Below are 72,089 nucleotides of genomic sequence, written 5' to 3' on the forward strand. Positions count from 1 at the left end.
TTATGGTTTTAAGTTAATTTTGAAAATCGTGTGGCGGACGACGAGTGGCATCGGCCGTTTTTCATGAAATTTTTACAAACCGCTGGTCGGAATGATTCAAACGATACGCCGTTGGAAAGATATCAACGAGGCGTAGCTTTTTCATGTAGAACACTCTCTTTAATTCTTTACGGTTTAAGAGGAATTTCGAATTTACCGAAATGCGGACACTCTGTTTTTCGTGACACCCAAATCGACGTGGGTACTTCATCCAATTGAAAACCGCACTGCATCGGACGAAAAACCGCACTGCATCACACGTGATAGAGAACTGCATGGTTTATTTTGTTCAAACATTATTTTTTCAAGGATGAGAAAGTAGAGTGCACTTCACATCGGGTGTAAATGAACCATAACACTATCAAGAAGTGAACCGCATTACTTTTTTGTGGTACGTAAACCTTCCTAAGCGAGGTGGAGTGCACTTCATGTTAAGTGTTGGTGAACAGCAAGACTATGAAAAGTGAACCTCGAGACTACCGTAAATGAGTCGTACTGCATCAGACAGAAAACCACACTTATTTAGACTAAAAACCCCACTTCATTGGACAGACAAGTGCACTGCATGATTTCTTTTTTGTGGGACATAAATTTTCTTAGACGGAAAGTGGAGTGCGCTTCACATCGGACGTAAGTGGACCTCAACACTTTCGAAACTAAACCGCACCGCCCCCGAAAGGGAACCGCATGACATTTTTGTTAACATTTGTCATACTTAATATTTTTCTACGAGCGTAGACCAAACGCATGGAACCGCATGACATTTTTGTTAACCTTTTTCATACTTAATATTTTTCTACGAGTGTAGACCAAACGCATGGACCGTATGGACGAAGCGAGTGAACCGTAGTGCATCAAGAAGTGAACCGCATTAATTTTTCTGCCCTTTCACATTTGGGAGTAAGTGAATCACATTGCAGTGTCGACCAAATCGAAAACAACATATCACACACACTGCTTGAAATCAAAAACCACACTGCAATGTCAACCAAGTAACTGCATGCAGGTTTGACTATACTGCTTTTTGCTATGATTCTTAAACAAGGCATGTGATACGTGCGCTTGTTCTTGAGCCCGAATGAGCTTCCAGAGAGTTCAAAGCAAACTCTCACACACATAAAAAGTGTACTGCAGTTGTTTTGGCCATCATTCTTTTCAGTTATCTACAGAAGGAGACAACAGGAGATGAAACAATAATTTCAGCACCACCCATGAAATCCTCCTGCAGATCCTTCAAACAGATTTCAAGGTGAAGCTCTCCAGCTCCAGCAATGATATGCTCACCAGAATCTTCAATGCTACAGAGAACCAGAGGGTCAGACTTCGCTAGCCGCTTCAAACCCTCGACAAGCTTAGGAAGATCAGAAGCCACCTTGCACTGAACAGCAACACGCACAACAGGGGACACAGAGAACTTCATTGCCCTGATTGGGCAGGCATCAACTTCCTCCTCATTTGTCAGGGTTGCATTTCTTGGTGATGAACTGATCCAAACCAACCAAAGCAACAGTGTTATCACAGGGAACATCCTCAACCGATTCTTGCTTCTTTACCATCCAGATAACAGTATGCTGGACACTCTTCACATACAAATCCTTCTTCTGGCCAGGAACAAAGTTAGGACCCATGATACGGACCTTCATACCAGTTGCAACCCTCCCAGCAAAAACACGTCCAAAGGCAAAGAATCTACCCTTGTCATATGCTAGTATCAGTCATGCAAAGATCACGAGCAACTTCCTGGGCGATAATCCCAGCAGCTGCCACAAGGGAATCCGTAAGCGTAGAGTTGTCTGCAAACATGTAAATAATATGTGAGGACGGTGCAAAAGCATCCAGATTAATAGTTGAACACAATATACATTAAAATAGACACTTGAACATATTTAACCACTGAGAGATGTAAGTATGGCACAACATTACACTACATTGAAACAAACCATGATTAAAATAAGTTCAAAAAGGACAAACCGGGTATTTAGTAACATGGTTAACAAAATCTGGTGGGACATTGCAAACAATATTAATACAAGGACATGTGTTTTTGTGCTACCAAGTACAACCGTGTAAATTGTAATACAGTCAGCAACTAACAGGAGCATACACCAAACTGGGCAGATTTTGAGCCATGGGATTATATGCCAATAGTTACATTTAAGCTTGTCAAAGCATAAATCATTCATAAAAGCAGTAAGAATAAGCTCCAGAAGACAGCAAGGGCTGAAACTACTTATTTCAAAACAGTGAAACAGCTCATTAAATTTAACTAACTTACAGAGATCCGGTTTTTGGAAATAATATGGCACAACTAAGAGCAGGCTACAAAAGGAGAGAAACTACAGGTGAGGGTGCCCGCATGCATGGACGAGATGCACTGCACGCCCGGGCGAGCTGCACTGCACGCCAGGGCAAGCTGCACTGCACGCTGGTGGCACTGCACGCCAGGGAAGGTCGCGGAACTGCATGCCATCGTACATCGTACTGCACGCCATAGTTGGCCGAACTGCACGTGAGCCGCCGGGGATGGACATGCACTAGACCTCGCCGGAGGTAGTTTGCGGGGAGAGGAGGAAGAAGGAAAGGAGAGAGGGGAGGGCGGCTCGTAGGGGAGGGCAGAGAGCTCGACGCCGCCGTAGAGGAAGGAGCTGCAGGAGGATCCTGCCGTATCCGTCTCTAGGAAGGCGTGGGAGGAGAGGGGTGGAGGATCTTGCCTGATCCGTGACCGGCTAGCACAGGAATGGGAGGTGTAGGAGGATCCAACCGGCGGGCAGGCACAGGGGACGGATGTGGAGGAGGATCCCGCTGGATCCATCGTCGTTCAGGCACAGTAGGAGGGGGTGGAGGAGGGTCCTGCCGGATCCGTCGCCGGGCAGGCACGGGAGGACGGAGATGGAGGTGGATCCCGCCGGATCCGTCGCCGGGCAGGCACGATAGGAGGGGTGGAGGAGGGTCCTGCCGGATCCGTCGCGGGGCAGACCTAGAGGTGGGAGATGGAGGAGAGGGGGACGACTGCTGCACCGGGGGATCCAGAGCGCCAGCGGGGCCATCGAAGGAAGAAGGCGGTGGGGCGGGTCCCGAGCGGCGGCCACGAGGAAGGAGATGGTGGGGCGGGTCTCGAGTGGCGTCGCGGGAGGAAGGAGGTGGTACGGCGGGGCCCGGGAGCTGGTGGGAGAGGAAAAAGGGGGGAAGGAGGTGGCCGCGGTAGTGTGGGGACAGGGGCGGCGCTGGTGGTTACCGCAGTGGTGCGCCGGTGGGACGGAGCAGATGCAGGGATTCCCAGATGCAATGGGGTTCGTGGGTTTGGTGGTTGGATCGGGGATAGTGTGGAGCAGCTGTGTGGTTAGTTTGTACTAGTAGCTACGAGTGGGTACGAGGTGTTATGAGAATAAGCGGAGGTGTTAGCAGAATAAGGTTTTAAGGGGTGTTATTAGAATAGACCCACGGTTGAACACATAAGGAAAATGTGTCCAAAAGCCTAGCGCGCCGATGAACGCGAGCAGAGTGTGCCAACGGACGCGAGCAGAGCGCACCGCGGCGCCTAACAGCGAGAAGAGCTTGCCGAGGGACGCGAGCAGAGGCCGGCATAGTGATAGGTGGAAAATAAGACGAACTGTGCGAGCGATGTCGAAGACATCAAGCACGAACCAGATTAGAGTTGCGTGTGCGATACGTGGCATACAGTTGATCCATCCGAGTTGTTTGTGCTGGAATAAGCCGTGTGTGTTGCCGGCAAACGCTTGCTGGTATATAACCTTAAATTTAACCCAAAAAAGTGTTAATGCATGTTACAAAAATTGTATAGCTGGAAACTATGTTCAAATACGACTCCAACGATATAATCTTTGGAGACATGCATTCATATTTTATTAGTTAAATCCTACATATAAACCAGGACGGGGATATAGTAGGTAATTAAATCACAAACGTTTTTTTATTAATAGTATGTGTACATGGCCTTTCATCCTCCTCTCGCACGTCTTGTCACCCTGCTGCCGCAGACGGCTTACAGCGCAAGCTTGCGCAGCACGCGGGGGCATTCTTTTGGCCAAACGGTGGTGCCACTGAATCATCGACGAGCCCGTTACCGCGCAATCTCGCAGGTTCCCGCGCAAGCTTCCCGCCCGACTCGGTGAAATCCCCCCAAATCCCAATTCTTACCAGCCTTCTATATAAACCCTCACCGTCGGCGAGTCCTGCGTTGCATTTTCCCCTCCCTCCCTGTAGCTTATCTTGTCTGCTTCTCCCACAATCGCCAATGGCACCGGTCAGTCATCGTCGCTCAGCCACTCCGCTGTCATCAGGGGACAGCTCCAGCTGGGAGGCTACACCCTGGCGGTGGCACAGTCCCCGGCGTAGTGTAATGCGCGTGGCGTCCCTCTTGGGTGTGCGCGGAACACCCACCACATGCTCCGCCGCCGCTGCCCGTCGGCAGCTGTTGCCGGCCACCGTTGCCGCCACACCACCGTCGAAAGCCAGGGCCATCTCCTGCTCCGCCGTCATGGCCCAAAGGCGGGAGGTGCCCGTGGCCGCCACCCCACTGCCATCCACCGTGGCCATCACCCGCTCCGCCACCGCGGCCCAAAGGCGAGAGGTGGTGCTCATGGCTGCCACCCCATCTTCGGCCACTGTGGCTGCCAGCCCACAGTCGACCGCCGGGATCATCACCCGCTCCACCGCCGCGGCCTGAAGGCGGGAGGCGGAGGTGGAGGCACGCACGTACGTCAGTGACCTTACACGCTACATCGAGTTCCTGCGAGAGGAGGAGGAGGAGCGCCTCGTCGAGCATGCAAAGAGTCTTACGCAGCCGTGGCCGCAGCACACGCCAACACAGAGGCGAGGAATCAGGTGATCTACAAGCAGTCTGGCCGCTACGAGAGGGATCGTCTGGAGTTGCAATGAGTGTTTGAGCTGGCGAGCGTCGCTGAACGTGCAGCAGTGGCAGGCACCGTATTACATGTGTCCAGCTCGTCAGTTGGCTCCTCCTCCTCTGCCTCTTACTGAGCGCGCTCGGCAGAGGAGAGGCTGCCGGAAGTAGCACAAAGCCCCTCCGCAGTAGTAGTAGTTTAGAGGCTATTTTGTTCAGTTCATCTGACTATATATGTGTCGTGGAACTGTACAACGTACTTAAAATTATCTAGTATATATAGATGAGCTAGCTATTTCAGTACGTGGTTGGCTACAATTGGGGAAAAGTTTGGTCGGTTTAGCTGTCGAGTTGAATTGTTTGTATAAATTAAGAATGTCTGCTTAATCTATGAATGAAATCTATGTTGAATTACTGAATTTTAGTTGCAAAAATTAGACAGTGCTAGTGATATTTAGCTGCATATTTTGACAAATTGCAGTGTTACAAGGATTGACAAATGGCAATGTTACTAGATCAACAAATGTCAATCTTTCCAGTTTGACAAATGGCAACATACCCAATATGACAGATGCAAATCTTACCAAATTGTTTGTACGTGGTTGCACATGGGTCATCCAAAACAATTGTTTGCGTTGAAGGGATGCACAAATCTTGTGCTGCGAATTTTCCCTCGACTTAAGGGGGAAGACAATAGCTCTCAATTTTCATACGGGTGTTCTACCTAAAATGTTTGTGATCAAGAGATGCAAAAATCCTGCTTGGCACATTTTCTCTTGGCTTCCTGGGGAAGCTGTCGGTTTGCATACGGGTGTTCTAACAAAAACGTTTACAATCAAGAGCTACACAAATCATGCGTGGCGTACAGCTTGCACGCTTCCCGGTGAGCCTCTACATTAGAGTACAGCTCGCACGCCTCCCGTTTAGTCAAGCACTCAAGCACATGTCTGCAGGGCACCTCCTAGTCATTAAAAGATTGAGGCATAGCGTCACGTGAATGGTTAACAAAACGCAGACAATTTATATGCACTGGAGCATGTGCATGTAGTTCAAATTTGAATTATGCACATAAAATGCCTAAAAAACCCAGTTAATGTATAAAAATGTCCAAACAAACACCGAAAAATTCCGAAATTGAACAAAACACTCCTGTTGTTCTATGTTGACACTAGAAAAAATTTGAAAGCAATAAGAGGCAACGGATATCGTTTCGTCCCCAAAGGCGGCATGTTCCCTACTGAAACCATCACGCTTGTTGTGAGAAGCTCTGGTTTGTGAGACAATTATACCAAAACCTATCCCAAATGGGACAAATTTTTTACCATGGCATGTTGATGCTACTCCATGATAGCATGCCAATTTTCATGAATTTCAGACGAGTTTTGGATTTACTAGAATTTAAAAACCAGGTATCTTAATGTTTGTGGCCGAGTGACGGTGGCAGTGTGTTTGAAATTCATTCCCATTTCTTGTATGGGACCTAAGCATGGAACCAAGGACACAGATTTGATTCTTCAACCTAGTTTATCTGCAATCGAGCATGTGCATGTAGTTCAAATTTGAATTATGCACCTAAAATGCCTACAAAACCAAGTTAATGTATAAAACTGTCCAAACGAACCCGGAAAAATTCCAAAAGTAAAAGCAACACTCCTGTTATTCTATGTTGACACTAGAAAAAATTTGAAAGCAATAAAAGGCAATGGATATCGTTTCGTCCCCAAAGGAGGCACGTTCCCTACCGAAACCATCACCTTGTTGTGAGAAGCTCTGGTTTGTGAGACGCTCATACCAAACCTGCCCCAAATGCGACAAAAAATTTATCACGGCATGTTGATGCCGCTCCATGATAGCATGCCAAGTTTCATGAATTTCAGACGAGTTTTGGATTTACTAGAATTTAAAAACCAGGTATCTCAATGTTTGCGGTCGATTGACGGTGGCAGGGTGTTTGAAATTCATTCCCATTTGTTGCATGGGACCTAAGCATGGAACCAAGGACACAGATTTGATTTTTCAACCAGTTTATATGCACTGGAGCATGTGCATGTAGTTCAAGTTTGAATTATGCACCTGAAATGCCTACAAACCCAAGTTAATGTATAGAAATGTCCAAACGAACCCCGAAAAATTCCAAAATTAAACACAACACTCCTGTTGTTCTATGTTGACGCTAGAAAAAATTTGAAAGCAATCAGAGGCAATGGATATCGTTTCATCCCCAAAGGTGGCACGTTTCCTACCGAAACCATCACGCTTGTTGTGAGAAGCTCTGGTTTGTGGGACGCTTATACCCAAACCTGCTCCAAATGGGACAAAAATTTTACCACGGCATGTTGATGCCGCTCCATGACAGCATGCCAAGTTTCATGAATTTCAAAGGAATTTTGGATTAACTAGAATTTAAAAACTAGGTATCTCAATGTTTGCAGTCGAGTGACGGTGGCAAGATGTTTGAAATTCATTCCCATTTCTAGCATGGGACCTAAGCATGGAACCAAGGACACATATTTCATTTTTCAACCAGTTTATATGCACTGGAGTATGTGCATGTAGTACAAATTTGAATTATGCACCTGAAATTCCTACAAAACCAAGTTGATGTATAGAAATGTCCAAATGAACCCCGAAAAATTCCAAAATTAAACACAACACTCAGGTTGTTCTATGTTGACACTAGAAAAATTTTGAAAGCAATAAGAGGCAACGGATATCGTTTCGTCCCCAAAGGTGGCACGTTCCCTACCGAAACCATCACGCTTGTTGTGAGAAGCTCTGGTTTGTGAGACGCTTATAACCAAACCTGCCCCAAATGGGAAAAAATTCACCACGACATGCTGATGCCGCTCCATGATAGCATGCCAAGTTTCATTAATTTCAGACAAGTTTTGGATTTACTAGAATTTAAAAACCAGGTATCTCAATGTTTGCGGTCGATTGACGGTGGCAGGGTGTTTGAAATTCATTCCCATTTCTTACATGGGACCTAAGCATGGAACCAAGGACACAGATTTGATTTTTCAACCAGTTTATATGCATTGGAGCATGTGCATGTAGTTCAAATATGAATTATGCACCTGAAATGCCTACAAAACCAAGTTAATGTATAGAAATATCCAAACAAACCCCAAAAATTTCCAAAATTAAACACAACACTCCTGTTGTTCTACATTGACACTAGAAAAATTTTGAAAGCAATAAGAGGCAATGGATATCGTTTCGTCCCCAAAGGTGGCACGTTCCCTACTGAAACCATCACGCTTGTTGTGAGAAGCTCTGGTTTGTGAGACGCTTATACCCAAACCTGCCCCAAATGGGACAATTTTTTTACCAAGGCGTGTTGATGCAGATCCATGATAGCATGCCAAGTTTCATGAATTTCAGACGAGTTTTGGATTTACTAGAATTTAAAAACCAATTATCTCTATGTTTGCGGCCGAGTGACGGTGGCAGGGTGTTTGACATTCATTCTCATTTCTTGCATGGGACCTAAGCATGCAACCAAGGACACGGATTTGATCTTTCAACCAGTTTATATGCAACTGAGAATGTGCATGTAGTTCAAATTTGAATTATGCACCTGAAATGCCTACAGAACCAAGTTCATGTATAAAAATGTCCAAACGAACCCTGAATAATTCCAATTTTTTTGACCACACACCTATAGTTGCATGTTCACTACAGATAAAAGTTTTAGCAATTCAAACACCATCCTTTGCAGTTGTGACCCTATTACATAATTCAAATTAAGACGAAAAATCAAGTAGATCGCACACAGTTTATTATCACCAAGCGTGTGAGATGCAGCACAAAATATCTTTGAGCACCGTCGGAGTGTCAAGCACAATAGCCCTCTCCTCAAAATATCATTTCACTATTCAATCGTCGCCGGTGAAAGATGGGGACGTGGACCCATGTCGTGAGGGCAACTTTGGCGGCCCACTCCGGCGAAAGTGCGGCCGCAGCCGCCAGGCGCGTGCTAACAAGCTTCGTGAGGGAAACCGCAATCTGCGTCCGGGCGGCCAAGGCAGCCCAAACGGACGATGTTGCTTCTCAGGCGGCGGCAGCAGCATCTGCGTCAGGGATAGCAACTGGCTAGAGCGGCACAACAGTTGTCCGTTCTGCAGTGGCGGCCTTAGCCCTGATGGAAGCCGCCCACGACCATGTTGAGGCGGTCCATGCCCAGCTCGTGGCGATCACCGCACAAATCGAATGAAGCTTCTCCGACAACGATCGGCAACCCACAGCCGAAGAGTTGGCAATCACCGAGAGAGTTCGAGCAGCCGTCCGTTCCTGCGCGGCATACCTTTCCACGACGGAACCCGCCAAAGCCCAGATCACGGCCGCCCACGCCCAGCTCATGGTGGCCTATTCCAAAGATATGGCAGACGCGGATGACGAGATGCTTGCGGAGTATGGTGCAATTGATTCCATGGAGCCCCTTCCCCAGGAGACCGTCGGGCGTGAGCTGGACATGGAGGCGGCGGCGGAGATCGACGAGCACCAGCCATAGTAGTACTCTTTGTTTTGTTTAATTAAGAGCGCCGGTCTTTAATTTGTTAGAGTAATGTTCAGGTCAGCTAGCTCTATTTAATTGTTTAACTTGCTCGATTAAGAAGTGTGGGTGTCATGTACTCTTTGTTGTGTACCCAAATTATGCAATGACGTGGATGACCACTGTAACCATGGAAATTCGAACCAAAATTTTTGGCGTTCAAACTCATCACACATGGGTTAAGCTATCTAAATCGTTTGTGATGTTTACATATCGTTCACAGTTCTGAATAAGGGACCGTGTCTGATGACACTTTGTGCGCCAGCTTTTTCGCTGAAGCGATTCCAAATTTTCAATTTCCGCGGAAATATCTACCTCCCTGCCCCCTCTCCCTTACCAAAAGCCACATTTTTCCCTATTTCCGCCTTCCTTTCAAACTTGAAACCATCACTCCTTGCTTGCAGTGCCGCCTCCTCGCCGGCGACCCTCCTTCACACCGCTCGATCTCGCCTATCCAGGCAGGTAATCCACACCCGACACCCATCCTCCTCCTCCTTCCACATCCCACATGCCCCAACCGCCATGGTGCAAACAGTATAGCCAGGATCTCAAGGAGCATTTGGCAGCGGAGAAGCAAACCGCGGCCGCACGCGCGGATGAGGTTGCGATGGCTGCCATTCATGCCGACCCCTAGCTCTTGGAGGAGCACCTTGCCATTTGCTAGCTACGCCGGTTAAGCATGCTTGGTTTACCCATTGCGTGTGTTGCTCCTACCTTTCCTTCACAAATTCTAGTGAATTGTGCTATCTAATTTTACCATGTAATTTGTTGCTCTAGTGTATATGTTCTATATATTTTGTGCAGTGTGGTGCTCACTTATTAACCGTTTTGTTAATCAGTTGTCGTCTTCAGTTAACTGTTTGGTTCAATTCTACAAATGTGATGTTCAATTCTTCAGGCTGCAATTTTATATTGTCTTCCATGTGAGAAATAAATCGAATTTATCTTTACAAAATACATGACAAACGAATACAATTGCTATATTTCCAAGTTGTCAAGCATGCTTGGTTTGGTTATACATTGTGCAATGTGGTGGTCAGTTAATGTTTGGTTCATTTGTGTTGTGGTGTTTAGTTAATTGTTTGGTTCAATTCTGCAATGCGATGTTCAATATTTGTGGGTGCATTCTGTTATTGTATACCATGTGAGTAATAAATTGAATTTGGCTGTAGTAAATACATGAGAAACAAATACAATTGCTACAATTGGCTGTAGTTAGTTGTTTGGTTAACTGTCTGATCTTCTATTAGGAGTATGTTATATTTGTGCAATGTGGTGCTCAGTTAATGTTTGGTTCATTTGTTGTGGTGTTTATTTAACAGCTTGGTTCAATTCTGCAATGCAATGTCCAATTGTCGTGGGTAGAATTTTGTATTGTTGTGCATGTGAAGAATAAATCAAATTTGGATGCACTTAATACATGAGAAACATATACAACTGCTATATTTCCTAGTTCTTAATAATGCTTGGTTTGGATAAATGGGTTTTCCATGTGGCTTGAATTAATCTAATGAATCTGCAGTGTGCTTATTTTTCATCAACATATTTTAGTGATAGCATGTGAACCCTTACTTAACCTGATGACTAACTACCTTATATGTGTTGCAGGGAAACAATGGGAAGCACTGAGGTTTACAATCAAGGTTAGCACGTGCATGGTCCATTGTCAAATAGCACATTTTTGTGCAATTGCAGGAACCATTCTAATATTTAGGTTTTTAACAATTTGGTCTTGCACATGTAGGTCCTACTATTAGAGGTTTTGACCCACTGTTCGACCCTTTTTGCATATGGGGAAATGAGTTGTCCATGAATATAAGTCAAGTCAAGAAACTCAGAAAGATTGTTAGGATAAAGAAATTAACGACAAAAAACAACAAGATCTTTGTCTGCACAATGAAGACGACATCGGTTCACTACAGCATGGTACTGACTATTATACCTTGCCTTTTTTATTCCTTTGCCCCATTTCCAATATAGAGAAGATATTTATGCACATCCTTGTTTTCAGGCCTTTCCAAAGCAGTTCACTGATGATTACCTCTCAAACCACCTATATGGTCAGGAGGCGAGGAAGGTATTCATACAACACCCATGGTTCAATATTGAAGTGTTCCTGAAGAGGACGAAGGATGGACGGTCAATCATCCACAGGCACTGGCCTAAAGTTACAAAGACCTTCAACATCAATGAAGGCTCAATATTTGCCTTCTGCTTCAGCAGTTTTCCAGATGAGATGCATCTGTCTATGTACCATCTATGATGCTAATTTTGAAAGGTTATAGATGTTGCATGTGAAACTTGGTGCTGGTGTAGTTGTGTGATGGGGTAGCTGGGTGCTGAAGCTATATGATGTTGTACTCTGATGTATGTCAATTATGAAAATGAAATATATTGTGTGATTAATATGAAATGTCAATTATATTAATAAATGGATAATTAATAATTGGATAATTATCCTGCTAATTGTGTTTTTCTATTGCAAAAGGTTATTGAGAAAACATCGTGTGTGATGCATTCAATAACGCACGCAGTTTCTAGGAATATACCGTGTTGGATTAATGAACAATCACACATGACCTTCTCTTGAAAATTGTTTGCATTAGGTCACCTTGCGCAAACATTTACGACATGAAAATTGTGTGTGATGGACAGCCTTTGCCACACAGTTTCTTCTACGCACAGTGTGTGATGCATTCAATAGGGCAGATGATAAAATTGTTAATATCGTGTGCAATGGCAACGCTATCACAAATGATTTAACGGGAAAAATTGTGTGTGATGTACCTATGAATAGAAACATTTTCCTTGGAGCGACTATGTGGGATGTACATATGAACGGAAACATTTAGCGGGGACTGCCTATGTGGGATGTACTTGCGACTGAAAACAATTTCGCTTGTATAATTGTATTTTTTAGCTCCACTGTATGTATTTCTGTACTTGAGTGCTCGACGGTCTCACACGAACTCATTTTGCCGAGCATGTGTGCCAGGGGGGCCATATCCCCGACGGTTTTTGGGTCGTGTGGGAAGGACCCCCCCTATCGCCGCCACTCACTAGGCGGAGGTTCCAAATGCCGTTGCAGAAAGGGGTTAAAAACCGTTTGTATAGAACCTCGCTGTACTAGTGATGGCTTCGATTTCCCCTCCCGAAGGGGAGTTTCCCTAGCAGAACAGCTTCGTCGGAGCCCTAGATTGGTTCTGCCCAAGTTCTGCCTCAAGACGGTGACACTTCGTCCTGGAAGCTTCCTTCTGATTTTTTCCAGGTCAAAACACACCATATAGCAGAAGATGGGCGTCGGGGGCCTGCCAGGTGGCCCACAAGACCGGAGGGCGCCCCAGAGGGTAGGGCGCGCCCTCCACCCTTGTGGATGGCAGGTAGTTGTTGGGGAACGCAGTAATTTCAAAAACAAAAATCATACGCACACGCAAGATCCATCTAGGTGATGCATAGCAACGAGAGGGGAGAGTGTTGTCCACATACCCCCGTAGACCGTAAGCGGAAGCATTATGACAACGCGGTTGATGTAGTCATACGTCTTCATGATCTGCCCGATCCTAGCTCCGAAGGTACGGCACCTCTGTGATCTGCACACGTTCAGCTCGGACATCCCACGAACTCTAGATCCAGCTGAGGTCGAGGGGGAGTTTCATCAGCACGATGGCGTGATGACGGTGATGATGAAGCTACAGGCGCAGGGCTTCGCCTAAGCACTACAACGATATGACCGAGGTGGAAATCTATGGAGGGGGCACCACACACGGCTAAACAATCAACTTGTGTGTCTATGGGGTGCCCCCTGGACACATATATAAAGGAGGGGAGGGAAGAGGTGGCCGGCCCTAAGGGGGCGCGCCAGGTGTGGGGAATCCTACTAGGACTCCCCAGTCCAAGTAGGATTCCCCTCCTCTTTCCTAGTCGGAGTAGGAGAGAAGGAAAGAGAGGGGGAGGGAGAAGGAAAGGGGGGCCGCGCCACCACCCCTTGTCCAATTCGGTTTGGGCAGGGGGGAGGCGTGCGCCACCTCTTGGCCCTTCTCCCCTCTCTCCACTAAAGCCCAATAAGGCCCATTACTTCTCCCGGTGAATTCCCGTAACTCCCCGGTGCTCCGAAAAATACCCGAATCACTCTTAAACCTTTCCGATGTCCGAATATAGCCTTCCAATATATCGATCTTTACATCTCAGCCATTTCGAGACTCCTCATCATGTCCGTGCTCCCATCCGGGACTCCAAACAACCTTCGGTACATCAAATCACATAACTCATAACACCAATCGTCATCGAACGTTAAGCGTGCGGACCCTACGGGTTCGAGAACTATGTAGACATGACCGAGACTCATCTCCGATCAATAACCAATAGCGGAACCTGTATGCTCATATTGGTTCCTACATATTCTACGAAGATCTTTATCGGTCAAACCGCATAACAACATACGTTGTTCCCTTTGTCATCGGTATGTTACTTGAACGAGATTCGATCGTCGGTATCTCAATACCTAGTTCAATCTCGTTACCGGCAAGTCTCTTTACTCGTTCCGTAATGCATCATCCCGCAACTAACTCATTAGTCACATTGCTTGCAAGGCTTATAGTGATGTGCATTACCGAGAGGGCCCAGAGATACCTCTCCGACAATCGGAGTGACAAATCCTATTCTCGATCTATGCCAACTCAACAAACACCATCGGAGACACCTGTAGAGCATCTTTATAATCACCAAGTTATGTTGTGATGTTTGATAGCACACTAAGTGTTCCTCCGGTATTCGAGAGTTGCATAATCTCATAGTCATAGGAACATGTATAAGTCATGAAGAAAGCAATAGCAATAAACTAAATGATCATAGTGCTAAGCTAACATATGGGTCTTGTCCATCACATCATTCTCTAATGATGTGATCCCGTGCATCAAATGACAACACATGTCCATGGCTAGGAAACTTAACCATCTTTGATTAACGAGATAGTCAAGTAGAGGCATACTAGGGACACCCTGTTTGTCTATGTATTCACACACGTACTAAGTTTCTGGTTAATACAATTCTAGCATGAATAATAAACATTTATCATGATATAAGGAAATATAAATAACAACTTTATTATTGCCTCTAGGGCATATTTCCTTCAGTCTCCCGCTTGCACTAGAGTCAATAATCTAGTTCACATCGTCATGTGATTTCACACCAATAGTCCACATCTTTATGTGATTAGTTCACATCTTCATGTGACTAATACCCATAGGGTTTACTAGAGTCAATAATCTAGTTCACATCGCTATGTGATTAACACCCAAAGAGTGATCATGTTTTTCTTGTGAGAGAAGTTTAGTCTATGGGTCTGCAACATTCAGATCCATATGTATTTTGCAAACTTCTATGTCTACAATACTCTGCACGGGGTTACTCTAGCTAATTGCTCCCACTTTCAATATGTATCTAGATCGAGATTTAGAGTCATCTAGATCGGTGTAAAAATCTTGCATCGAAGTAACTCTTTACGATGAACTCTTTTATCACCTCCATAACCGAGAAATATTTCCTTAGTCCTTTAAGGATAATTTTGACCATTGTCCAGTGATCTACCCCTAGATCACTATTGTACTCCCTTGCCAAAATCATGCTAAGGTATACAATAGGTCTGGTACAGAGCATAGCATACTTTATAGAACCTATGACTGAGGCATAGGGAATGACTTTTCATTCTCTTTCTATTTTCTGCCGTGGTCGGGTTTTGTGTCTTTACTCCACTTCACACCTTGCAACACAGGCAGGAAATCCTTCTTTGACTGTTCCATTTTGAACTACATCAAAATCTTCTCAAGGTATGTACTCATTGAAAAATCTTATCAAGTGTCTTGATCTATCTCTATAGATCTTGATGCTCAGTAAGCAGCTTCACCGAGGTCTTTCTTTGAAAAACTCCTTTCAAACACTCCGTTATGCTTTCCAGAAAATTCTACTTCATTTACGATCAACAATATGTCACTCACATATTCTTATCAGAAAGGTTGTAGTGCTCCCACTCACTTTCTTGTAAGTACAGGCTTCACCGCAAGTCTGTATAAAACTATGTGCTTTGATCACACTATCAAAATGCATATTCCAACTCTGAGAGGCTTGCACCAGTTCATAAATGGATCGCTGGAGCTTGCACACTTTGTTAGTACCTTTAGGATTGACAAAACCTTCTGGTTGCATCATATACAACTCTTCTTTAATAAATCCATTAAGGAACACAATTTTGACATCCATTTGCCAAATTTCATAATCATAAAATGCGGCAATTGCTAACATGATTCGGACGGACTTAAGCATCGCTATGGGTGAGAAGGTCTCATCGTAGTCAACTCCTTGAACTTGTCAAAAACCTTTTGCAACAAGTCGAGCTTTGTAGAAAGTAACATTACTGTCAGCGTCAGTCTTCTTCTTGAAGATCCATTTATTCTCTATGGCATGCCGATCATCGGGCAAGTCAACCAAAGTCCATACTTTGTTCTTTATACATGGATCCCATCTCAGATTTCGTGGCCTTAAGACATTTCGTGGAATCTGGGCTCATCATCGCTTCCTCATAGTTCATAGGTTCGTCATGGTCTATTAACATGACTTCCAGAAAGGATTACCGTACCACTGTTGTGCGGACCATACTGTGGTTGAGCTATGAGGTTCGGTAGTAACTTGATCTGAAGTTTCATGATCATTATCATTTCTGTGATGAACTACTTTCCAATTCGGGAGAAGGTACAATTACCTCACCAAGTTCTACTTTCCTCCCACTCACTTCTTTTGAGAGAAACTCCTTCTCTAGAATGGATCCATTCTTAGCAACGATTATCTTGCCTTAGGATCTGTGATAGAAGGTCTACCCAACAGTCTCATTTGGGTATCCTATGAAGACACATTTCTCCGATTTGGGTTCGAGCTTATCAGGTTGAAACTTTTTCACATAAGCATCGCAACCCCGAAACTTTAAGAAATGACAACTTGGGTTTCTTGCCAAACCACAGTTCATAAGGCGTCATCTCAACTGATTTCGATGGTGCTCTATTTAACGTGAATGCAGTTTTCTCTAATGCATAACCCAAAAACGATAGTGGTAAATCGTTAAGAGACATCATAGATCGCACCATATCTAATAAAGTACAGTTATGACGTTCGGACACACCATTACAATGTGGTGTTCCAAGTGGCATGATTTGCGAAACAATTCGACATTGTTTCAAATGAAGGCCAAACTCGTAACTCAAATATTTCGTCTCCGTGATCAGATCGTAGAAACTTTATTTTCTTGTTACGATGATTCTCCACTTCACTCTGAAATTCTTTGAACTTTTCAAACATTTCAGACTTGTGTTTCATTAAGTAGATATACCCATATCTGCTCAAATCATCTGTGAAGGTCAGAAAATAACGATACCCGCCGCGAGCCTCAACACTCATCGGATCGCATACATCACTATGTATTATTTCCAATAAGTCAGTTTCTCGCTCCATTGTTCCGGAGAATGGAGTCTTATTCATCTTGCCCATGAAGCATGGTTTGCAAGTATCAAGTGATTCCAAAAGCCCATCGGCATGGAGTTTCTTCATGCGCTTTACACCAATATGACCTAAACGGCAGTGCCACATATAAGTTGCACTATCATTATTAACTTGCATCTTGTGGCTTCAATATTATGAATATGTGTATCAGTACAATCGAGATTCAATAAACCATTTATATTGAGTGTATGACCATAGAAGGTTTTATTCATGTAAATAGAACAACAATTATTCTTTGACTTAAATGAATAACCGTATTGCAATAAACATGATCCAATCATATTTATGCCCAATGCAAACATCAAATAACATTTATTTTAGGTTCAACACTAATCCTGAAGGTAAAGGGAGTGTGCGATGGTGATCTTATCAACCGTGGAATCACTTCCAACACACATTGTCACCTTGCCCTTAACTAGTCTCTGTTCATTTTGGAACTCCTTTTTCGAGTAACTAATCTTAGCAACTGATCTGGTATCAAATACCCTAGGGTTACTATGAACACTAGTAAAGTACACATCAATAACATGTATATCAAATATACTTTTGTTCACTTTGCCATCCTTCTTATCCGCCAAGTATTTTGGGTAGTTCTGCTTCCAGTGACCATTACCTTTGCAGTAGAAGCACCCAGTTTCAGGCTGTGACGCCCCAAGACCGGAGCTTCAGATGTCTTCCACATGTTCCGGGTTTCGCCGTGTGTTTCTTTTGGGCCCGCCCTTTTATTTTTGCATTGCATCATGTCATCATGCCATCATCTCATAAATCTTTTGCAACTCAACGAAATAAATGGCATGGATCTTTGATCCATTTAAACCGAGGGAATTCACATGGTGATTCTCTTTACAACATATCCTCTCGATATTTAGAGAGCTATAGTAAATATTCCAATTATTTGAATTACCGCAAACACACTTGCAAAATATCCCAATGCCTTTGTTATCTTAATTCTTGGTCTCCAACATGGCCATATATTTCTTTCATCATATTTCGGAGCTCCACCAATAATCCGAACATTTTTGGACACCTCTTTTTCCTAGCCCTTGTTCAAACCATTTGAATTAAATTCAAATGACTTTGAATTAAATCTTTGCAATCATGCCTCTCCTATTTTTCTTGGAACCTGTGCATTTTTTCGAGTCCGTGAAAATTATCCCCATGCCCAGATTCCATCCCTAACTTCTCTTTCTTTTCTTTCTCTTTTTCTGTTTTGTTTTTAAATGGAAAAATAGATTTTAGAGAAAGAGAGAGAGAGGAGGGAAGTCAGCCCAACTGGGCCTCCCAGCCATCTACGCCTAGGCCCTTTTGGCCCAAGGCCATCCCGCCGCTACAGCCCCTACCTAACCCTAAACCTCTCCCTGGCCCGACCCCCATCTCCCTCGCATCGTCCCAGCGCCGCCAGGAGCCCTACGCTCGATGCCATCTCCCCTTTCCCTCCCGCAGCGCAGCCACCTCCTGCTCGATCTTCCTCTGCTCCCTTCTCCTCGTTGTAGTTCTCCCGTGCGTCGCCCTGCCATGGCTGTGTGTTCCTCCAGCAAGGCCGCCGCACCAAGTCCGTGGAGCCGCACGCCCGGCGCCCCTGCAGCCTCCCCTCCTCTGCCACGGCCTCAAGCTCGGTAGGACACTGCTCCCTCATCTGCCACCGGCCAGGTTGGGCGGCCACCTGCCGGATCCGCGAGTCCCCTGGCCGTCCTCTTCATTTTCGGCAGATCTCGCACCGTGGCAAGCCCTGCCCCGCCTCTGCCTTGTTCGAACAGGAAGGAGGACGCGCCTCTGCAAGTCCCGCTCGGAACTCCGCCTTCCCTGCATCCCCCTCGCCGCCGACAGCAGCAGCAGCTGCTGCACCCTTTCGACGCGCCCCGGCCCTGCTTCTCCTTCGCGCGCCATGGCCTTGACCCCCTGCTCCACCTCGACGACCTGCCAAGCCCCGGTGACCGAAGACCCAAGTGCTCTTCAGATCGTAAAGACCGGCAAGTCCAACTAGTTCCGATGCCCCAAGGACGACTACGCGGTGTTGCGTCAAGTACCTAAACCGTGTCTTCGGAATCGCCAAGACGGTCCTGAATATTGCCAAGTACCACTTCAATTCCGGAACGCGACAAGTACCACGATGCCCGGAGTCCTCGGATCCATCAAGTTTCACTATGAGATGTACAACTACCGTCGACCTCGAAGACCTCGGATTCACCAAGTTCCCATGATGACAAGTGTGACCCTTTGGATGCGCCAAGTTTGTCTACATAAAAACGCCTCATGTCGGCAAGACCCGCAAGTCGGACCCCGAACGATCGACGTCTCGTGGACCGTGTACAACTACTGTCGCCCCGAAGACGTTGGAGTCATCAAGAACCTCTTCGAAACGAACGTGAACGACTACCGTCGCATGAACGGGACCGGAAAGTCCGAAGACCCCAAATACCATGACACCGATGACATGAACGTCCACAGAAACTCGTGCAATGATAAACATGTACCACTACCGTCGCCGAGATCGCGAGAACTTCTACCGTCGACCCTAGAGCGTGCCAGAACGACTACTTCCACTACCGCCGTCGCGAGAATGTCTACTTCCTCTACTTTGCACCGAATGAGAACTGTCCCGCTTGCACGCTTCGAAGGTATAACCTCGAGACGACGTCAGTGAATGAATGCTTGCGATGTTTGAGATGCTCGAGTTTGCACCGTGTCCAAATTGTCACTCATTTCCTTGTCGCCAACTCGTGAGACACCCGGAATCCGGGATCACTCCCCATAACTCTTGCATATTCCGCACTCTTATTCTTTTGCACCGGCCTTTACACGAATTGCCGGATCATCTGAATGTGCCGTGGCACCATTCCCATTGTCGTTGCCATAGCACCCCTTTCCTTTCCACCACGGTGACAAATGTTTCATAATATGCTCATGTCAACATTTTCATAAAACTTGCATAAACTTGCACATGTCATTCTCATCATGATAATAACATTTAAATGGTTAAAATTGTTGTTGCATTAAATTACTAAGTCATATGGGGATTTATCGGCGTTGTTGTTTGTTATATCCGGCCCATTTAAATTGTTTAGATGGTATAGTTTTTTATGCTTCACCTCTTGCCATGTTTAAACAACATTTAATATTGTTGAGTACCTAACCGGGAGAGAACTAAATAATTGTTGTGGTGTTCCGTCAATATGCAACTCGTTGCATATTGAGCTCCACTTAATTTGTAGGATTGCTTGTGCACTTTGCCATGCCATGCATATTTAAACCGGACATGCATCACGCCTTGTTGTGCATCATGCCATGCTTATGTGATGGTTGGTTACTGTGTTGTTTTCTTCTTTTCGGTGTTGCTTCTTCGGGTTAGTTCCATTAACGTCGCGTTTGTGAGGATCCGTTCGACTTCGTCCGTTTGTCTTCTTCATGGACTCGTTCTTCTTCCTTGCGGGATTTCAGGCAAGATGACCATACCCTCGAAATCACTTCTATCTTTGCTTGCTAGTTGCTCGCTCTTTTGCTATGCCTAGGCTGCAATACCTACCACTAGCTATATCATGCCTCCCATATTGCCATGTCAAGCCTCTAACCAACCTTGTCCTAGCAAACCGTTGTTTGGCTATGTTACCGCTTTGCTCAGCCCCTCTTATACGTTGCTAGTTGCAGGTGAAGATTGGAGTTTGGTTCCATGTTGGAACATGGATATTTGTTGGGATATCACAATATCTCTTATTTACTTTAATGCACCTATATACTCGGTAAAGGGTGGAAGGCTCGGCCTTATGCCTGGTGTTTTGTTCCACCCTTGCCGCCCTAGTTTCCGTCATACCGGTGTTATGTTCCTTGATTTTGCGTTCCTTACGCGGTTGGCTTATAATGGGAACCCCTTGACAGTTCGTCTTGAATAAAACTCCTCTAGCAAGGCCCAACATTGGTTTTACCATTTGCCACCTAGCCTTTTTCCCTTGGGTTCTGCAGACTCAAGGGTCATCTTTATTTTAACCCCCCCGGGGGCCACTGCTTCTCTAAGTGTTGGCCCAACCTGAGCGATGTCCGGCGCCCCCTGGGCAACCAGGGTTTATGCCAACCCGACGTCTTGCTCATCCGGTGTGCCCTGAGAACGAGATATGTGCAGGTCCTATCGGGATTTGCCGGCACATCTGGGTGGCTTTGCTGGTCTTGTTTTACCATTGTCAAAATGTCTTGTAACCGGGATTCCGAGTCTGATCGGGTCTTCCTGGGAGAAGGAATATCCTTCATTGACCGTGAGAGCTTGTGATGGGCTAAGTTGGGACACCCCTCCAGGGTTTTGAACTTTCGAAAGTCATGCCCGCGGTTATGGGCAGATGGGAATTTGTTAATGTCCGGTTGTAGAGAACTTGAAACTTAACTTAATTAAAAATGCATCAACTGCGTGTGTAGCCGTGATGGTCTCTTTTCGGTGGAGTCCGAGAAGTGAACACGGCGTTGGAGTTATGCTTGAACGTAAGTAGATTCAGGATCACTTCTTGATCACTTCTAGTTCACGACTGTGCTTTGCTTCTCTTCTCACTCTCATTTGCGTAAAGTTAGCCACCATATATGCTAGTGCTTGCTACAGCTCCACCTCACTACCCCCTTTTCCTACCCATAAGCTTAAATAGTCTTGATCGCGAGGGTGTGAGATTGTTGAGTCCCCGTGACTCACAGATACTTCCAAAACCAGCTTGCAGGTGCCGATGATATCGTGCAGGTGACACAATCGAGCTCAAGGAGGAGCTCTATGAAGATCTTATTCGTTGTGTTGTTTCGTTTCAGTTGATCGGTAGTGGAGCCTAGTCGGGGCGATCGGGGATCTGTAGCATTAGGGGTAGTCCTCTTTTATTTTGGTTCCGTAGTCGGACCTTGTTTGTATCTAGATGATGTAATGTTTTATTCCTGTATTGTGTGACGTGGCGATTGTAAGCCAACTCTGTACCTCGTTCTTATTCAGTACATGGGATATGTAAAGATTACCCCTCTTGTGACATTGCTTACAATGCGGTTATGCCTCTAAGTCGTGCTTCGACACGTGGGAGATATAGCCGCATCATGGGCGTTACACAGGCTTTGGTCTAGCTTTGGGCTTCTTCACGGGAGTAGAAACTTGCTTGCCATTCTTCTTGAAGTTCCCTTTCTTTACCTTGCCATTTTACTTGAAACTAGTGGTCTTGTCAACCATCAACACTTGATGCTTTTTCTTGATTTCTACCTTCGCCAATTTCAGCATCATGAAGAGCTTGGGAATCGTTTCCGTTATCCCTTGCATATTATAGTTCACCACGAAGTTCTAGTAACTTGGTGATAGTGACTAGACAACTTTTTCAATCACTATATTATCTGGAAGATTAAGTCCCACGTGATTCAAGTGATTGTAGTACTCAGACATTCCGAGCACATGCTCACTAGCTGAGCTATTCTCCTCCATCTTGTAGGCAAAGTACTGTCAAAGGTCTCATACCTCTCAACATGGGCATGAGTCTGAAATACTAATTTCAACTCTTGGAACATCTTATATGCTTGTAATAGCCTGGTTTTTGGCCATTTTATTTTTCTGTTAATTTAATTGGTTTTTGCTCTGTTTTTCTTTTTGGAGTGGTTATGTGGCCTTGTCACCTGGGAAATCATCTTCAATTCCTCTCCCAAGTGACTCATGATTCTCAAAACCTTGCCAAGATCATGTCACTCCACTGCTTGACCAGACCCTAATTTCTTTTTCTCAGGAATATTCCTTTTCCTATTAAAGGAATAACCCTATCTACCCTAGGTAGTGAAGCAACCTATATTTATGTCCATCCAGAAATTCCCAAATAATTCTCATAATTTCTTCGGGTCATATATTGCTCAAATATGCCCAAACTTTCCTGTCCTAGCCCATGAATAATTCCCCAATAATTATTCTTCATTTCTGTCCGGAGTGGCACTTTGTGTCGGAAGTGTCATTTATATTATCTTGTTTGCTCCCAAACTTGTTGGGAATTATTTTATGTCCAAATAATTGCCACATGCCAAAATTAAACTTTATTAGCCTAGCCAATCTTCCTCGGTGATTTTTCAAAGTTTTTGTCAAACAGAAGCCAGTGTGAAGGAAGTGCTAGCTAGGAGTACCCAAATGAGTTGAAATTTTGCATGCCTCTTATTGTGCTCATATTATCCCACTCCTAAAAAATTCAGCCACATCCATTCAACTATGTGAGAACAGGCCCAAAACTTTGATTTTGGCAATATTTTCAGGTTGTGAAGCAAGTATAATTTTTATTTCTTCGAAAATCCTGATAAATTACCAGATTGTTCTCCTACGCAAATAACTTATCTCCACCAAATTTGGAACCATTTCACCTAGCCAATATTTCAATAGAATTATTGCAAGATTCTGGTAAGTGAAGATAGCTGTGAAGGAAGTACCATTTTGGTGAATCCAATTGGTATGAAACTTTTACAACTTCTTACTATGACCAAATCATAATGAATTGCCAAATTTCAGCTCAATTTGATGCTCTATGTGAGTGCATCATCCAAATCTTATTTCTAGACCAAAAATGCAGTTGTGAAGCAACTATATTCATTACTGGTCAAAATCTTCTCAAAGTTACCAGGATGAAAGTATTTCTTACCCTAAACCTCACAGACAACTCCATTGCTCCAAATCTCCTTCCTGTTGATCAGTAGTTCACGATCAAGTTTACTATAGTAAACCTCAGAGGTTACTTACCATTTAACCACTAAGTCTTTAACCGAACTACCACCTCAGTTGTAACCTCCCCAGGAAGGACAAACCCCCAGAAATGGTTTGGTCGGACTTGTGGCACTATGTGCACCAGTGCACGCGGTGATCACGAGCTCTGGCATGCCATGGACGCGAGCTGGATGGTTTCTTGCTCGGTCCCCACTCCCTCTCGTCATGTTCGCGCTCTTGAGCATGTCCCACCGTTTTACTACGTCATCGTCGTCCTCCTGGAGCTATCTTCCCCTCCGTAAGCCCCTCCGTCAGCGCTTGTCGCCGCGCATCCACGAGCGCATTGTGGCCGACCGAGCATTCAAGGTGTTTGGGTTCTTTCTCCTCTGTGCCCTCAGCCCCTCCTGCCCTGTGCACCTCTGTAGCTCGTCCACACTTCCCCTCGTCGTGTTCCCGTGCTCGCCTGTGCTCGCCGAGCCTCGCTAGAGCTTTGGCCAAGCTCGAGCAGCGGCACTCGGTCATGGCCTCCCTCGTCCGGCTATATATAGCCGTCCCCGGTCGCTCCCAAGCTCACCAACCGCTCCCCCTCACTCCACTGCTCCTCCCTAGCCCATCCATTTGCCTCCAGAGCTTCTCCTCACTGCCCTATGCCGCCATGGCCGCCGTCCATGCTAGACGAAATTCACTCGAGTCCGAGCTTTCCTCCCCTTCTTTCCACCTCTAGCAGACAACCACCACCACTCTAGAGCCACCCCACTGCCGTCCACCGTGGCCATCACCCGCTCCGCCACCGCGGCCCAAAGGGGGGAGGTGGTGCTCATGGCCACCACCCCATCTTCGGCCACTGTGGCTGCCAGCCCACAGTCGACCGCCGGGATCATCACCCGCTCCACCGCCGCGGCCTGAAGGCGGGAGGCGGAGGTGGAGGCACGCATGTGCGTCAGTGACCTTACACGCTACATCGAGTTCCTGCGAGAGGAGGAGGAGGAGCGCCTCGTAGAGCACGCAAAGAGTCTTACCACAGCCATGGCCGCAACACACGCCAACGCAGAGGCGAGGAATCAGGTGATCTACAAGCAGTCCGACCGCTACGAGAGGGATCGTCTGGAGTGGTAATGAGTGTTTGAGCTGGCGAGCATCGATGAACGTGCAGCAGTGGCAGGCACCGTATTACATTTGTCCAGCTCGTCGGTTGGCTCCTCCTCCTCTGCCTCTTACTGAGCGCACTCGGCAGAGGAGAGGCTGCCGGAAGTAGCACAAAGCCCCTCCGCAGTAGTAGTAGTTTAGAGGCTATTTTGTTCAGTTCATCTGACTATATATGTGTCGTGGAACTGTACAACGTACCTAAAATTGGCTAATATATATAGATGAGCTAGCTATTTCAGTACGTGCTTGGCTACAATTGGGGAAAAGTTTGGTCGGTTCAGCTGTCGAGTTGAACTGTTTGTATAAATTAAGAATGTCTGCTTAATCTATGAATGAAATCTATGTTGAATTACTGAATTTTAGTTACAAAAATTAGACAATGCTAGTGATATTTAGCTACATATTTTGACAAATTGCAGTGTTACAAGGATTGACAAATGGCAATGTTACTAGATCAACAAATGTCAATCTTTCCAGTTTGACAAATGGCAACATACCCAATATGAGAGATGCAAATCTTACCAAATTGTTTGTACGTGGTTGCACATGGGTCATCCAAAACAATTGTTTGCGTTGAAGGGATGCACGAATCTTGTGCTGCGAATTTTCCCTCGACTTAAGGGGGAAGACCATAGCTCTCAATTTTCATACGGGTGTTCTACCTAAAATGTTTGCGATCAAGAGATGCAAAAATCCTGCTTGGCACATTTTCTCTTGGCTTCCTGGGGAAGCTGTCGGTTTGCATACGGGTGTTCTAACAAAAACGTTTGCAATCAAGAGCTACACAAATCATGCGTGGCGTACAGCTTGCACGCTTCCCGGTGAGCCTCTACATTAGAGTACAACTCGCACGCCTCCCGTTTAGTCAAGCACTCAAGCACATGTCTGCACGGCACCTCCTAGCCATTAAAAGATTGAGGCATAGCGTCACGTGAATGGTTAACAAACGCACACAATTTATATGCACTGGAGCATGTGCATGTAGTTCAAATTTGAATTATGCACATAAAATGCCTAGAGAACCCAGTTAATGTATAAAAATGTCCAAACGAACACCGAAAAATTCCGAAATTGAACAAAACACTCCTGTTGTTCTATGTTGACACTAGAAAAAATTTGAAAGCAATAAGAGGCAACGGATATCGTTTCGTCCCCAAAGGCGGCATGTTCCCTACTAAAACCATCACGCTTGTTGTGAGAAGCTCTGGTTTGTGAGACAATTATACCAAAACCTATCCCAAATGGGACAAAATTTTTACCATGGCATGTTAATGTCGCTCCATGACAGCATGCCAATTTTCATGAATTTCAAACGAGTTTTGGATTTACTAGAATTTAAAAACCAGGTATCTTAATGTTTGTGGCCGAGTGACGGTGGCAGTGTGTTTGAAATTCATTCCCATTTCTTGCATGGGACCTAAGCATGGAACCAAGGACACAGATTTGATTTTTCAACCTAGTTTATCTGCAATCGAGCATGTGCATATAGTTCAAATTTGAATTATGCACCTAAAATGCCTACAAAACCAAGTTAATGTATAAAACTGTCCAAACGAACCCTGAAAAGTTCCAAAATTAAACACAACACTCCTGTTATTCTATGTTGACACTAGAAAAATTTTGAAAGCAATAAGAGGCAACGGATATCGTTTTGTCCCCAAAGGCGGCATGTTCCCCACTGAAACCATCACGCTTGTTGTGAGAAGCTCTGGTTTGTGAGACAATTATACCAAAACCTATTCCAAATGGGACAAAAAATTTACCATGGCATGTTAATGCCGCTCCATGATAGCATGCCAATTTTCATGAATTTCAGACGAGTTTTGGATTTACTAGATTTAAAAACAAGGTATCTCAATGTTTGCGGCTGAGTGACGGTGGCAGTGTGTTTGAAATTCATTCCCATTTCTTGCATGGGACCTAAGCATGGAACCAAGGACACAGATTTGATTTTTCAACCTAGTTTATCTGCAATCGAGCATGTGCATCTAGTTCAAATTTGAATTATGCACCTAAAATGCCTACAAAACCATGTTAATGTATAAAACTGTCCAAACGAACCCTGAAAAATTCCAAAATTAAAGACAACACTCCTGTTATTCTATGTTGACACTTGAAAAATTTTGAAAGCAATAAGAGGCAACGGATATCATTTCGTCCCCAAAGGAGGCACGTTCCCTACCGAAACCATCACGCTTGTTGTGAGAAGCTCTGGTTTGTGAGATGCTCATACCCAAACCTGCCCCAAATGCGACAAAAAATTTACCACGGCATGTTGATGCTGCTCCATGATAGCATGCCAAGTTTCATGAATTTCAGACGAGTTTTGGATTTACTAGAATTTAAAAACCCGGTATCTCAATGTTTGCGGTCGATTGACGGTGGCAGGGTGTTTGAAATTCATTCCCGTTTGTTGCATGGGACATAAGCATTGAACCAAGGACACGGATTTGATTTTTCAACCAGTTTATATGCTCTCGAGCATGTGCATGTAGTTCAAATTTGAATTATGCACCTGAAATGCCTACAAAACCAAGTTAATGTATAGAAATGTCCAAACGAACCCCGAAAAATTCCAAAATTAAACACAACACTCCTGTTGTTCTATGTTGACACTAGAAAAAATTTGAAAGCAATAAGAGGCAATGGATATCGTTTCGTCCCCAAAGGTGGCATGTTCCCTACCGAAACCATCACGCTTGTTGTGAGAAGCTCTGGTTTGTGAGACGCTTATACCCAAACCTGCCCCAAATGGGACAAAATTTTTACCACGACATGTGGATGCCGCTCCATGACAGCATGCCAAGTTTCATGAATTTCAAAGGAATTTTGGATTAACTAGAATTTAAAAACTAGGTATCTCAATGTTTGCGGTCGAGTGACGGTGGCAAGATGTTTGAAATTCATTCCCATTTCTAGCATGGGACCTAAGCATGGAACCAAGGACACATATTTGATTTTTCAACCAGTTTATATGCACTGGAGTATGTGCATGTAGTTCAAATATGAATTATGCACCTGAAATGCCTACAAAACCAAGTCAATGTATAGAAATATCCAAACAAACCCCAAAAATTTCCAAAATTAAACACAACACCCCTGTTGTTCTATGTTGACACTAGAAAAATTTTGAAAGCAATAAGAGGCAATGGATATCGTTTCGTCCCCAAAGGTGGCATGTTCCCTACTGAAACCATCACGCTTGTTGTGAGAAGCTCTGGTTTGTGAGACGCTTATACCCAAACCTGCCCCAAATGGGACAATTTTTTTACCAAGGCGTGTTGACGCAGCTCCATGATAGCATGCCAAGTTTCATGAATTTCAGACGAGTTTTGGATTTAGTAGAATTTAAAAACCAATTATCTCTATGTTTTGCGGCCGAGTGACGGTGGCAGGGTGTTTGACATTCATTCTCATTTCTTGCATGGGACCTAAGCATGCAACCAAGGACACGGATTTGATCTTTCAACCAGTTTATATGCAACTGAGAATGTGCATGTAGTTCAAATTTGAATTATACACCTGAAATGCCTACAAAACCAAGTTCATGTATAAAAATGTCCAAACGAACCTTGAATAATTCCAATTTTTTTGACCACACACCTATAGTTGCATGTTCACTACAGATAAAAGTTCTAGCAATTCAAACACCATCCTTTGCAGTTGTGACCCTATTACGTAATTCAAATCAAGACGAAAAATCAAGTAGATCGCACATAGTTTATTGTCACCAACCGTGTGAGATGCAGCACAAAATATCTTCGAGCATCGTCGGAGTGTCAAGCACAATAGCTCTCTCCTCAAAATATCATTTCACTGTTCAATCATCACCGGTGAAAGATGGGGACGTGGACCCATGACGTGAGGGCAACTTTGGCGGCCCACTCTGGCGAAAGTGTGGCCGCAGCCGCCAGGCGCGTGCTAACAAGCTTCGTGAGGGAAACCGCAATCTGCGTCCGGGCGGCCAAGGCAGCCCAAACGGACGATGTTACTTCTCAGGCGGTGGCGGCAGCATCTGCGTCAGGGATAGCAACTGGCTAGAGCGGCACAACAGTTGTCCGTTCCGCAGTGGCGGCCTTAGCCCTGATGGAAGCCGCCCACGACCATGTTGAGGCGGTCCATGCCCAGCTCGTGGCGATCACCGCACAAATCGAACGAAGCTTCTCCGACAACGATCGGCAACCCACAGCCGAAGAGTTGGCAATCACCGAGAGAGCTCTATTTAATTTGTTAGAGTAATGTTCAGGTCAGGTAGCTCTATTTAATTGTTGAACTTGCTCGATTAAGAAGTGTGGGTGTCATGTACTCTCTATTGTGTACCCAAATTATGCAATGACGTGGATGACCACTGTAACCATGGAAATTAGAACCAAAATTTTTGGCGTTCAAACTCATCACACATGGGTTAAGCTATCTAAATCGTTTGTGATGTTCACATATCGTTCACTGTTCTGAATAAGGGACCGTGTCTGATGACACTTTGTGCGCCAGCTTTTTCGCTGAAGCGATTCCAAATTTTCAGCTTCCGCGGAAATATCTACCTCCCTGCCCCCTCTCACTTACCAAAAGCCACATTTCCTCTATTTCCACCTTCCTTTCAAACTTGAAACCATCACTCCTTGCTTGCAGTGACGCCTCCTCACCGGCGACCCTCCTTCACACCGCTCGGTCTCGCCTATCCAGGCAGGTAATCCACACCCGACCCCCATCCTCCTCCTCCTTCCACATCCCACATGCCCCGACCGCCATAGTGCACACAGTATAGCCAGGATCTCAAGGAGAATTTGGCAGCGGAGAAGCAAACCGCGGCTGCACGCGCGGATGAGGTTGCGATGGCTGCCATTCATGCCGACCCCTAGATCTTGGAGGAGCACCTTGCCATTTGCTAGCTACGCCGGTTAAGCATGCTCGGTTTACCCATTGCGTGTGTTGCTCCTACCTTTCCTTCACAAATTCTAGTGAATTGTGCTATCTAATTTTACCATGTAATTTGTTGCTCTAGTGTATATGTTCTATATATTTTGTGCAGTGTGGTGCTCACTTATTAACCGTTTTGTTAATCAGTTGTCGTCTTCAGTTAACTGTTTGGTTCAATTCTACAAATGTGATGTTCAATTCTTCAGGCTGCAATTTTATATTGTCTTCCATGTGAGAAATAAATCAAATTTATCTTTACAAAATACATGAGAAACGAATACAATTGCTATATTTCCAAGTTGTCAAGCATGCTTGGTTTGGTTATACATTGTGCAATGTGGTGGTCAGTTAATGTTTGGTTCATTTGTGTTGTGGTGTTTAGTTAATTGTTTGGTTCAATTCTGCAATGCGATGTTCAATATTTGTGGGTGCATTCTGTTATTGTATACCATGTGAGTAATAAATTGAATTTGGCTGTAGTAAATACATGAGAAACAAATACAATTGCTACAATTGGCTGTAGTTAACTGTTTGGTTAACTGTCTGATCTTCTATTAGGAGTATGTTATATTTGTGCAATGTGGTGCTCAGTTAATGTTTGGTTCATTTGTTGTGGTGTTTATTTAACAGCTTGGTTCAATTCTGCAATGCAATGTCCAATTGTCGTGGGTAGAATTTTGTATTGTTGTGCATGTGAAGAATAAATCGAATTTGGATGCACTTAATACATGAGAAACATATACAACTGCTATATTTCCTAGTTCTTAATAATGCTTGGTTTGGATAAATGGGTTTTCCATGTGGCTTGAATTAATCTAATGAATCTGCAGTGTGCTTATTTTTCATCAACATATTTTAGTGATAGCATGTGAACCCTTACTTAACCTGATGACTAACTACCTTATATGTGTTGCAGGGAAACAATGGGAAGCACCGAGGTTTACAATCAAGGTTAGCACGTGCATGGTCCGTTGTCTAATAGCACATTTTTGTGCAATTGCAGGAACCATTCTAATATTTTGGTTTTTAACAATTTGGTCTTGCACATGTAGGTCCTACTATTAGAGGTTTTGACCCACTGTTCGACCCTTTTTGCATATGGGGAAATGAGTTGTCCATGAAAATCAGTCAAGTCAAGAAACTCAGAAAGATTGTTAGGATAAAGAAATTAGCGACAAAAAACAACAAGATCTTTGTCTGCACAATGAAGAAGACATCGGTTCAGTACAGCATGGTACTGACTATTATACCTTGCCTTTTTTATTCCTTTGCCCCATTTCCAATATAGAGAAGATATTTATGCACATCCTTGTTTTCAGGCCTTTTCAAAGCAGTTCACTGATGATTACCTCTCAAACCACCTATATGGTCAGGAGGCGAGGAAGGTATTCATACAACACCCATGGTTCAATATTGAAGTGTTCCTGAAGAGGACGAAGGATGGACGGTCAATCATCCACAGGCACTGGCCTAAAGTTACAAAGACCTTCAACATCAATGAAGGCTCAATATTCACCTTCTGCTTCAGCAGTTTTCCAGATGAGATGCATCTCTCTATGTACCATCTATGATGCTAATTTCGAAAGGTTATAGATGTTGCATGTGAAACTTGGTGCTGGTGTAGTTGTGTGATGGGGTAGCTGGGTGCTGAAGCTATATGATGTTGTACTCTGATGTATGTCAATTATGAAAATGAAATATATTGTGTGATTAATATGAAATGTCAATTATATTAATAAATGGATAATTAATAATTGGATAATTATCCTACTAATTGGGTTTTCCTATTTCAAACGGTTATTGAGAAAACATCATGTGTGATGCATTCAATAACGCACACAGTTTCTAGGAATATACCGTGTTGGATTAATGAACAATCACACACGACCTTCTCTTGAAAATTGTTTGCATTAGGTCACCTTGCGCAAACATTTACGACATGAAAACTGTGTGTGATGGACAACCTTTGCCACACAGTTTCTTCTACGCACCGTGTGTGATGCATTCAATAATGATAAAATTGTTAATATCGTGTGCAATGGCAACGCTATCACAAATGATTTAACGGGAAAAATTGTGTGTGATGTACCTATGAATGGAAACGTTTTCCTTGGAGCAACTATGTGGGATGTACATACAAACGGAAACATTTAGCGGGGACTGCCTATGTGGGATGTACTTGCGACCGGAAACAATTTCGCCTGTATAATTGTATTTTTTTAGCTCTACTGTACGTATTTCTATACTTGAGTGCTCGACGGTCGCACACGAACTCATTTTGCCGAGCATGTGTGCCAGGAGGGCCATATCCCCGACGGTTTTTGGGTCGTGTGGGAAGGACCCCCCCTATCGCTGCCACTCACTAGGAGGAGGTTCCAAATGCCGTTGCAGAAAGGGGTAAAAAACCGTTTGTATAGAACCTCGCTGTACTAGTAATGGCTTCTTTCCCCTCCCGAAGGGGAGTTTCCCTGGCAAAACAGCTTCGTCGGAGCCCTAGATTGGTTCTGCCCAAGTTCTGCCTCGAGACGGTGACGCTTCATCCTGAAAGCTTCCTTCTGATTTTTTCCAGGTCAAAACACACCATATAGCAGAAGATGGGCGTCGGGGGCCTGCCAGGTGGCCCACAAGACCGGAGGGCGCCCCAGGGGTAGGGCGTGCCCTCCACCCTTGTGGATGGCAGGTAGTTGTTGGGGAATGCGGTAATTTCAAAAAAAATCATACGCACACGCAAGATCCATCTAGGTGATGCATAGCAACAAGAGGGAAGAGTGTTGTCCACATACCCTCGTAGACCGTAAGCGGAAGCACTGTGACAACGCGGTTGATGTAGTCATACATCTTCATGATCTGCCCGATCCTAGCACCGAAGGTACGACACCTCTGTGATCTGCACACGTTCAGCTCGGACATCCCATGAACTCTAGATCCAGCTGAGGTCGAGGGAGAGTTTCATCAGTACGATGGCGTGATGACGGTGATGATGAAGCTACAGGCGCAGGGCTTCGCCTAAGCACTACAACGATATGACCGAGGTGGAAATCTGTGGAGGGGGCACCGCACACGGCTAAACAATCAACTTGTGTGTCTATGGGGTGCCCCCTGGACACATATATAAAGGAGGGGAGGGAAGAGGTGGCCGGCCCTAAGGGGGCGCGCCAGGTGTGGGGAATCCTACTAGGACTCCCCAGTCAAAGTAGGATTCCCCTCCTCTTTCCTATTCGGAGTAGGAGAGAAGGAAAGAGAGGGGGAGGGAGAAGGAAAGGGGGGCCGCGCCCCCACCCCTTGTCCAATTCGGTTTGGGCAGGGGAGGCGTGCGCCACCTCTTGGCCCTTCTCCCCTCTCTCCACTAAAGCCCAATAAGGCCCATTACTTCTCCCAGTGAATTCCCGTAACTCCCCGGTGCTCCGAAAAATACCCGAATCACTCTTAAACCTTTCCGATGTCCGAATATAGCCTTCCAATATATCGATCTTTACATCTCAGCCATTTCGAGACTCCTCATCATGTCTGTGGTCCCATCCAGGACTCCAAACAACCTTCAGTAGATCAAATCACATAACTCATAACACCAATCGTCATCAAACGTTAAGCGTGCGGACCCTACAGGTTCGAGAACTATGTAGACATGACCGAGACTCATCTCCGATCAATAACCAATAGCGGAACCTGTATGCTCATATTGGTTCCTACATATTCTACGAAGATCTTTATCGGTCAAACCGCATAACAACATACGTTGTTCCCTTTGTCATCGGTATGTTACTTGACCGAGATTCGATCGTCGGTATCTCAATACCTAGTTCAATCTCGTTACCGGCAAGTCTCTTTACTCGTGTCGTAATGCATCATCTTGCAAATAACTCATTAGTCACATTGCTTGCAAGGCTTATAGTGATGTGCATTAACGGGAGGGCCCAGAGATACCTCTCCGACAATCGGAGTGACAAATCCTATTCTCGATCTATGCCAACTCAACAAACACCATCGGAGACACCTGTAGAGCATCTTTATAATCACCAAGTTATGTTGTGACGTTTGATAGCACACTAAGTGTTTCTCCGGTATTCGAGAGTTGCATAATCTCATAGTCATAGGAACATGTATAAGTCATGAAGAAATAAATAGCAATAAACTAAATGATCATAGTGCTAAGCTAACGGATGGGTCTTGTCCATCACATCATTCTCTAATGATGTGATCCCGTTCATCAAATGACAACACATGTCCATGGCTAGGAAACTTAACCATCTTTGATTAACGAGATAGTCAAGTAGAGGCATACTAGGGATACTCTGTTTGTCTATGTATTCACACATGTACTAAGTTTCTGGTTAATACAATTCTAGCATGAATAATAAACATTTATCATGATATAAGGAAATATAAATAACAACTTTATTATTGCCTCTAGGGCATATTTCCTTCAGTCTCCCACTTGCACTAGAGTCAATAATCTAGTTCACATTGTCATGTGATTTCACACCAATAGTCCACATCTTTATGTGATTAGTTCACATCCTCATGTGACTAATACCCATAGGGTTTACTAGAGTCAATAATCTAGTTCACATCGCTATGTGATTAACACCCAAAGATTGATCATGTTTTTCTTGTGAGAGAAGTTTAGTCTACGGGTCTGCAACATTCAGATCCGTATGTATTTCGCAAATTTCTATGTCTACAATACCCTGCACGGGGTTACTCTAGCTAATTGCTCCCACTTTCAATATGTATCTAGATCGAGATTTAGAGTCATCTAGATCGGTGTAAAAATCTTGCATCGACGTAATTCTTTACGATGAACTCTTTTATCACCTCCATAACCGAGAAATATTTCCTTAGTCCTTTAAGGATAATTTTGACCATTGTCCAGTGATCTACCCCTAGATCACTATTGTACTCCCTTGCCAAAATCATGCTAAGGTATACAATAGGTCTGGTACAAAGCATAGCATACTTTATAGAACCTATGACTGAGGCATAGGGAATGACTTTTCATTCTCTTTCTATTTTCCGCCGTGGTTGGGTTTTGTGTCTTTACTCCACTTCACACCTTGCAACACAGGCAGGAAATCCTTCTTTGACTGTTCCATTTTGAACTACGTCAAAATCTTCTCAAGGTATGTACTCATTGAAAAATCTTATCAAGCGTCTTGATCTATCTCTATAGATCTTGATGCTCAGTAAGCAGCTTCACCGAGGTCTTTCTTTTAAAAACTCCTTTCAAACACTCCTTTATGCTTTCCAGAAAATTCTACTTCATTTACGATCAACAATATGTCACTCACATATACTTATCAGAAAGGTTGTAGTGCTCCCACTCACTTTCTTGTAAGTACAGACTTCACCGCAAGTCCGTATAAAACTATGTGCTTTGATCACACTATCAAAACGCATATTCCAACTCTGAGAGGCTTGCACCAGTTCATAAATGGATCGCTGGAGCTTGCACACTTTGTTAGTACCTTTAGGATTGACAAAACCTTCAGGTTGCATCATATACAACTCTTCTTTAATAAATCCATTAGGGAACACAGTTTTGACATCCATTTTCCAAATTTCATAATCATAAAATGCGGCAATTGCTAACATGATTCGGACGGAATTAAGCATCGCTATGGGTGAGAAGGTCCCATCGTAGTCAACTCCTTGAACTTGTCAAAAACCTTTTGCAACAAGTCGAGCTTTGTAGAAAGTAACATTACCGTCAGCGTCAGTCTTCTTCTTGAAGATCCATTTATTCTCTATGGCATGCCGATCATCGGGCAAGTCAACCAAAGTCCATACTTTGTTCTTTATATATGGATCCCATCTCAGATTTCGTGGCCTTAAGACATTTCGTGGAATCTGGGCTCATCATCGCTTCCTCATGGTTCATAGGTTCGTCATGGTCTATTAACATGACTTCTAGAAAGGATTACCGTACCACTGTTGTGCGGACCATACTGTGGTTGAGCTATGAGGTTCGGTAGTAACTTGATCTGAAGTTTCATGATCATTATCATTTCTGTGATGAACTACTTTCCAATTCGGGAGAAGGTACAATTACCTCACCAAGTTCTACTTTCCTCCCACTCACTTCTTTTGAGAGAAACTCCTTCTCTAGAAAGGATCCATTCTTAGCAATGAATATCTTGCCTTAGGATCTGTGATAGAAGGTGTACCCAACAGTCTCATTTGGGTATCCTATGAAGACACATTTCTCTGATTTGGGTTCGAGCTTATCAGGTTGAAGCTTTTTCACATAAGCATCGCAACCCCCAAACTTTAAGAAATGACAACTTGGGTTTCTTGCCAAACCACAGTTCATAAGGCGTTATCTCAACGGATTTCGATGGTGCTCTACTTAACGTGAATGCAGTTTTCTCTAATGCATAACCCGAAAATGATAGTGGTAAATCGTTAAGAGACATCATAGATCGCACCATATCTAATAAAGTACAGTTATGACGTTTGGACACACCATTACAATGTGGTGTTCCAAGTGGCATGAGTTGCAAAACAATTCGACATTGTTTCAAATGAAGGGCAAACTCGTAACTCAAATATTTCGTCTCCGCGATCAGATCGTAGAAACTTTATTTTCTTGTTACGATGATTCTCCACTTCACTCTGAAATTCTTTGAACTTTTCAAACATTTCAGACTTGTGTTTCATTAAGTAGATATACCCATATCTGCTCAAATCATCTATGAAGGTCAGAAAATAACGATACCCGTCGCGAGCCTCAACACTCATCGGATCGCATACATCACTATGTATTATTTCCAATAAGTCAGTTTCTCGCTCCATTGTTCCGGAGAACGGAGTCTTATTCATCTTGCCCATGAAGCATGGTTTGCAAGTATCAAGTGATTCCAAAAGCCCATCGGCATGGAGTTTCTTCATGCGCTTTACACCAATATGACCTAAACGGCAGTGCCACATATAAGTTGCACTATCATTATTAACTTTGCATCTCGTGGCTTCAATATTATGAATATGTGTATCACTACAATCGAGATTCAATAAACCATTTATATTGAGTGTATGACCATAGAAGGTTTTATTCATGTAAATAGAACAACAATTATTCTTTGACTTAAATGAATAACCATATTGCAATAAACATGATCCAATCATATTTATGCTCAATGCAAACATCAAATAACATTTATTTTAGGTTCAACACTAATCCTGAAGGTAAAGGGAGTGTGCGATGGTGATCTTATCAACCTTGGAATCACTTCCAACACACATTGTCACCTTGCCCTTAACTAGTCTCTGTTCATTTTGGAACTCCTTTTTCGAGTAACTAATCTTAGCAACTGATTCGGTATCAAATACCCTAGGGTTACTATGAACACTAGTAAAGTACACATCAATAACATGTATATCAAATATACTTTTGTTCACTTTTCCATCCTTCTTATCCGCCAAGTATTTTGGGTAGTTCTGCTTCCAGTGACCATTCCCTTTGCCGTAGGAGCACTCAGTTTCAGGCTGTGACGCCCCAAGACCGGAGCTTCAGATGTCTTCCATATGTTTCGGGTTTCGCCGTGTGTTTCTTTTGGGCCTGCCCTTTTATTTTTGCATTGCATCATGTCATCATGCCATCATCTCATAAATCTTTTGCAACTCAACGAAATAAATGGCATGGATCTTTGATCCATTTAAACCGAGGGAATTCACATGGTGATTCTATTTACAACATATCCTCTCGATATTTAGAGAGCTATAGTAAATATTCCAATTATTTGAATTACCGCAAACACACTTGCAAAATATCCCAATGCCTTTGTTATCTTAATTCTTGGTCTCCAACATGGCCATATATTTCTTTCATCATATTTCAGAGCTCCACCAAAAATCCGAACATTTTTGGACACCTCTTTTTCCTAGCCCTTGTTCAAACCATTTGAATTAAATTCAAATGACTTTGAATTAAATCTTTGCAATCATGCCTCTCCTATTTTTCTTGGAACCTGTGCATTTTTGTGAGTCCATGAAAATTATCCCCATGCCCAGATTCCATCCCTAACTTCTCTTTCTTTTATTTCTCTTTTTCTGTTTTGTTTTTAAATGGAAAAATAGATTTTAGAGAAAGAGAGAGAGAGGAGGGAAGTCAGCCCAACTAGGCCTCCCAGCCATCTGCGCCTAGGCCCTTTTGGCCCAAGGCCATCCCGCCGCTACAGCCCCCTACCTAACCCTAAACCTCTCCCTGGCCCGACCCCCATCTCCCTCGCATCTTCCCAGCGCCGCCAGGAACCCTGCGCTCGATGCCATCTCCCCTTTCCCTCCCGCAGCGCAGCCACCTCCTGCTCGATCTTCCTCTGCTCCCTTCTCCTCATTGTGGTTCTCCTATGCGTCGCCCTGCCATGGCCATGTGTTCCTCCAGCAAGGTCGCCGCGCCAAGTCCGTGGAGCCGCACGCCCGACGCCCCTGCAGCCTTCCCTCCTCTGCCATGGCCTCAAGCTCGGCAAGACACTGCTCCCTCATCCGCCACCGGCCAGGTTGGACGGCCACCTGCCAGATCCGCGAGTCCCCTGGCCGCCCTCTTCATTTTCGGCGGATCTCGCACCTTGGCAAGCCCTGCCCCGCCTCTGCCTTGTTCGAACAGGAAGGAGGACGCGCCTCTGCAAGTCCCGCTTGGAACTCCGCCTTCCCTGCATCCCCCTCGCCGCCGACAGCAGCAGCAGCTGCTGCACCCTTTCGACGCGCCCCGGCCCTGCTTCTCCTCCACGCGCCATGGCCTTGACCCCCTGCTCCACCTCGACGACCTGCCAAGCCCCGGTGACCGAAGACCCAAGTGCTCTTCAGATCATAAAGACCGGCAAGTCCAACTAGTTCCGATGCCCCAAGGACGACTACGCGGTGTTGCGTCAAGTACCTAAACCGTGTCTCCGGAATCGCCAAGACCATCCTGAATATTGCCAAGTACCACTTCGATTCCGGAACGCGACAAGTACCACGACGCCTGGAGTCCTCGGATCCGTCAAGTTCCACCATGAGATGTACAACTACCGTCGAAGACCTCGGATTCACCAAGTTCCCATGATGACAAGTGTGACCCTTCGGATGCGCCAAGTTCGTCTACATAAAAATGCCTCATGTCGGCAAGACCCGCAAGTCGGACCCCGAATGATCGACGTCTCGTGGACCGTGTACAACTACCGTCGCCCCGAAGACGTTGGAGTCATCAAGTACCTCTTGGAAACGAACGTGAACGACTACCGTCGCATGAACGGGACCGGAAAGTCTGAAGACCCCAAGTACCATGACACCGATGACATGAACGTCCACGGGAACTCGTGCAATGATAAACATGTACCACTACCGTCGCCGAGATCGCGAGAACTTCTACCGTCTACCCTAGAACGTGCCAGAACGACTACTTCCACTACCGCCGTCGCGAGAATGTCTACTTCCTCTACTTTGCACCGAACGAGAACTCTCCCACTTGCACGCTTCGAAGGTATAACCTCGAGACGACGTCAGTGAATGAATGCTTGCGATGTTTGAGATGCTCGAGTTTGCACCGTGTCCAAATTGTCACTCGTTTCCTTGTCGCCAACTCGTGGGACACCCGGAATCCGGGATCACTCCCCATCACTCTTGCATATTCCGCACTCTTATTCTTTTGCACCGTCCTTTACACGAATTGCCGGATCATCTGAATGTGCCGTGGCACCATTCCCGTTGTCGTTGCCATAGCACCCCTTTCCTTTCCACCATGGTGACAAATGTTTCATAATATGCTCATGTCAACATTTTCATAAAGCTTGCATAAACTTGCACATGTCATTCTCATCATGATAATAACATTTAAATGGTTAAAATTGTTGTTGCATTAAATTACTAAGTCATATGGGGATTTATCGGCGTTGTTGTTTGTTATATCCGGCCCCATTTAAATTGTTTAGATGGTATAGTTTTGTTATGCTTCACCTCTTCCCATGTTTAAACAACATTTAATATTGTTGAGTACCTAACCGGGAGAGAACTAAATAATTGTTGTGGTGTTCCGTCAATATGCAACTTGTTGCATATTGAGTTCCACTTAATTTGTAGGATTGCTTGTGCACTTTGCCATGCCATGCATATTTAAACCGGACATGCATCATGCTTGGTTGTGCATCATGCCATGCTTATGTGATGGTTGATTACTGTGTTGTTTGCTTCTTTTCGGTGTTGCTTCTTCGGGTTAGTTCCATTAACGTCGCGTTTGTGAGGATCCGTTTGACTTGTCCGCTTGTCTTCTTCATGGACTCGTTCTTCTTCCTTGCGGGATTTCAGGCAAGATGACCATACCCTCGAAATCACTTCTATCTTTGCTTGCTAGTTGCTCGCTCTTTTGCTATGCCTATGCTGCAATACCTACCACTAGCTATATCATGCCTCCCATATTGCCATGTCAAGCCTCTAACCAACCTTGTCCTAGCAAACCGTTGTTTGGCTATGTTACCGCTTTGCTCAGCCCCTCTTATAGCGTTGCTAGTTGCAGGTGAAGATTGGAGTTTGGTTCCATGTTGGAACATGGATATTTGTTGGGATATCACAATATCTCTTATTTACTTTAATGCACCTATATACTTGGTAAAGGGTGGAAGGCTCGGTCTTATGCCTGGTGTTTTGTTCCACCCTTGCCGCCCTAGTTTCCGTCATACCGGTGTTATGTTCCTTGATTTTGCGTTCCTTACGCGGTTGGCTTATAATGGGAACCCCTTGACAGTTCGCCTTGAATAAAACTCCTCTAGCAAGGCCCAACATTGGTTTTACCATTTGCCACCTAGCCTTTTTCCCTTGGGTTCTGCAGACTCAAGGGTCATCTTTATATTAACCCCCCCCCCCCCCCCCGGGGCCACTGCTTCTCTAAGTGTTGGCCCATCCTGAGCGATGTCCGGCGCCCCCTGGGCAACCAGGGTTTATGCCAACCCGATGTCTTGCTCATCCGGTGTGCCCTGAGAACGAGATATGTGCAGCTCCTATCGGGATTTGCCGGCACATCTGGGTGGCTTTGCTGGTCTTATTTTACCATTGTCGAAATGTCTTGTAACCGGGATTCCGAGTCTGATCGGGTCTTCCTGGGAGAAGGAATATCCTTCATTGACCATGAGAGCTTGTGATGGGCTAAGTTGGGACACCCCTCCAGGGTTTTGAACTTTCGAAAGTCGTGCCCGCGGTTATGGGCAGATGGGAATTTGTTAATGTCCGGTTGTAGAGAACTTGAAACTTAACTTAATTAAAAATGCATCAACCGCGTGTGTAGCCATGATGGTCTCTTTCCGGTGGAGTCCGGGAAGTGAACACAGCGTTGGAGTTATGCTTGAACGTAAGTAGATTCAGGATCACTTCTTGATCACTTCTAGTTCACGACTGTGCTTTGCTTCTCTTCTCGCTCTCATTTGCGTAAGTTAGCCACCATATATGCTAGTGCTTGCTACAGCTCCACCTCACTACCCCCTTTTCCTACCCATAAGCTTAAATAGTCTTGATCGCGAGGGTGTGAGATTGTTGAGTCCCCATGACTCACAGATACTTCCAAAACCAGCTTGTAGGTGCCGATGATATCGTGCAGGTGACACAACCGAGCTCAAGGAGGAGCTCTATGAAGATCTTATTTGTTGTGTTGTTTCGTTTCAGTTGATCGGTAGTGGAGCCCAGTCGGGGCGATCGGGGATCTGTAGCATTAGGGGTAGTCGTCTTTTATTTTGGTTCCGTAGTCGGACCTTGTTTGTATCTGGATGATGTAATGTTTTATTCCTGTATTGTGTGACGTGGCGATTGTAAGCCAACTCTGTACCTCGTTCTTATTCAGTACATGGGATGTGTAAAGATTACCCCTCTTGCGACATTGCTTACAATGCGGTTATGCCTCTAAGTCGTGCTTCGACATGTGGGAGATATAGCTGCATCATGGGTGTTACACAGGCTTAGGTCCAGCTTTGGGCTTCTTCACGGGAGTAGAAACTTGCTTGCCATTCTTCTTGAAGTTCCCTTTCTTTACCTTGCCATTTTACTTGAAACTAGTGGTCTTGTCAACCATCAACACTTGATGCTTTTTCTTGATTGCTCTTGACATTTCTTCGGGTCATATATTGCTCAAATATGCCCAAACTTTCCTCTCCTAGCCCAAGAATAATTCCCCAATAATTATTCTTCATTTCTGTCCGGAGTGGCACTTTGTGACGGAAGTGTCATTTATCTTATCTTGTTTGCTCCCAAACTTGTTGGGAATTATTTTATGTCCAAATAATTGCCACATGCCAAAATTAAACTTTATTAGCCTAGCCAATCTTCCTCGGTGATTTTTCAAAGTTTCTGTCAAATAGAAGCCAGTGTGAAGGAAGTGCTAGCTAGGAGTACCCAAATGAGTTGAAATTTTGCATGCCTCTTCTTGTGCTCATATTATCCCACTCCTACAAAATTCAGCCCCATCCAATCATCTATGTGAGAACAGGCCCAAAACTTTGATTTTGGCAATATTTTCAGGTTGTGAAGCAAGTATAATTTTTATTTCTTCGAAAATCCTGATAAATTACCAGATTGTTCTCCTACCCAAATAACTTATCTCCACCAAATTTGGAACCATTTCACCTAGCCAATATTTCAATAGAATTATTGCAAGATTTTGGTAAGTGAAGATAGCTGTGAAGGAAGTACCATTTTGGTGAATCCAATTGGTATGAAATTTTTACAACTTCTTACTATGACCAAATCATAATGAATTGCCAAATTTCAGCTCAATTTGATGCTCCATGTGAGTGCATCATCCAAATCTTATTTCTAGACCAAAAATGCAGTTGTGAAGCAACTATATTCATTACTGGTCAAATTCTTCTCAAAGTTACCAGGATGAAAGTATTTCTTACCCTAAACCTCACAGACAACTCCATTGCTCCAAATCTCCTTCCTGTTGATCAGCACTTCACGACCAAGTTTACTATAGTAAACCTTAGAGGTTACTTACCATTTAACCACTGAGTCTTTAACCGAACTACCACCTCAGTTGTAACCTCCCCAGGAAGGACAAACCCCCAGAAATCGTTTGGCCGGCCTTGTGGCACTATGTGCACTAGTGCACACGGTGATCACGAGCTCTGGCATGCCATGGACGCAAGCTGGATGGTTTCTTCCTCGGGCCCCACTCCCTCTCGTCATGTTCGCGCTCTTGAGCATGTCCCACTGTTTTACTGCGTCGTCGTCGTCCTCCTGGAACCATCTTCCCCTCCGTAAGCCCCTCCGTCAGCGCTCGTCGCCACGCATCCACGAGCGCATTGTGGCCGGCCGAGCATTCAAGGCATTTGGTTTCTTTCTCCTCTGCGCCCTCAGCCCCTCCTGCCCTGTGCACCTCTGTAGCTCGTCCACACTTCCCCCCGTCGTGTTCCCTTGCTCGCATGTGCTCGACGAAGCTCGCTAGAGCTTTGGCCGAGCTCGAGCAGCGGCACTCGGCCATGGCCTCCCTCGTTCGGCTATATATAGCCGTCCCCGGTCGCTCCCAAGCTCACGAACCGCTCCCCCTCACTCCACTGCTCCTCCCCAGCCCATCCATTTGCCTCCAGAGCTTCTCCTCGCTGCCCTATGCCGCCATGGCCGCCGTCCATGCTCGGCGAAATTCACTCGAGTCCGAGCTTTCCTCCCCTTCTTTCCACCTCTAGCAGACCACCACCACCACTCCAAAGCCACCGAGGCCATCTCCTCCTCTTCCAGTGGCCGTTTTCCATGAACCTGCCGCCGGCCAAAGCCCCCGTCTGCCGGAGCCGAAGCCATCGTCGCCCGATCCACATCTCCGGACGTGGATGGCACCTTTGGGTGCGCCTGTTGACGCTGAACTCATCCATAGCCAGAGCGTCGCTAGAGGTGCACTGTGGCGCTGGCAATCCCCGCCCGACGCCGGTGGTCTCCCTCTGCTTCATGGGCAGGCGCGATGAAGACGACGACCGAGCCAGCGGACCCAACCTCCCCGCGGGCCCCGCATGGCAGCCACTCAGTCCATTGACCCCGCCCTCGCTGACGTGGATTAGTGGAAACGGATTCCTCGGAATACGTTTTCGCTAATCAAAAGTGTAAACTAGTGTGGTTGTGGGCTGGAATACGCTTCCACTTCACCGAAAGCGTATTTCCCCGAGTGCGCGTTCTGTTTTTCCTAGCCGAGGGCCTGTTTGGGGTATATTTTTACAGATAGGTCCCTGGCAGTCAAACACTCATATCTTTTCTACCACAACTCCAAATGAGGTGATTCCAAAGCCCACTTCTTCGTCTCATCGAGCCCGTTCTGTTGATATCACTTTCACCATGTGTTAATATTCTGGAAATGACCGTAAACAGCCCCTTCGAGGGAGAACTGTTTCCGGCAAATCTTTCTGTGAGCTTCTCGCACTTCTTCCCGGAGATTTCTTCCACCCCAGGCAAGCCACAATACCCACTTGCATGATAGTCATGCAGTATCCATGGTTTCCAACTTGAATATTTATTAACTGTTTGCTTGTTTAAAATATGGTTATCATTGTTTCGGTAATGCTTGTGGGTTAGTGCTTACTTTCTTGCTATGTTGTTATGCACCTTGTTATCATGCCCTGCTAGTTGCTGGTATTCCTTTCATATGCTTATGCTTGCTAGTAGTACATGTTGATGTTGGTGATGGTCTTTGGTGCATGACTGCCGTCTGTCCCAAGTACAGTTGTTATGCATGTTCCATTTCATCCAGTTGGTTAAATGCTTGCATGATGGCCTTGTTGATATGTGCTTGCATGATATTTATTGTTGATGCTAGTGGTCATGCTATGTTTCTTAGAAGTATGTACTTGTGATGTTCATGCCAGTCAGTATGCCATGCTCAGTTGGATATGATTCATTGTTGATATGGTTAATAGTTATGTTGCACCTCCGTGTTTATGTTGATATCATGTTCATGCATTTTGCATCATGTTATTTATCATGGCTCAGCATATTGCATTCAAGTTTAACCGGATTAAATTGAACTTGAACAACTGTTGGCTGAGTCATGGTGCCACCATATCGAGCTGACTAGTGCAACCACGCTTACCTATTGGGAACTTCCTAACTGGGTCTATTGACATACCTCTCGCCGGTGCCTCCAACAAGGGAAGGTTATGCGCGGGCTCTACCCTGATTGGGTAGGATAGCATAAGCCTTGTGTGCCCAACATGTTTTGTGCGCTTGTCCCCATTTGAGACCGTTTATGTTTTGCCACGATGGTGGCCCCTGGTGTCTTTGGTAGGAACGGGGCCACCCATTACTTAGCCCAAAGGGGAGTTGGTTGGAGTGGCTGGGAGAGTGTCATGGAAGTAGATCGGTTTTGTTGGAACGCCGTTGGTCCACCCGAATGGGAGTGCGAGGCCATGGGTTCCGTGGTGTGGGTACAGTGTGCTAACCTCTGCAGAGTGTGTATTAAATCTATCGATAGATGTGCCCGTGGATAAGGGCCCAGTTCATGTTGGTCACACTGTGAGTCAACAGTAATGATAGTGATGTGCTTAATAATAACCACGATTCGATGATGAGATAAGTTGGTTGTGATCGCCGGAAAGATCATCGTTTGAGACCAAGTGTTGGTCATGGTTATGATCGCCGGAAAGATCACCGTTTGAGACCAAGTGTTGGTCATGGTTGTGATCGCCGGAAAGATCACCGTTTGGTTATGAGGTAACCCCTTGAACCAAGAGTGGTTCCGTTCGTGATCATGAGATGATCACCGTGGTATCGAGGATGCCAAGTTGTTGGATACTCGTGATGTTGTGCGAGAATCATGGGTAAAGATCAAGCTCATTGTGGTCATTTAATGATTACTACGGTATTGTTTATACCAAGCTTGATTTGATCCTGAGATGATCGTGTGATGTCTGAGGTTGGTAAGTGATGCCTGTGATGATTACGAGGTAACCCGAGCAGAATAAATGGTGCATATAGTGTCATCATGTTGCATGCTAGTATCGTTAGATTCACATGTTCATGCCATGCTCATATTGTTCTAGCTGTATCGTGTTCATGTGGTTCATGCCATGTTATTCTGATGATCTCATGATAAATTCCTGCTTAATTTGTAATTGCCATGCTATTGTTTGTCTTGAATGCTTCTGGTTATTGTGAGCTTGCAAGTACATCCAGTGTACTGACCTGGCGTGTCATGCCAGTTTGTAGGTCATGTCGTGATTGCTTGATTGCTTGTCGTGGTTTTCGTTCGTGCGAGCTAGGATAAGAGTTCCAGCCAGAGTCCCTGTAGAGTGGAGTTCATCACCGTCGTCGCTATTCGGCTTCTAGAAGTTTTTCCGCTGCTTCGAGTTGTTCTGCTGCTTGCATAGAGCAACTAAGGATGGCATAGTGTCGCCGTACTGATGTTATTCATTGTAATATCAGAGACCTTGTATTCATATTCGTGTAATAATAGAAAGCTGGTTTGTTCTATGCTAAGAAGTGACGTATTCCAGAAGACTTCTCCTTGATCTCTGGGTTAGAATACGGGGCGTTCCGATTTCCCTGAGCCGGGGTGCCACGGCGCTTGGTATCAGAGCAGGTCTGGCTATAGGACGCCCTAGTCAGCGTGAGCGGTAGAAACCGGTAGAAATTGGTAGTTTAAAGTCTGGCTTGTTTATTGCATTTGGTTGCTGCATTTGTTTGTTGCATAGCATGCATATAGCCTTAGTACCTGTTGCTAACAGTTTATCTGGGAGTGTAGCTGGCATCGGTTCGGATCCACTACAGCTCAACCTTTGCATTTCTCCAGTTTTCTTTTCTTGCTCGTTCTTCAGTGTTTGGTGTCATTTCTGTCCCAGTTGAGTGATGCTAAGTGATCCTGACACCGTTTGCAAAACTGGTGCTCAGGTATCTCGCCGATATACTCCTTTCCGCCCCGCCTATCGTTTCGGTGATTGACATGCTTCTATCCCGAATCGCTCTTTTATTCTATCATGTTGGCAACCCTTAATGATCTTAGTTATCAAGAAAGGGCAATGTTAGCAGCCTCAGTTTCCCCCCGCTAACCTATTCCTTGGACGAGTACGGATATTTTTCCGTCTGCGTGATAATAATGTGGTTGCGACCTTCGTGTCGCACTATAGGTTTATCGAGTGCATCCTCTCCTCCGAGCTAGTCCAGGTTGCTGCCTGGCTAAGTTAGCACTTGGTGTAGCGCTTACACCAATTCTTCCACACATTTATTCATCCTCGTGCACACCGTCACAGCATGCTAGATCATAGAACCGGAGATCCCGCGAGATTTGTGTGCTTGAGTAGGCATGCATATTGTGTGACTAGCAGTAATATGTGATATTGATTGTGTGTGAATTGATTGTTGTTGTGTGCTTTTGTTTAGTTGAGTTTTTTTGCTTCTTTCTTTTGGGCCCCAGTGTTACATTATTTTTCCCCTATAAAGAGTTGCTCATCAACCAAGACCAGACTCAAAGAAGCAACAAGGAGTTTAAATGTTTGGAAACTCAGCTAAATAGAATGGAATTCTCAGTTGTCTGCAGTAAAATGGGAAATATCTTATCTTGAGGCTGATAATCAATTTTTCATTAGTGTGCACTCCTCACAACAGTATGGATAACTCAAGTCTACATCAGTACAAAATCCTCACAGCTGAAATGATCAAGTCAGCAGCAAGCCAAGTCATGTACAAGATTAACGGTATATTTTCAGTCAAAGGTATGGATCATATATAAAATTTTGGCTCAGCAATGCATGATGCTTGAGATATGTTATCATCCGAAATAAAGTCTGAATGTGATATGCTCAAGGAAGACAGTGAAACAAATTTTCTCATGCAAATAATCAGTCACCGAATATTATGGGTGTGTGTGTAGATTTCAGTCTGCATATCATAGTATGAAGTTTTGAAAATGAGAAACTCAGTCTTCCTCCACACGCTATCAGAAGAAATTTATGAAGCAAGGCTCCTCGATTTTCCTCAACATAATATGTGCACAATTTCCGGTCCAAGATACCCGGTCTTTCTTAGCAAGATACCTCGGTAAAAGCTTCTGACAGACGGGAATGAATTTTTCTCAACAAGTAAACCCGAGGAGAAGCTTCTCAAGAACGGAACTCGGGCTTCTCCAGCACAATAATCAGGTCAAGCTTCTCGTGTGAGCTATTGAGCCTTCTTCTGCACGCTACCCAGACTAAAGCATCAAGCAGAAGCTAGCGAGTCTTCCTCAGCAAGCTACTCGGATTGCTTCTCTCGTAAGCCACTCAGTCCACATCAACACCACAGTATTGCACCGTCCTCAGAGATTATGCGGTGAGTTGGCAATAGATGGCAGTACATTTCAAGGATCAGATTTGCAATAATTTTGTCAAGATCACAAATCAGTTGAAACATATGTCTAGCCCAAGGATCAAGTGTTCGGTTGCATATGATTCTTACACATATGGTGAGCATGCATCCCCAATCATATCAGTCACTCATACGAGGTACGGCAAGGATCCAACAGATATGCCAAAGGAAAGTGAGGATCCCACAACCTCACGAGTCAGGCAAAGGAAAATAAGCAGAGATACATCCCATGAATTACAAGAAGTGACAAGATCTAGGGATGACATCACTAAATCAACAGTCTTGAAAATGGTCATCAAGGTCATTATTCCTGCAACTCACATGGAGATGTCCTAAAACCTTGTCACCTTCTTGTATGATCGGCCTTAGCGGTGAGCTCCGTACAGCTACAAACCCCAGTATATGTCATATATGTGCGGACCCAGGTCAGAAAACAGGCACAAGGGAATAATGTCAAAAATATTGCACTAGCCACAACCATGGTCATACGAAGAATCAAGGATATATGTGGCCAACCTATTTCAGTAAGATATCCTGACAAAGAAAATCATGACTGTTAAAGGGTGAGACTGACAGCAAAGTTATGATGATTTTTGCACAACCATCAGGGTTCGGATACCCAAGTCAGTTAGTGACCAGATTACATATGGATCCACAAAGGCATACCCTCAGTCGATTACTCTACTCTACAAGGACTTCATATCCCCCTGGCCCGCTTAAAAAATGGTTAGTGTGGAATATCCAAATTTGTTCTGTCAAGTCCAAGATTCTTTTGCAACCTCAGTGGTTTGACTTCAGCGACAATATAAAGGATCGCACAGGTTATTACCACATCTGGGTATACCGACAACATGGGCAAATCAAAAATCTAACAATCAGCTCAGGCCAGGTATATCCACTTGTGTAACCTAGTACCCGGACAACCTGTCATGAAAAATATCTTCCCACCAGCATACCTGTCAGGACAATCTCAAGATGTTAATATTTGAGGTATTCTACAGTTATAAGTCTATACCCTGTTATATTTCTCACGACAGAAGGCAGTCAAATCTTTGGTAGATATCCCATGATCGAGCCAAAGAAATGAATCAAATAAATCAGTACCACTTGTGAGCAGTCAAAGTCCATCAAAAGATGGCCATGATGAATTCTCAGCATTTATTGAAACCAGAAGGCCTGTATTTATTTGAAGCAACCCCATGACAGAAGTAAAAAGGTTTTCATGACCAAAAGAAAATTTATGCTCAGATCCATTGGATATCACCACAGGTGTGGAGAATCAACGTCAGTAAAATAATAATTGGTATAGGAGCAAAGACCCGTCAGAATCTGGGGAAAGGTGAAGCAAGCCACCCCAGAGCAAGGTAAGTAAATCATCTGAAATTCTTGGGGGAAACAATAAATAAAGGAAAAGGGATACCCGAGTTGGAAACGGTGTCCTAAAGTCATACTTGTTCCCTGAGAAACCAAATCTCTAGGACAAGATTTCTTTAAGGGGGGGATGGTTTGTAACAGCCTGGTTTTTGGCCCTTTTCTTTTTCTGTTAATTTAATTGGTTTTTGCTCTGTTTTTCTTTTTGGAGTGGTTCTATGGCCTTGTCACCTGGGAAATCATCTTCATTTCCTCTCCCAAGTGACTCATGATTCTCAAAACCTTGCCAAGATCATGGCACTCCACTACTTGACCAGACCCTAATTTCTTTTTCTGAGGAATATTCTTTTTCCTATTAAAGGAATAACCCTATCTGCCCTAGGTTATGAAGCAACCTATATTTCTGTCCATTCAAAAATTCCCAAATAATTCTCATAACTTCTTTGGGTTATATATTTCTCAAATATGCCCAAACTTCCCTGTACTAGCCCAAGAATAATTCCCCAATAATTATTCTTCATTTCTGTCCAGAGTGGCACTTTGTGAAGGAAGTGTCATTTATCTTATCTTGTTTGCTCCCAAACTTGTTGGGCATAATTTTATGTCCAAATAATTGCCGCATGCCAAAATTCAACTTTATTTTCCTAGCCAATCTTCATCGGTGATTTTTAAAAGTTTCTATCAAACAGAATCTAGTGTGAAGGAAGTGCTAGCTAGGAGTACCCAAATGAGTTCAAATTTTGCATGCCTCTTCTTGTGCTCATATTATCCCACTCCTCCAAAATTCAGCACCATCCAATCATCTATGTTAGCACATGCCCAAACCTTTGATTCAGGCAATATTTTCACGTTGTGAAGCAAGTATAATTTTCTTCAAAAATACTGATAAATTACCATATTGTTCTCCTACCCAAATAACTTCTCTCCACAAAATTTGGCACCATTTCACCTAGCCAATATTTCTCTAGAATTATTGCAAGATTCTGGTCAGTGAAGATAGCTATGAAGGAAGTACCATTTTGGTGAATCCAATTGGTATGAAATTTTTACAGCTTCTTACTATGACCAAATCGTAATGCCTTGCCAAATTTAAGCTCAATTTGATGCTCCATGTGAGTGCATCATCCAAATCTTATTTCTGGACCAAAAATGTAGTTGTGAAGCAACTATATTCATTATTGGTCCAAATCTTCTCAAAGTTACCAGGATGAAAGTATTTCTTACACTAAACCTCGCAGACAACTCCATTGCTCCAAATCTCCTTCCTGTTGATCAGCAGTTCACGACCAAGTTTACTGCAGTAAACTTCAGAGGTTACTTACCATTTAACCACTGAGTCTTTAACCAAACTACCACCTCAGTTGTAACCTCCCCAGGAAGGACAAACCCCCAGACATCGTTTGGCTGCCCTTGTGGCACTGTGTGCACCAGTGCACGCGGTGATCACGAGCTCTGGCATGCCATGGACACGAGCTGGATGGTTTCTTGCTCGGGCCCCTCTCCCTCTCGTTGTCTTCGCGCTCTTAAGCATGTCTCACCATTTTACCACATCGTCGCCATCCTCCTAGAGCCATCTTCCCCTCCGTATGCCCCTCTGTCAACGCTCGTCGCCGCGCGTCCATGGGCGCACTGTGGCCGACCAAGCATTCAAGGCGTTTGGTTCCTTTCTCCTCTGCGCCCTCGGCCCCTCCTGCCCTGTGCACCTTTGTAGCTCGTCCACACTTCCCCTCGTCGTGTTCCCGTGCTCGCCCGTGCTCGCCGAGCCTCACCAAAGCTTTGGCCGAGCTCGAGCGGCGGCACTCGGCCATGGCCTCCCTCGTCCGGCTATATATAGCCGTCCCCGATCGCTCCCGAGCTCACCAACCGCTCCCCCTCACTCCACTACTCCTCCCCAGCCCATCCATTTGCCTCCAGAGCTTCTCCTCGCTGCCCTATGCCGCCATTGCCGCCGGCCATGCTCGGCGAAATTCACTCGAGTCCGAGCTTCCCTCCCCTTCTTTCCACCTCTACTAGATCACCACCACCACTCCAGAGCCTCTGAGGCCATCTCCTCCTCCTGTGGCTGTTTTCTACAAACCCGCCGACGGCCAAAGCCCCCGTCCGCCGGAGCCGAAGCCATCGTCGCCCCGATCCACATCTCCGGCCGCGGATGACACCTTTGGATGCGCCTGGCGACGCTGAACTCATCCATAGCCAGAGCGTCGCCAGAGGTGCACTGTGGCGCCGGCAATCACCGCCCGACGCCGGTAGTCTCCCTCTGCTTCGCGGGCAGGCGCAATGAAGACGACGACCGAGCCAGCGGACCCCACCTCCCCGTGGGCCCCGCATGGCAGCCACTCAGTCCGTTGACCCCGCCCTTGCTGACGTGGATTAGTGGAAACGGATTCCTCGAAATACATTTTCGCTAATCAAAAGTGTAAACTGGTGCGGTTGTGGGCTGGAATATGCTTCCACTTCACCCAAAGTGTATTTCCCCGAGTGTGTGTTCTGTTTTTCCCAGCCGAGGGCCTGTTTGGGATATATTTATACAGATAGGTCCCTGGCAGTCAAACACTCATATCTTTTCAACCACAACTCCAAATGAGGTAATTCCAAAGCCGTCTTCTTCGTCTCGTCGAGCCCGTTCTGTTGATATCACTTTCACCATGTGTTAATAATCTGGAAATGACCTTTTTGCCCTTGCACGTAAACAGCCCCTTCGAGAGAGAACTGTTTCCGGCAAATCTTTCCGCGAGCTTCTCGCACTTCTTCCCGGTGATTTCTGCCACCCCAGGCAAGCCACAATACCCACTTGCATGATAGTCATGTAGTAGCCATGGTTTTCAACTTGAATATTTATTAATTGTTTGCTTGTTTAAAATATGGTTATCGTTGTTTCGGTAATGCTTCTAGGTTAGTGCTTACTTTCTTGCTATGTTGTTATGCACCTTGTTATCATGCCCTGCTAGTTGCTGGTATTCCTTTCATATGCTTATGCTTGCTAGTAGTACATGTTGATGTTGGTGATGGTCTTTGGTGCATGACTGTCGTTTGTCCTAAGTATCGTTGTTATGCATGTTCCATTGCATCCAGTTGGTTAAATGCTTGCATGATGGCCTTGTTGATATGTGCTTGCATGATATTTATTGTTGATGTTAGTGGCCATGCTATGTTTTTGAGAAGTATGTACTTGTGATGTTCATGCCAGTCCGCATGCCATGCTCAGTTGGATATGATTCATTGTTGAAATGGTTAATAGTTATGTTGCACCTCCATGTTTATGTTGATATCATGTTCATGCATTTTGCATCATGTTATTTTATCATGGCTTAGCATATTGCATTCAAGTTTAACCTGATTAAATTGAACTTGAACAACTATTGGCTGAGTCATGGTGCCACCATATCGAGCTGACCAGTGCAACCATGCTTACCTATTGGGAACGTCCTAACTGGGTCTATTGACATACCTCTCGCCGGTGCCTCCAATGAGGGACGGTTATGCGTGGGCACTACCCTGGTCGGGTAGGACGGCATAAGCCTAATGGGCTCGAGTTGTTTTGCGCCCTTGTCCCCATTTGGGACCGTTTATGTTTTCTCACGACGGTGGCCGCTGGTGTCTTTGGCAGGCATGGGGCCACCCATGACTTAGCCCTAATGGGAGTTGGTCAGAGTGGCCGAGAGAGTGTCATGGAAGTAGATCGGTTTTGTCAGAACGCCGTTGGTCCACCCGAATGGGAGTGCGAGGCCATGGGTTCTGTTGGGGATATAGCTATCAATTATGACCGACCCAGGAGGGGTCGGGTCAGCCCAATGGCGGCTTGCACAAGAAGCCCAGTAAACATTAAGATGATAGTTTATCAAATCTTACAAAAAGCCTAAAAGGCCTAGAGGCGGCATAAAGGTCCAAATATTGTAAACCACCGTATGTAAGGAAAGACTTGTAAATAAAGGCATGTAAAAGAAGTCACCGAGTCGGACACGATTTATGAGCCGGCCGGGACTCTGTAGGGTACCAGGCGTCGACCCGTGTATATAAGGGGACAACCCGGTGGCGGCTTAGGGCAAGAAACAAGAGATCGATAACCAAGCCGGCGAGTTAAGCCTCTTGGTGATCGAAACCCCAGCAATACCAAACACAACTAGACGTAGGCTTTTACCTTCATCGTAAGGGGCCGAACTAGTATAAAACCTCTCGTGTCCTTTCCCGATCAACCCCTTTAAGCTTCCTAGTTGCGATGGCCCTACGACTAAGTCCTTCCACTAGGACATCTACCGTGACACCAGCGCACGGTGGATTTGAGTTCTTGAAGGGCAACTTTGAAGGGCTCAAGGGATACGCTGTGGGCCGGATGACCAAGAGTCGTCGCGGCAAGCTCTACATCGACGACGAAGGCTGGGGCCCCGAGGCCGACTCAATTGAGTACGGGTACTGGGTCCCCTTCAACGGAATTCACGTCTTCATTGGCCGGATCGGCGAGTCAGGACCTGAGCCGGACGTCCACACCAACCTCGTCAAAACGGCTCGGCGCGCGAGGACCACCCGTTCAATCTGTCGTGAAGCATGCCTTCGTAGGCTGCGTCCACGGTGGTGAATACTCTGAAGGATCGGTGGAGGGCGGTGAGACGGTCGTCTGTTCTGACACTGCATCATCAACGGGTGAGACGGACTCTTTATACCAGCTGCAGGATGGCATGCTCGGGGGCTGTTCCGATGGCAGCAGTATTCCGGACCCCCTTGAGCCACCGAATTGGGCTGGAGTCTTCATGGTAGGGACACAGCCCGGATAGAACTCCACAGCAGCAGCGGCAACAGCTACCGAGTCGGCCGCAGCCGTGTCAGGAGACCCTGCGCACCCCCAGGCTCAGATTCTAATGGACCTCATGGATAAACTGACGACTCTGTTGACTGCCGTGGTAGAGCCGGCGGATAAAGCCTAGCATGACGCAGAGGTGGCACGCTTACGTGAAGAGATGGTGCAAGCTAAAGAAAATCTGGCCGCAGAGGAAGTCAGGATGGCAGCGGAGCGGGCGGCTTTGGACGTTCGTGCTCAACAGCTTCAAGCGGAGACCTTCCGGCTCTCAGTGGATCTGAACATGTCAAACGAGGTCATGAGGAGAAGGCATCAGAAAACTCAGTCACGTCTACCTCTGACGCTCGATCCTAGGAACCTTTTCCATATGCCCGGAGCTAGGGGAAGCAACCCGCCGGAGGCAAACCAGATCACGACACCCGGCGCGCCGGTCCAACCGCGTGCCATGGAACCACCTCGTGTAATTACCGCTCCACCTCATTACGTACCAACGACGCCGGGTCACTTCTCCAATCGCTTGGAAAACCTCATTGCAGCGTCGGCTCGTTTGGTGGCTCTCCCGATGGAAGGTGACTCACCGGCGGTAGTCGAAACATGAAGGGTGAGAGAACTTCAAATAGCTCTGGCACAGCAGGATGCATACTCCTACAGTCGAGACAGGATCCATTCAACTCCTCGCCCAAGCCGGAGCCCAAGCTACAGTAGGCATATGGAGTCAGCTAACATGTCAAGCAATGCTCAAGACCGCAACCGGCCGCACAGGTATGAGCCGATGCAGGCTGGAGCCATTAACTTGGCGGATCAAGAGAGGATCTGGCAAGAGGCAGAGCGAGCGGTTCAACTGGCAGCAGAGCAGGTGGCTCATCAAACCTTTCCGGCTTATCCAGCAACTTCAGTTGAGGCAGGGGTGGCCACAAGAACCGGAGGTGTCCCTTGCCTGGTGCCGGCCATACGTAATGAGCGTTTGCCAAAAGACTTCAAGGGGCCCCGTAAGGTGCCTAATTACACGGCCGACTTACAACCTGTGGCTTGGATTGAGAGTTATGAGATGGCTATGGAGTTGTTGGAGGTCAGCGACGCGACAATGGCCAAGTATTTCACTATGATGTTGGATGGAACAGCTCGTACTTGGTTGAAGGGGTTGCCACCCAATTCTATCGACTCATGGGCGGAGTTGAAGGCCCGGTTCATCCAGAACTTCAAAGACACATGTAAGCAGCCTATGTCGATTGTGGACCTGACTAATTGTAAGCAAGAGGATGGTGAGTCTACAACCCATTGGGTGTGCCGGGTCAAGGAGATAATACATTCGTCCGATAAGATGGATGCCAGCTCAGCAGTCTTAATGTTGGAGAAAAAATGCCGTTTTGAACCTCTGAAGCAGAAGTTGGGGCGGCTCAAGCGTGACTGCAATGATATGGGCCAGTTGATGGCGGCTCTCGTCAAGTATGCTGATTCTGATAGTACCAAAGACCCGGTGTCTGACGAAGAAAAGACAGCAAAGGGAAAGAAGAATGGCAACAGCAAGGGTCACCAGCATAACCCGGCAAATCAAGGAGGTAATAAACGTCAGGCTGATGAGTTTGTCGCTAACACCAATGGGCGGGGCAGAAATCAACGGCGCAAGGGCAGGCAACCCCCTCGGTCGGGCGGGTCCGGTCCCACCCTTGAGCAACTATTGAATGAGCCTTGTCCAAGGCACGACACCCAGGAGAAGCTAGCCACCCACCTGTAGAAAGATTGTACAATCATGAAGGCGTTTAAAAATTCAAATGCGTTTGATGGAGGTTACGGCCCAGGTGGCGGTTCAGGTGGAGGCGGTTTCCATGGCCCGGGCGCTGGTTCAGGTGGGGGGGATTTCACGGTCAGGGCCATCCTGGCAACCAAGGAGGATATAATCCACAACCCGGCCAAGGTAATCAGCAGCAATAGTCCGTATATTAGAGCAACCCAAAACAGCTGAATAGTGGGCAATACCATGTGTTCACCACTAGTTTATGTAAGAGGGACCAGAAGCTTCACAAGAGGGCCGTCAATGTCGTTGAGCCGGCGATTCCATGTTACTTATGTTGGTCGGAGCACCCTATTGTGTGGAGCAGAGAGGATCACCCACCCCGGGTTGATAATCCGGGTCACTTGGCCTTGGTAGTGGCGCCTCAGGTTGGTGGATATAAATTCACCAAGGTACTCATGGATGGAGGCAGCAGCATCAACATCCTCTACTATGAGACGTTCCACCGGATGGGGTTGACTGATAAGAGTCTTAAATAATCCAACACTGTTTTTCACAGTGTGGTACCTAGCAAGTCGGCATACCTAGTTGGTAAGATTGAACTGGAAGTAGCCTTTGGGGATGAGTATGACTCCAGAGCAGAAAAATTAACCTTTGAGGTGGTTAAGATCAAAAGCCCATATCATGCTCTGTTTGGACGGCCGGCTTATGCCAAGTTCATGGCCCAGCCGTGTTATGTATATTTGCAGCTCAAGATGCCGGGTTATAAGGGCACCATTACAGTACATGGGAGCCGGAAAATAGCCTTGGAGTATGAAGAAGGTGATGCTGCCTATGCTGAGTCTGTTTGTGCAACAGAGGAGTTAAAGTTTTACAAGGATCACGTTGACCCGGCAGACATGACGTCATTAAAGAAACCAACAACAGAGCATGAGCCGGTGTTGAAATTCAAATCAGCTAATGACACCAAGATGGTTGACTTTGTGCCTGGTGACTCATCCAAGCAGTTCATCATCAGTGCAAACTTGGATCCCAAATAGGAAACCGCGCTCATCGAGTTCATCCGTGAGAATCGGGACATCTTTGCATGGAAACCTTCCGACATACCGGGTGTCCTGAGGGAACTCGCTGAGCACACTCTCAATATTGATCCAAAGTTTAAACCTGTTAGACAGTTTCTCCGATGGTTCAATGAATAAAGGCGCAAGGCCATTGGAGAAGAGGTGGCCCGGCTCTTGGCGGCCGGGTTCATTGTAGAAGTCTTTCACCCAGAGTGGTTAGCCAACCCGGTGCTTGTACTAAAAAAGAATGGCACCTGGCGTATGTGTGTGGATTACACCGATTTAAACAAGGCTTGTCCGGCTGACCCTTTTGCCCTCCCCCGTATTGATCAGATCATCGATGCTACGGCGGGTTGCGCACGTTTGAGTTTCTTGGATTCTTATTCCGGTTATCATTAGATCAAGATGGCGGTCAAAGATCAAGAGAAGACAGCTTTTATCACTCCATTTGGAGCTTTCTGCTATGTGTCTATGCCTTTTGGGCTTAAGAGTGCCCAGGCGACTTATCAACGGTGTATGCAGAATTGTCTTCACAATCAGATTGGGCGTAATGTTCATGCTTATGTGGATGATATAGTGGTAAAATCCAGGAAGGAGGAAACCTTGGTCACAGATCTGTAAGAGACCTTCGATAGCCTCCGGGTCTACAAAATGATGCTTAACCCGGCGAAGTGTGTTTTTGGAGTCCCGACCGGCAAGCTTTTGGGTTTTTTGGTGTCCAACCGAGGTATTGAAGCTAACCCGGAGAAGATTAAGGCAATCACATCCCTGGCCAAACCAACATGCATCAATGACATTCAATGAATGGCGGGTCGTGTTGCTGCTTTGAGCCGGTTCATAAGCCGGTTAGGGGAGAAGGCGGTGCCTTTGTATCAAATGATGAAGAAAACGGATGATTTTGTTTGGAGCGATGCTGAAAACTCTGCCTTTGAGGATCTGAAGATGCACCTTGCTGAGCCACCGGTCCTTGCTGCTCCAGTTGAGAAAGAATCGTTGTTGTTATACGTAGCCACCAACTCATGAGCTGTTAGTGTGGCAATTGTGGTGGAGCGCAAGGAGGTTGGCAAGGAACATCCGGTTCAATGGCCGGTTTACTACATCAGTGAGGTATTAATTGAATCCAAACAACGATATCCACATTGGCAGAAGCTCGTGTATGGGGTGTTCATGGCGAGCCGGAAGCTTAAACATTATTTTCAGGGTCACCCAATCACTGTGGTTAGCTCTGCTCCTTTGGGAGACATCATTCAGAACAGAGAAGCCACTGGACGAGTCGCTAAGTGGGCCATTGAGCTTGGGTCTCATGGGTTGAAGTATGTACCACGTACTGCGATCAAGTCTCAAGCACTGGTTGATTTTATTAATGACTGGACAGAGATGCAGATGCCGGAAGAGAAACCAGGCAACACATATTGGACTATTCACTTTGATGGGTCCAGACAACTAGAAGGCTTGGGGGCTAGAGTTGTTTTGACCTCCCCTCGAGGTGACAAATTTTGCTATGTGTTGCGATTGATGTTTCCTTGCACTAAAAATGCAGCGGAATATGAAGCCTTGCTCCATGGTCTTCGAATGGCCAAAGAGATGAGCCTGAGCCGGGTCCGGTGTCTTGGCGACTCAGATTTAGTGGCTCAACAGGTATCGGGCAAGTGGGATTCCAAAGATCCTCTCATGGCGGCTTATCGCCGTGAAGTTGATGCTGTTGCAGGGCATTTTAAACGTTATCAGGTGGAGCACATTGACCATAGGAAGAACGTAGCAGCTGATGCTTTGAGCCGGTTGGGATCTCAGCGTAAGCCGGTGCCACCTAACACCTTTTTGGATGTTTTGCATAACTCGTCTATTAAGTTACCCACAGAAGAAGATCTAGCTGTTCCTGACCTGGAGGCACAGTTGGTGGCAGCTCTTCATGTCATCCCAGATTGGACAGTGCCGTTCTTGGTTTACATGACGCGGGGAGAGTTGCCAACGGATGAGACCCTGGCTCAATAGATAACCCGGCGGTCTAAGTCAATGACAATTTCTGATGGAGAACTATACCATCGCAGCGTCTCTTGAGCGTTTCAGCAGTGTGTTTCCCCTGAAGAAGGCTAAGAAATACTTCGTGAGATCCATGAAGGCGATTGTGGTCATCACGCCGGGTCAAAATCTCTGGTGGCCAAGGCTTTTCGTCACGGTTTTTACTGGTTGACGGCTCACGCTGATGCAGAGGATCTGGTCAGCAGATGTGATGGATGTCAAAAGTTCACACGACGAGCACATGTGCCGGCTCAAGAGCTCCAGATGATTCCAATCACTTGGCCGTTTGCGGTCTGGGGGCTTGACATGGTGGGACCTTTCAAAAGGTCTAAGGATAAAAAGACACATCTTTTAGTAGCAGTTGATAAATTCACAAAGTGGGTTGAGGCAGAGCTGGTGAGTAAGTGTGATGCGGCCACGGCGGTTCAGTTCATGAAAAAGGTGATCTTCCATTTTGGTTTTCCACACAGCATTATCACTGACAATGGCACTAATCTATCCCAAGGGGCTATGGAGGAGTTTTGTCAACGTGAGCATATTCGGCTTGATGTTTCTTCTGTAACTCATCCTCAATCCAATGGTCAAGCTGAGAGAGAAAATCAGCAAATCTTGAAAGGTCTCAAGCCCCGGCTCATGGTTCCCTTGTAGTGAACACCGGGTTGTTGGGTAGAGGAATTACCCTCGGTGCTCTGGAGTATTAACACTACACCTAATAGGTCTACAGGGTACACACCTTTCTTCATGGTGTATGGAGCAGAAGCAGTGTTGCCTAGTGACATCCGTCATGACTCGCCCCGTGTGGCGGCTTATGTTGAAGCTAATAATGAACAAGCCAGACAGGATGCAGTGGACCTGTTAGATGAGGAAAGAGACTTAGCAGCGGCTCGATCAACAATTTATCAACAGGACCTGCGCCGTTATCACAGCCGCCGGGTTAAGTCCAGGACTTTTCAGGAAGGTGACCTGGTGCTCCGGCTCATCCAGGATCTGTCAGATGCACACAACTTATCCCCACCTTGGGAAGGACCCTTTGTGGTCAGCAAGAACTTAAACAACGGGTCATATTACCTCATTGACGTTCGAGAGCACAAAGACTCACGTAAGTCGGAAGAGGAGACCCGCCGGCCGTGGAACATTGCTCAACTTCGGCCATACTACACCTGAGCCACCGGCTCTCATCATGTACATACTTTAACATTGTATATACCATGATAAGTAATAAAGCAGGACCATCGGTCTCTTTTCTTTTGAAAGATTACGCATCTTTGTCATTTCTTATTTTCAAATGATTATTAAGGAGCTGATCATATTTGAATCAAGTCTAACCTTTTTTCGGTCTGTCTTATGATCGTATTCGAATCTAGATGCAACTATCATGGTCACTTGGGGGCTTCCTGTTCAAACATAGGTCGTATTCGAACCAAAGAGAACATAGCTGTCGTAACCCTCTTGATCGGCTCAAGGCCAAACTCACTAGGGGGCTTCTTGATCGTATTTGAATCATAGCTTAACCCCTTTTGGGTCCGACTTGGATCGTATTCGAATCAGGGGCATTAAAAACCTCTCAAGGTCATTTGGGGGCTTCTTGTTCAAACATAGGTCGTATTCGAACCAAAGAGAACATAGCTGTCGGTACCCTCTTGATCGGCGCAACGCCAAAGCCACTGGGGGCTATATGGTCGTATTCGAACCTTAGCTTAACCCCTTTGGTCCGGTTTACTGATCGTATTCAAATCAGAAACCCCCAACCTTCAAATACAAGGTTAAATCGTATTTATTACCTATTATTTGCTTTTTAGTTCTTTGTTGTCTCAATTTCACAAATAATTAGCATGGTCTTTTCCGCCGGCTGGACTATTTGACAATGAAGCCACCAAGGTATGATGATCATGAAGTATTCAGAAGTATTGACTTCTCAAAAAGATGGAGTTATCGACTTCATTACCCGGGTTATTTAAATCGATGGTCTAAGGATGAAAGGTACAAGTATGTCTGCAATTGCCTGCTGCATTAACCAAAGTGTTAGTTTCAGCCTTGTTCTCTTTTTATATCTGTTTCTGTTTTTTATTATGGTAAACGTATTGGCTATTAACCGGGTGTTTTAACCCGTTCGGTACTAAGCCGCCAAGCCAGTTTTTTCTCTTGTATTTGTAGGAACAGAGCTGAAGTATTACAGGGACAACCATAAATATGATGCATATATTGACATCAGGAAACACAGAATCACATACAAGTGTTTTATGCGCGATGGCATAAGCAAAGCATACAGTGTTTTCACAGCTAAACTATTACAAGGCTTTTATAAGCCCATGAAGATGGTTATTGCCCCTCCCTCGCTGGTTCACCGCCCTCTGTTGACTGGAAGCTGGGTTTTGACCAGTCAAAACCATTCACGGCGACAAATTCTACTTCTTCGTCAATCAGGCCGGCCGGGTCAACTTCCGGGGCAAATGTATTTTCACGAACAGGCGGGATTAAATCTGTCACCTTGTACGAGGGAGTTGCCATCTTCTTATTTTCAACATCAAAACCCGGCTGATACTTGTCGATGTTGGTTTCATCTCCAAGAATAGTCACCTGAGGTCGGACTCCACGCATGCAAGCCATGAAGTCATCTTGCTCAAAGAGAGATCCATCTTCCTTCACGGTAGGATATCCTCTGGCCATGTCCGCCGGGTCTAGATCTGGCACCCAAGCCTTGGAGCGGCTCAGGGCAGTCAAAGCTCTGGCTCTCGCATAGGAGTGCTTCACTTCTTCAAACCAGGCGGGTAGGATTGACAGTTTCTTTAAGACATCGCTGAGCCGGTTGGGTCCTTGATTGGCAGGAGAGATGGCCGCAAGTGCCCATTGTGCGCCAATATACAGTTGCTCCACTAAGGTATACACTACCTTTAGTTTAATCACATGATATTGGCTCAGATTCCTGCTTCATGGGCCTGCACATATTTCATAAACAAAGTCAGCTGGCGGCTTATATTTTGGATCAGCAAAAAGTACACAAGATCCAAGACAGACGGCTTACCAAAGATGGCGGCCACCATTTGAGACACCTGGCCCTTTAAACTGTTCAGGAATGTTGAAACCTCTTCAAGGGCTGCTTTGGCCTTCTCGGCGCGTTGTGTCAGAAGCGTTTTTTCCTCTGCCCAGGTTTTCTTCTTAGCAGTGAAGCTGGTCTTTAAATTTTTCGTCTCAGAGAGACTTATTTGCAATTTGGAGTTAGCAGACTTGATGTCTGCCTCCTGACCTGCTAGCCGGGTCTTCGCATCAGTTAATTCCGAGTTCCGTTCAGATAAGGCATTCTGCAAAAGACGTACACAAATGAGTCAGGATTTCAATTCAGATCCAACAGTCAAGATTCAAGTCTCAAGTACTTTACAAAACCACTTGACACTTGGGGCTAATGTATACCAAAACAATTTCTTCTGATTCTACAAACATACTTTAAGTCCCAAGCACTTTACAAAACCACTTGACACTTGGGGGCTAATGTATGCTATTCAGCAAGTTTCTCAAGGTTAAGCCGGATTACGAAGTTCTTTGAATACAGTACAAGACAATTTAAAAGTACCAGCTCATTTATGATCAAAATGAACCGGCCCTTGGGGACTAAGGTGAAGCTTCGTTCTATTTTATTGAACTCAAGAAAAGTTTCAAAGGTAAAAGTGTTGGCCTATATTATAAAGTCTACAGATCATTCCAGTTCTCTCATAATCTGAAGACTTGGGGGCTGGCGGAATATAGATAAGCCGGAAGAACATACCTCGTATTTCAGCTACAACTGTTTGACCATTTCGATCTCTGAGTCGCGACTGGAGTGCACATGGCTGAGATAGCCGGATAAAATATCGTTGGCATTCAGATGATCATAATGTGCAACATCAAAGCGCACTTTCTGTCTTTCTAATGCCTCTTGTTTCACCGTGTGGCAAGCCAACACGGTTGGATTCCCCGGCTCAACAAAGCGGCTCCTGGTGATCAAAACGTCTTGCGCAGACGGTGATGGCGGGTTGGTTGAGCTTGATGGTCCAGTTGCTGAAGGATTCACGGTGGTGTCATCAAATGACGGCTCAGGAGGATTTGCTTCTGCATTCACAGGCGGGTCTTCTGGAGTTTCAATTGATGGAGGAGAAGGTGGCCTTGACGGTTCAGGAGCATGGACTGGTGGGTCTTCCGCCAGTTTAGTTACCTTGGCCTTCTTAGACTTAGCTTGGCCACTAAGTGAAAGATTATAGGACTGTCAGAGACAATTTGAAAAACACGGAAGACAAAGGATTTTTTTCTTACCCAGGGGCAGTCCTGAAGGCCGGAAACTGGGTTTGAGACGAGTCGCCAGAAGAGCGAGATACCTCCTACAAAGATAAGACAAAGTAAGTAATACAAGGAAGGACATCCATTAACAGAAAGTCGAAGACAAAGAAATAAACCTCACTCTGGCGTTTTTGGGGAGTTTGTTGAAGAACAATAGTCGGTTCGTCTTCGGTCCGGGCTTGACAGTGGCTCTCATGTTGCTGCTTTTTCAAAAGAAAGTGAGGGTCCAGATAAGCCAAAGGGTGTGAAAATCTTACTTTCCAGGTTACGACTCGAAGTTTCTGTCTTAGCAAATGGGCTGAGTAAGAGGAAATAGTTACCTCTTCTTCCACGGCCTGACTGGCCCCAGTGTCGTCCTGGTAATGATCAGTGTTAATAAGATTATTAAAAAGTTGGCCAAGGGAGTCAAGGGCTACCTCCGACTCAGAAGTATCATCGAGTTTCATCATATCTTCAGCGGTGCTCTTCTTCTTCTTTTCGGACCTCCGGGTCGTTTTCTTGGCGTTTATGGCGGCGGCTCTTGCTTTCTTGGCAGCTTCGTGGTCATATTTAACTTTCCAGAAATCGGATCTGGCCTGTAGACAGGTAAAAACAAGATGAAAGGTCAGACAAGTATTAAACAATACGGCTGGAAAAAATACAAAGGAGAGAGATCAGAGTGTCCTTACTTCTGGCCCCGGGTTAAGCTTGCAGAAGGGGTTTAACCCGACGATACTGGAGTCTTCGTATTTTCCGTTCACCAGAAGGGTTGACATTGAAACAATATCTTCCTCCGTTAACTGAATGGAGCTGTGATGAAGAGAGTCATCTGGGCCTCCACCATACTCGTACATCAATTTTGATCGACGACTTAGAGGGATAACCCGCCATGAGATCCAGCAGCGGGTCAGATCAACTCTGGTTAACCCGTTCCCCAACAAAGCATTAATCCTTTTGATGGATGGTATCAACTTCTTGCGTTCAGCAACAGTGAGTTTGTTAGGAAGTGCAAATTTGGAGTCAAGACGCTCTGAGCGATAACCCGGCAGTGGCTTCTCATTTGCTAGTGAAATATCTTGACAGTAGAACCAAGTCTGGTTCCAGTCTTTGGGATGACTCGATAAGACTATGAGGGGGAAGACAGCGCCCTGCCGACGCTGAATAGAGATGCCTCCAAGCTCCAAGCTGAGGCCGTTGGTGCACTCATTATGCCGGTTCAGGTAAAAATATTCTCTGAACAGTTCCACGGTTGGCTCTTCCTGAAGGTATACTTCACAGAGTACTTGGAAGTTGTAGATGTTAGATATGGAATTGGACCCAATATCTCGAGGGTGAAGTTTGAAAAAATGGAGGACATATCTAAAGAACTTTGAGCTAGGCGGTGAAAAGCCACGATTCATGTGGTCAATGAAAACAATTACTTCACCATTTTGTGGATCGGGTCGTTCTTCGTCCGGATCAGGGGCACGGTAAGACATGACGTCTTTTCCTGGAAAAAATCCTATGGAAAAGAACTCCTTCAAATGTTCCTCAGTTATGGTTGAGGGAACCCAGTTGCAGATGGTCGGCGCTTTGGATGGCATGATGTTCAGAAACGAACTGAAAGAAAGGCAACATGCCGGTTCAATTCAATGGTGAAATTAATAGTTAAATGATGATAATACAGGTAAGTAATATCGTCTTAGTTAAGGGCTAATGTCATATAAGGAAAAGTAAGCCGGTACAGTAATCCGCCATGACTACAGATATTTGAGAAAAGCAAATTCAGTTAAGTGTTGAGACAAACAAGTTTCCTAACTGCTTGGTAGTATTCCAGATCAAATGGCTATTCAAAATGGGAAAAATTCTAGACCTAAAAAGTTTAGCACAGATGAGTCTATGAGTTCTAATGAGATCTTTGAACCAGAGAAAGGGATCTGTTGCATCAAGAGTAGGCACAAAAACACTATCGCACAAGCATATATATATCTTTTTGGATCAAGAAGAGGCCTGCCGTGGAAGAACTACGAAGAACTGCGGTGAACTATGAAGAACACGAAGAAGTCTGGAAACCCTAATGCGGATCTGAGATGTGAAAAGGAGAACACTTACAACCACGGATCATCTGCGGAGGCCGCCGCCGTTCTCTGGACCGATTTGGGTTGATGCAGCGGCCAAGGTCGACGGAGACGAAGGAGAAGCGCGACGGCGGTGAGGCTCGAGCAGCAGGATGGTTGCGAGAGGAAGAAGACGGAGAGAGATAAGAATGAGGAAGGCCAATGCATGCCTATTTATAAGGAAAAATGTGAACAGACGGGCGCGAAAATCGAGGAAGAGCCGAATAATGGTTATCCAACTACACAGACGCCTCGATTCTCAGAAGACATTAAAGGTGAAGATCCGTTGGGAGATGACGTCATAATTTTTTTTTGCGTTTTCAAGAGATGACGTCATGGCGGGTTACAAAAACTTCTGCGAGGATAAGAAGTCGGATTTTGTCTAAGTGTTGAAGATTGACAAAGAACGAAGTTCAAAGTCAACCTGGGGCCTAATGTTGGGGATATAGCTATCAGTTATGACCCGCCCAGGAGGGGCCGGGTCAGCCCCAATGGCGGGTCACACAAGAAGCCCAGTAAACATTAAGATGATAGTTTATCAAATCTTACAGAAAGCCTAAAAGGCCTAGAGGCGGCTTAAAGGCCCAAATATTGTAAATCGTCGTATGTAAGGAAAGACTTGTAAAGAAAGGCATGTAAAAGAAGTCACCGAGTCAGACACGATTTATGAGCCGGCCGGGACTCTGTAGGCCACCAGGCGTCAACCCGTATATATAAGGGGACGACCCGGTGGCGGCTTAGGGCAAGAAACAAGAGATCGATAACCAAGCCGGCAAGTTCAGCCTCTTGGTGATCAAAACCCCAGCAATACCAAACACAACTAGACGTAGGCTTTCACCTTCATCGTAAGGGTCCAAACTGGTATAAAACCTCGCGTGTCATTTGTCCCAATCAACCCCTTTGAGCTTCCTAGTTGCGATGGCCCTACGACTAAGTCCTTCCACTAGGAAATCTGCCGTGACAATTCCACGACAGGTTCTGTGGTGTGGCTACAGTGTGCTAACCTCTGCAGAGTGTGTATTAAATCTATCGATAGCCGCGCCCGCGGAGAAGGGCCTAGTTTGTGTCGGTCACACTGTGAGTCAACTGTAATAATAATGATGTGCCTAATAACAACCAAGGTTCGATGATAAGATAAGTTGGTTGTGATCACCGAAAATATCACTGTTTGAGACCAAGTGTTGGTCATGGTAGCGATCGCCGGAAAGATCACTGTTTGAGACCAAGTGTTGGTCATGGTTGTGATCGCCGGAAAGATCACCGTTTGGTTACGAGGTAACCCCTTGAACCAAGAGTGGTTCCATTCATGATCATGAGATGATCACCGTGGTATCGAGGATACCGAGTTGTTGGATATTCATGATGTTGTGCGAGAATCGTGGGTAAAGATCAAGCTCCCTGTGGTCATTTAATAATTACTACGGTATTGTTTATACCAAGCTTGATTTGATCCTGAGATGATTGTGTGATGTACGAAGTAACCCGAGCAGAATAAATGGTGCATATAGTCTCATCATGTTGCATGCTAGTATTGTTAGATTCACATGTTCATGCCATGCTCATATTGTTCCAGCTGTATCATGTTCATGTGGTTCATGCCATGTTATTCTGATGATCTCGTGATAAATTCCTGCTTAATCTGTAATTGCCATGTTGTTGTTTGTCTTGAATGCTTCTGGTTATTGTGAGCTTGCAAGTACATTCAGTGTACTGACCTGGCGTGTCATGCCAGTTTGCGGGCCATGCCATGATTGCTTGATTGCTTGTCGTGGTTTCCATTCATGCGAGCTAGGATAAGCGTTCCAGCCAGAGTCCCTGCGGAGTGTAGTTCATCACCGTCGTTGTTATTCCGCTGCGAGAAGTTTTTCCGCTGCTTCGAGTTGTTCTGCTGCTTGCATAGAGCAACTGAGGATGGCGTAGTGTCGCCATACCGATGTTATTCATTGTAATATCAGAGACCTTGTATTCATATTTGTGTAATAATAGAAAGCTAGTTTGTTCTATGCTAAGCGGTGCCGTATTCCAGAAGACTTCTCCTCGATCTCTGGGCTGGAATACGGGGTGTTCTGGTTTCTTTGAGCCGGGATTCCACATGCTCCATGGCGTTCAAAACGTTTTTGAAGTCCCGGTTCTAAGTCGTAAAGTATGGCGCACTAAACTATCAAGTAGTCATCATACCGAGCTTGCCAAACGTTCATAACATCTGCCTATGCTCCCGCAATAGGTCCATCACCTAGCGGTGCATCAAGGACAAAATTCTTCTGTGACACTCCAAAAATTTTGATTTGGTTTTTATCAAAATCTTTACTTGATTTGAAGATGGCTATTTAAAATTTTTCTTAAGAACTCTCCTTCTCAAAACTTTTATGACAAATATTTTGGTACTCTTCTCAACCTTGATTTTTGGTCTTGAGAGCTTTTCATTTTGTCTTGACTCTACTCTAGTTATTTTTTTTAATTTTCTTCTATTAAGAAGAAACCCTAGGGATTATGGGTTTATTCTTTTCCCTTTCAAATTTCCTCTTTTGCCATGTCACATTTTGACATAGCATTCCAAAACCCCTCCCTGCCTTGGATCAAGTCTAGACTCCCACCTCTAGCAAGTTTCAAACCAATTTTGATTTTTATTCCATTTATTTAATCCTCAAAACTATTTCTGCCATTATTTATGGACCTAGGTGATTTACAAAGGAAGCACCATATTTCTTTTGAGTTTTGATCCCAAACCAACTCCACTGACTAGTCCTTAGTACCCTCAACCTAGATCCATCAAGATCCACTTGTCCTCAGTTCAAATATTTCAAAATTTGCCCTCTGCAAGTTTGGACCAAAAATGCCATTTTTGGTGAAATTCATATTTTTTCTTTTTCCAAAAATTCTAAAATAATTCATGCAGCTTCCAGATACACCAAGAGGCCACCTCACCAAAGATCAGCTCCAAAAAAAATTCCCACATGCCAAAATCATTTCATCGAGCACCTGGCATGCACTGTTGCTATTCAAATTTAGAAAGTTCAGACGTTCAGTGTTTCTGTTTCGCCGTCAGTGTCGTTTTCTTCAGAGCACGGCATCGATCTCACCACTAACTACAGTGGCGCCTTGCTACCTGTTCCCCCTCCTTATCCAGAGCGCCGCACACTCATTTGTTCGGACACCATCATCGGTGGTGATGCGTCTTGCCGACGCCGGCAGCTTCTGCGGTGGCAGAGCCACCCGTGGTGGCCAGCAGGGATCAGCACCACCTTTCGGCACCGTCCAGCACCGCCCAAGCCACTCGTGGCCTCCGCGTGGCTGTCCGCTTGCCTGTGCATGCTGCGGCACCGTCACCATGGCCTGAGCAGCACAGAGCGTGCTCTCTGCCGCCGACGAGTCCCGTGAGCCGTTCCGTCAAGAACGTGGAGTACCACCCAAGGCAGGCCAAGCTTAGCACTTGAACAGAACCAGTGGACCATCGCGGTGATGCCTAGCTCCCTAAACCACCTGACCGACCTCTGTCCCGCCGTAATCATCGCTGGCGTTATCCCGTTCTCGGCCACCGCCTCGGATTGGCTATAAAAGGAGCCCCCGAGCTCGTTCTCGACCCAGCGCCACACCTCCACCTCACCAGAGCCCCGCCTAGCCACTAGGAGGACCCCGAGGAGGTCACCTTCCCCGACTCCGGCCGCCCCGATCCGCCTCGGGCTCCGGCTTGATTCACTCAAGTGAGGCCATCCCCGCCTCCCAAACCGCGTCAGCAACCCTCTAGTGCACCCAGTACCCTAACCCGAGCCTCAATTCGACCTTTGCAGCTCTCCCCGGCGAGATCCACCAACGCCCGAACCACCATCCGCCGGAGTTGAGGCCGCCGTCGGCGTGGTGCTCGTCGACACTCAACTCCACCACCCACAGGTGCGGAAGAACATGGTGAACACGTTGGTACCTTCCGATCCCCCTGCCTCGCCGTGGATCGCCGCCGGCGACCACCGCGGCCCTCGGGCGCCAGCGCTCTGTTTTAGTTTTCAAACCCGACGGGTGGGACCTCCCCATCAGCTTTTTCTCTTTTTCGAAACGTTTTCTGAAAATGCCTTCGGGCAAAATATGTCTTCCCCCTGGACTGACGTATTCTAGACTGAAACGTTTTCTGTTTTTATAAAGTGAACCCTGGAAACTTTCTGTTTCATTACAAAAAGGTCCCTGGACTAAAACTCTTATAACTTTTAAACAAAAGATGATTTTAACTTGAAACTTTTTCTGTCATCTTTATTTTTCTGTCTAGTTTTTTATCATATTTATTTGAAAAATATTTGGGATACTTTTTGTGCATGCACGGTATTCATGTAGTATCCGATTTTCTTTTAATACGTAGATACCGGAAGGAGTAAGGGAGACGCGAACTTCACCGAGCTAGACTCCAACTTCTCCGAACTAGGCAAGCATGTTTGAACCTTTGATATGATGAGTGTTTTGCATGGTTGCTTGAGTAGTTTTTCTCATGGCATGTTTATATAAGCATTTGTGAATGTTATGCGCATGCAAGGCAAGCTACATGTGAGCTTCGAAGTTCGATGTGTCCTTATGATGATAAGGCAACACGATCATGTGGTGACATGATGGGTTGCAAGCTGGTATTGTTGAAGCATGCCAGTCTTATGCCAACCATTAACTCCAGTTCTAACGTGGGTCAAGTCTCGATCCCGTTCATTTCCCCTTCGTGCTGCCACATGTTTTCTGCAAAGAGTGCGGTTTAGTAAGTTGCAAACCTCTTTCCTGGTACACACCAAACAGAGAGACCGCGATGAGGGTTCCATGGCCCTGGATTAAAACCAGTCATCCGGTCAGGGGGCATGGGTGTTTCCGGTTGGGACCGAGAGGGGGGCACCCCTTAGAGCGCGCGATATAAATTTGATCCCATGCTATTCGAGGTTGTGGCCTCCCCGTCTTAAGGTTTTTCTTGAACGTTGCCGAGGGTGATTCCTGGCAACGGAATGTGGAATGGGTGTGTACTGGTTAGACGTGTTTCTTCTAAAATATCGTAAACAGAACTAGTCCTTGTGACTACCAAAATCCATTGGCTGTGGTAAAGAGTACAAACTCTGCAGAGTCAAAACCATCCGAGTATCCATGTCCACGAGCAAGGACTTGGACATCATCTCCGTGTCAGTCTCAGCCTCAGTGGAAAATCTCAGTGTCAACCCCAGTGGCAGCCTCCGGAGAATGAATTTAAAACCGAGAGTGGTAAACTCGGCTGAAGGTTATTTATGTGAATAGACTAACCAGTATATTATTATATGCTGAGTATTTCCTTGCGATGATTTAAATTCATGAGCTATTTAAATTTGAATGATAAACTATAAGCCCTTTATGTGATGTCGCTCAGACGTCCGACTATGGCATCATTGTCATTTACTTTTCAATATAAGCCCTTTTTGTGCTGTCACTCAGACGTCTGACTGTGGCATTATTGTATTTACTTTTCAATATAAGCCCTTTATGTGATGTCGCTTAGACGTCCGACTGTGGCATTATTGTTACTTACGTTTAAATATAAGCCCTTTTTGTGATGTCGCACAGACGTCCGACTGTGGCATTATTGTATTTACTTTTCAATATATGCCCCTTATGTGATGTCGCTCAGACGTCCGACTGTGGCATTATTGTTACTTACATTTCAATATAAGCCCTTTACGTGATGTCGCTCAGACGTCCGACTGTGGCATTATTGTTACTTACGTTTCAATATAAGCCCTTTATGTGATGTCGCTCAGACGTCCGACTGTGGCATTACTGTTATTTACTTTTCAATATAAGCCCTTTATGTGGTGTCACCTCGACGCCCGACTGCGGCATGTTAAATTTATTTTCACCTTTCGAGGCGTTGCTTCAGACACCCGATCGGTCTTCAGTTATTTTTATTGGGATTTCGGAAGGACTACCGCCTGATTTCCTCTTATTTATCGTGCAGTGCAATTCTATTATTTGATTGTGCATACTAACCTGCTCATATGCATCATGTTTACATTTGTTATATCTTATGTCCGAACTGTCTTGCGAGTACATTCAAAGTGCTCACCTGGCTTGTTGATTTGGCTAGATGTTGACGAAGGTGATCTTATGGATGAAGAGTTCGATAGCGAGTCCGACGCCTAGAGGAGTCCCAATCAGTCACGTGCGATCTTGGAGTTGTTCACTTGTATTATACACGCTTCCGCCACCCAAATAAAATCATCAAGCCTCACTCCGGCACTTGATGAGCTGTAATATTTCAGAGTCATGTCACCCACCTCCCTGTGACATATCCACCACCACCTTTATTACGAGTCAGTAGTTATGCCACCCTACCCTTGTGCCATATCCGCCTTTATGTATAATATAGGTGTGCTTGTAATAAATTGTTGAGCATCCTTAGCTCAACCATGTATAATATTTAGTACTGCTGGATTTCTGTATCAAGATTTTGTCTGCCAGTAAGAAGAATTCTTCCGTACTGGTCAACACAAAGGTCGGCTTTTCAATAAATGTTTTATTGGAAAGGCGGTCCTGACATCTTCTGTGCAGTAATGAGGATAATCCTCAAATCATGGAGCTAGTCCGCATAATTGCTATTAACATCTTTCAACATAGTTTTCTCTAGGAACATATCATAAATAAAATGGGGAAGCTATATGCGAGCAATTGATCTACAACATAGATATGCAAATACTATCAGGACTAAGTTCATGATAAATTTAAGTTCAATTAAT

This window comes from Triticum aestivum, chromosome 6A, assembly GCF_018294505.1.
Source record: "Triticum aestivum cultivar Chinese Spring chromosome 6A, IWGSC CS RefSeq v2.1, whole genome shotgun sequence".
Classification (NCBI taxonomy): Eukaryota; Viridiplantae; Streptophyta; class Magnoliopsida; order Poales; family Poaceae; genus Triticum; species Triticum aestivum.